This window comes from Arachis stenosperma, chromosome 9, assembly GCF_014773155.1.
Source record: "Arachis stenosperma cultivar V10309 chromosome 9, arast.V10309.gnm1.PFL2, whole genome shotgun sequence".
NCBI lineage: Eukaryota > Viridiplantae > Streptophyta > Magnoliopsida > Fabales > Fabaceae > Arachis > Arachis stenosperma.
In genome coordinates this window covers 717375-789183 of record NC_080385.1, presented here as the reverse complement: position 1 = coordinate 789183, position 71809 = coordinate 717375, and the positions used below count along the sequence as shown (strand labels likewise).

Sequence of the window (71809 nt, the reverse complement as noted above, 5' to 3'; positions counted from 1 at the left end):
AATAAAACAAAATTCTTATTTAAAAATGTACTATATAAAAATATAAATTGTATCATATATAATAATATATTTTTTAACATATGCAGTCTCGCATTTATAAATATTAGAAATTTTTTGTCTTTGATGAATGTTAAGCTTTATAATAATAATAATAATAAAACTATTCTTATATTAATATAAGAATAACCTTTCATTCAGACGGTCAGAGGAGAATCAATTCCTGTTAGAAAAGACTTGCTTTATTTGCAATAACAGATTTAAGAAATATAATAATATAACACCCAAACCAATTGGATCCAATGAAGTAGATTACTTGTGAGAATTGTACATCAAGAGTGGTGTTTAATTTGATTTTGGTATTTAAAGAATTGATCCTAAATAAAGTTAGTTCTACTATTCAGTTTGACGAAAATCTATATTTAGATGAATAGTAAATTCGTTGGAAATATATTTTTTCAATTTTTTTTAATAATTAAATGAATAAAGTATAATTTTTTATTATTAATTTTATAAATAAAACAAAAAAATATGAAAAAATATAAAAAATTAGAAATCATACTTTATTTTTTTTAGTTATTAAAAAAATTGAAAGAATCTATTTTTTAACATTATCTACTAACCCACGCCAAACTTAAAATAATGACTTCAAATAAAACAATTATTTCTTATTAATTAATTCAAAAGATGATAGATTTCCTGATGTACACATTTCACTGTCCAATATGCGGCTATTTTTTTTTAAATGGAATAATGTATGTGTGCTATTCTATATTATTGTAAATTCTCATATTTTTTTCTAATATGAAATTTATTTTTTATACATAGTAATCAAACAAATCGAAAGATCTGATTTTATGGTTGTTATTCAAAAATAAAAAATCGAACGGTCTGAGTTTATGAATACACAAATTTAAACGATAGAAAACACAAATTAAAAGACTCTTTTTTATTTGATAAAAATTCATTTTTAAATCTATACCTAAATTTGGCTCTTAGATTTTAGTATTTAAATCTAATCAAGCACCATAAAATCGTTTATCAATAATTTTTGTCTAATAAAAACCGCCGCTATATCTATTGGTGGTTCGCCATATATACTTTACAAAGATTTTGAGTGTCCTATGTAGTTAGAATCCAAATTGTATGTGCTTGTTTGATTGATGAGCCTTACATGTCACTACAACAAATCCTTAAGATAGCGACGGTTATTTTGCGGCGGTTTTGTAAATGTGCCGCAAAAAGACAAATTGCGGCACATATAGCGGCGGTTAAAGGTTGGAGCTGCAATCAGGACGACATTTAGCGGCGATTTTGCTAAAACCGCCGCTATATTGCTGTAAGGTTAACATTTCGCGGCGGTTTTCTTCAAACCGCCGCTATATTGCCGGTCAGGTTTGTATTTCGTGGCTTCTTTTCGAAAACCGCCGCGATATGTCCGCCGGTGACTTCTCTTGTTAGGCATTTTGCGGCAGTTACTTTTAAACCGCCGCAAAATGCGTATTACCACATATTGCAATGTTTTCTTTAGTAATAATCATTTGGGTATAATCTAGTTAAGTAAATACTACTATCTTAAACTGTATATATTTAAATCATTGTTACTTAAACTTGTAACACTTTTTCTACATTCGTTTTACATAAATAAAAATTTCACAAGTTAAATAAGCTATATATGTTAACTCATGTGAACAAATTTACCAATAAGATTTTTTTGTTTACTTTATTGGCATTTAAATTTGCATTCAAATATGGATGTAAAAGAAGAAAATAAAATCATATTCTGGACTAATTAAAATCAAACATTTTTTAAAAATAATAATTATATATATCTTCTATAAAATATTAAAAATAATAATTAAAAATATTTTCTACAAGTCATTAAAAATTCAAAACGTTATAATTTTACAAAAATTATAATTTTAAATTATCATTTTTTTATTTTAATGATTTGTTGGGCATTTATTAAAATAAAAATTTTAAATTTTTTTTTAAATAACAATCTTAGCTTGTATTCTTATATATAAGAATTCATAATAACTAAATTTAAAATAAAATAATGTTTTATCAAAATTAAATACTAAATAGAATAAAAATATTTTTATATGAAAACCAATCAATTATCTACATATTATTATGGTTAATAGATTCAATAATGCTAACTGACCAATAAAATATAATATTTTTGACAAATATTTTACTAATTTTAAATATTAAAGACTAAATTCTAAATCTTAATAAATATTTTTAGAAAATATTTTATTTTTAATAGTTTATAAAAAATATTTATAATTATTGTTTTTTTTATTTATGATTGAATATACTCTTTATTGAATTTATTATGGATATTATTAGATGTACTCTTTATTGTACTCTTTATATATGCTTGGATCATATATAAATAGACGTAGATTAATTCGATCTACTATGGTCCAAAATTAATTCGAAGCAGACTCATTCGAATTACTAGGGACGACCTAGCGTGCATAATTCGAATCACCCTGGTTCGAACTACCATAAGACTACATGCAAGCATAATTCAAATTGGACAAATTCCAATTACAAGCATTACTACTAATTCGAATAGGACTAATTCAAAGTAGTGTTTGTTTGTCTAATTTAAATGAGACTGATTCGAATTACATAAGAATATGCTTTTGGGAGATCCTGGTAATATTTTTCAATTTGGTAGAATTGTGTAATTTAGTCCTCCATTTGATTTAATTGTGAATTTTACCCAATATATAAGGTGCCTATAATAACAATGATCAGATATATAAAGTATACAACAAAAATCTGTGTGGCAATTAAATGTGTTCATATGATATATACAATTATTAGCGCTATATACATCGAATAGACATTTGGCTTGGTGGTAACATGACATTGTTAAAGCTTTTCTTTCCTCCAGGTTCCAAGTTCGAGCCTACCTTCTTCGTTTGTGGAAGGCTTTACAAAGTTGATATTCTACAGTGATCCACACGTTGTGGGTCTAATGGTGGAAGCGCGGGTTTAACGATTGAGTCAGTTGGACCACCGGACGGTCCGGTCCGATTCTAATAAGTATAAACGGAAATACTAAAATTTGGCGGCGGTTTAAAACCGCCGCAAAACAAATGTTGTTTTCGTTTATTTGTTATTTAGCGGCGGTTGCAAACTGCCGCAAAATTGATAGATGTTTAGCGGCAGTTATTCCAGCGGTTGACTAAAACCGCCGCTATCCGTTTTGCCGCGCCCTATCTTCCGGCGTTTCATAAAACCGCCGCGAAATATTCCGCGGCAGTTTTGAACCGCCGCTAAACAGCTCCAGGAACCGCCGCCAAATAGCGTTTTTGTTGTAGTGTGTAAATTTGAGATAATGGAATCACATCCAACAACAACAATCTATATAACATATAATGGTCTTTAAATTTGAGACACCCCAACATCACCACTATGATATATATCCTTTAATTTTGTTAACCTATATTTCATAGCAGATTCCGTTTCTTGACATTTTAATATTTCCTTTCCTGTATATGTTTTAAGCTTTTAATAGTGGATTAATAGTCAAATTCGTTTTTTAAAAAAATATTTATTTTTTATTAGTTTCAAAAAATTAAATGAATTATATTAATTTTTGAAAGATAAATATAAATTAAATTGGTCTTTTTGTTAGTTAAATGATGACGTATTATGTTATATATCACAAGATGATTGGTTGATATATTATAAATTTATTTAGAGTCAAATTAGTTGTTAAAAATATATATAAATTATTTTTATTTTTAAAATTTTAAAAATTGATTGAATTAGTCTTAATATAATTTTTTTTATTTTTTATAATATTAAATTTTTAATATTTCTTAATCCTATACTTATTTTAATTTCTTTTTTTATACCATAATAAACAATTCTTTTAACTCTCTAATAATGATAGAGAAAAAATCCAAAATATCCAAATATGAAATACCAACCCGGCTCCTGAGATTTATTTTTATGGGACTGATTAGTCTCTGTGCCAAAAAAAATTAATATTATTTTTTTTTTGCATATGGGCTAATCAGTCTAAAAAACATATCAAGGATTGGATTGTGTGTTTTTTTTTTTGGGACTTCATTATTCTTTCGAGATAATTATTAGGGGCGGATGGGGTATGATATCACAAGTGTATAAGTTTGTGCACTAAGCAATTCTTTTAACCCTCTAATAATGATATTAATTTTTAATAATGGTGCTTAAAAATGAATGAATATAATGTTAAAACAAAATATTACTGGATTATATAAATTGAAATCAACTTTGGGTTAAACAAAAATTCACAAGGCAATGTTTAAACAAAAAAAATTCAAGTTAAAAATAATATTACAGCAATTGAAAAAAATCGTTACAAAAAAAATATCTAAGTATATTCGTCAATATGATATTTTGCGGTGATTACAATAAAATTACTGCAAAATAAGAGCTTTTGATAATCTCTCCCAAATCCACTACAAAAAGTCAAAAACCGTTGATAGATTCTATTTAACAACAATTAAAAAAAATCACCATTAAATATTTGTCATTATTTACCAATTTTTTTTGTAGTGTTTTTCCATCGATAATTTTAACAATTACCCTTAGCAAAACTCTTCAATAAAATAATTTAATTGTAAATGGATTGATTTGTATACTTTTAAAGCTTTAGAGAATAGAGACTAAAGTAGTACTCCTATATATTAGCTAAAATCCATGCATACATAAAGTGCAATTAACACTTTAATTAATGACAATGCTGCCTTCTTTTTCCCCACCATCAAGATAATTTTCCAACCTCATAGGTAAAAAGAGTTTAATTTCTACATACATATATTGGGGTCGGATTAATTATGTTCTTATATACAATCATTATAAGAAAATAGAGTTATTTTAACATTTTATTTTTTAACATCATAATTAAATGTCAAAACTAATATATATTTTTGACAAATATCACAAATGTTAAATTTTCTATATTTTTTGATGAATAATTTGACCGTAGAAAATTACTCATCAATTTTGACACTCATTTGTTTTCAATTTACTTCACTATTTTTCTTTTTCTTTGGGCTCTGTTAATTTTGACATCACACTGCTCTCAATTTAGAATTATACTACTCATTCTTTATTTTCAAAATCTCAATTTATTCTTTAGTTTCAAGATCTCATCTCATTTTTTATTAAAATTTTTTGTTGAGAATATTTTATAGTCAACAAGTGTCAAAATAAATAGTATTTTTTACAATTAATAAGTATCATAGAAAATATGTTCTCAAAATTTTCTAACAAATTATTTTTGACAGTCAATATTTATCAAAATAAGATTTAAATTTTTTTCACAATCATTTATATATTAAAAATACTATTTTTGATAAAACTTTTATTAATATATTTTCATAGTTAAAATAGTGTCAAAATTTATTTTTTTGACAAATTTTAATTTTCTTTTATATATTATAACTCTCAAAAATAATCTATATTGTTGTAGTGAATTATACATTGCTGCTGGGGATTATTATATATTAAAAAGAAAAAGAATATGCTCAATAACCCATGTTATACCTAGTAAATGATCATGGGAGACAGTTAGACACTACGCTATGCTTGTTCATATAAGTATATTAAACGTTATCTATTTGTATTGTAATGGATATATATATATATATATATATATATATATATATATATATAATCTAGAGGATCAACTAGGATATAACCAATTTAAAATTATCTAATTAAAAAATAGTTTTTTATATTTAATTTTAAAATTTAAAAAATTAGAAAGGGTCAAAAACTATTTTTTAATTAGTTAATTTTAAATTGGTTATATTCTAGTTAGTTTTCTCGAAAACGATATATATATACGATTATACTACGTGTATATTAAAACAAATTATTAAAATTAGTTATCAGTATAAAATATATATTAAAATATAAATATATATTAAAATTAAATTAAATTATATATATTTATAAACAGATAATTGATTTTAATATATGAATAGTATTTTATATATATATATATATACTACTTTATTTTGTTATTAACAGTGCACAATTCCAAAAGTTCACCTTTTTGTTTAGACAAATTAAAAGGTAAAGGGAAAAAGGAATGAAGGGTTCTACCACTGATTATGAAACGCAATTTGTGCAATTTATTTATTTTTTCATATCATGAATGGCATAATAATTTATTTATTTATTTATGATCGTTATTGTTGCGTGCTAAAGAATCTCTTAAATCTCACCCTAGCTAACTAGGCATATCAGTATAATTGCCTTTATATGATATTCTAAACGATTCTTTTTCCTAATTAGATAAGTAACTTTCCAAGTGGAGAAAAATAAGCCAATGGTCTAGCATATTGAGATTATATATATATGAGAATAATATTTTAATTTGACGGGTCTTTGTATTAGTTATATAATTATGTTTATATTTTTATCTAACTAACTGATTAAGCTATATATATATTGCTAGGATTTTTATAACTAATAAAAAGTTTTGAATTTAATCTTTATTAAAAAAATTAAGTACATACATAATTACGCTTCAAAGCCAAAAACAAGAATATTGCGTAAAGAAATGTGTTATATAACTATTAATTCATGAAAGTCACTCCAATAAAGATACTTAAAATATTTTTTAAGATATTTTTTATTAATTAAAATTTAATACATATATATATATAATCGATTAAATTATATTATTTTTGTCAAAATTAAATCAGACAAATTAATTTGGCTAAAAAATCAATAAATCAAACCTTAAACCGATCTAAATTAATATTTTTTATAAAAAATGACTACAATAACTTTATTATAAAAAATAACTAAAATATTCTTATTATATATATTTTTAATTTTAAAAACCCTAAATTCTAACCTTATAACGGTACAAAAAAAGGTTAAAATTTAGGATTCTCATTTTATATATATATAATAAGATTATTTTAGTTATTTTTTATAATAGGGATATTGTAATTATTTTTTATAAAAAATAATTAATTTAGATTGATTCAAGGTCTAGTTTATCGATTTTTTTGCCAAATCAATTTATCTGATCTAATTTTGATAAAAATAACATAGTTTAATGAATTATATGTATTAAATTTTAATTACTTCAAAATATCTTTAAAAAAAGACATTTTAAATATCTTTATCTAAGTGACTCCTTTAATTCATATATATACCTCTACTAACAATTTATCAATAGCAATTTATGCCTAATAATAACTAGGTTAGAGAATTAATTTATATATAAATAATAGGTAGTAAATTTATTCGTAATAAAAAATATCATTTCCTAATTACATGATATGGATACATATATACATATCATTATATCTCACTACGGCAATAAAAAAATCTTTGATTGAAACATGAATTACATTGTAAAAGTCTTACAAATAGAAAAAAGTTTAATTTTGATTAATTAACAGTATAATTACATCTGTTTTTTTGAATAATTATTCATGTAATTAATGTAAAAAGTAATTATTTTCACTGATGTGACATTACGTAATTAGATACACATATAAAATTACTTTACACTAACAGTGCATCAAAATTAAATTCATAAAAATATATTACGAAATTTTATTTATTTATTTTTGTACACGAATCGAAGCACTATGAGACAATTATTGAAACGACATATACAAAGAAAAGATGGAGGAGGAGACCCTAAAAGTGTCTTCAAACGAAGGATGGTACGTAGGTACCATTAAATTCTTTGTGATTTGAACATCTGAGGCTGTGTTTCTTCCTCATCAGCTTCTTTTGACTCTTAGGTTTTGGATTATAATGAGGTAGAACAATACATCTCATGCATATAGTATAATCACTGTTCTTTGTCCTCTTCTAAAAAAGTTGACAAATGAGTGAAATGACAAGTGCATCCAACACTTGATGGTTCTTAATTGGTATGATATATGCCAAACGTGATGGAATGAGACAACTAACGAAAGATGAGTAGTAGTTCTATTATTCATTGAGAATTATTATCTTTATATATATGTGTATGGTAATTTGTCATTTTGTTATGATATACCGTCGTTACAGGGGCGAAATTAGGTTGAAGTTTTAGGAGGGGCCAAAAATTAATCTTATAATAGAAAAAGAATAAAATAAAATTTTTAAAGGAGGCTACCCTAAAATTTATACACAATTTAAAAAGAAAATTTAAAATTTGGGAGAGCCATTTCCCCCTTTCGCTATATATGGCTCCGCTCCTGCGTCATTAAATGTGTATATATATAATTAAAACGAAAATCGCAAATAGCGACGGTTTTAAAATCGTCATTTTGTTAGTTTCATGACAGTTTTGAGAGTATTAGTTATATGTTCTGATTTAGCGACGGTTTAATAATGTATAGATGTGGATCGGAACGAATTAATTATTTATCTCTAATAATTAAAAATTTTTGAAGTCCATAATTTTTAATATTTTTTGTCATTATTTAATTAATATAAATACTAAATGATCTTTAGTTAATAAATAAATTTTATTAATTTATGTGTATAAATTTTAATAAATATAAATATAAATTATATTTTTTTATATAATTTTTATAAATATAAATATAAATTATTACTGATTAGATATTAATAAAAATAATAATATTTACTGACTACAAGATTCCTATTTTGATAATTTGAGGGTATGGTGGGAAAGAGATTGTAGCCACAGAAGAAGCTTGCTTTAAAGGTAGGTAAGTGGGAGATGCCATCTAAAGAAATAATGAAGAGAATTAGAATTGTGATGCAAAGCATTTGGATGTTGAAAGGTAAGATTCCAAGCAAATAATGAAATTAAAATTAAAATTAAAGGGTCAATGTTAGTTGGCATTGTGTATCATATTGTCCTCCACTTAGTGCACTATTACTCTTACATACATCAATTGGTCAACCCACTCCCAAATATAGAATTCTCCTTCCACATAACTTATTAAATACTAGGTTATTATTGTTTTAGTGTATGCCACTCCTTTTTCTTTTTCTTTTTTTACTTCACTCATGATTTCAATTGATCAATCATGTTGATTACTTTTATCTAATTAATTGTATTTTTATAAGAGTTTAATTATTAGTGTATGTATATACACATCTTTTTATGATGATGATGATAGTGTAAAGTATTATACATTGTTATTATATTTAAACTAGATCTATTTTTATAATCCAAAAGCAAATTGGGTCCAATAATCTAGTCTTAGGTTTAGGAAAACGACAAATACATACTATCACTTTGGAGATTATGAAAAAAACGTTTCACATACAAAAAGAATATATCTACATTGCTATACTAGTATATATAGTGCATTACATGAGCGAAAAATAATGTTTGATGACGCAGCATGTTACATTATTATAAATCAAATTAAAGTTCGATTTCGTTCAATGTATCTGTAGTAATATACTAATAAGATTGAATATATATATTTATAAGAGACTTTAATATTAACTTAAGAAAATATATAAAAATTAGGATAAGGTAATTATCTATTTTAAATATACAATTAGCCTTTTTATTTATAGTGTCTTGTAAAAGAATCTGAAAAAAAAATTATGTGGATATTATCTTAATTTCGTTTATTATAAACCATACGTTTTTTTGGAGGAGTATTTTTTGATTGATTACAATTTTAAACCTAATTTAGGAGTTGTAGCTTATTATATTATTCTATATAAATTATATATTTTATCTAATAAGAGATGCGTGTAGTTTTTTTTAGGAAAAATCGAGTCTTATACATAATATAAGAATTTAATTTTCATATACTCACACTGTAAAAATATTTTAAACAGTCGTATAAATTATAATCTTTTTTTAATGATTATTCACACAATCAACATAAAAGATAGTTATTTTTGTTAATGTAGTGTTATGTGATTGGATATATGTGTAAAACAGTTTTATACCGACAGTATGTTAAAATTAAATTCATAACAAGGTTGTCAAATTGACGAGTCTAAATAAACTCGTGGAACTAACCTAGACTCGACTCGCGAATTAACTCGTAAACTCGTACGAGTTCACCTGTTATGAAGTATATATATATATATATATATATATATATATATATATTACACATAATGTATATTTATTAAATTATAACCCTTCAAAATTAATAATATCAATCTTAAAGTACATAATAAATTAAAATAATAGCATACATTATAACAAATACTTGAGAGAAACGACACAAATGAGTGAGTTGTAAGTGAGTTTTCTTTCATTATTTGGGAGTGTTATCGTCACCCTAATAAAAAAAGTGTTTTTTTTAGTTTCAAAACGATGCTTTTTTGAGCAAAAAAAAAAAAATAACACAAACTCGTTAACTCAGTCTTAGACTCACGATTTTATTCGAGTTTGACTGAGTCTGACCGAATTTACTCAAAATAGAGTATATACCCGAGTCAACTCGATTCCATATCTAAACTCGTAAATTCGTACGAGTTTACTCGAGAGTTTGACATCAATGATTCATAGTATAATTTAAAAAACAAAGATTTACATTTAGTTTCATCATTTGATATCTTCTATCAATAATAATGGCCCATATATATTGACCAAGATGATTCTTTATTTTTTGCTCTAGAAGAATGACATTACCTACCAACTAATTATGAGTTTAATATATTATTAGAAGACTTCTCTTTACTGACTTTGAAATGATGAGGGAAAAAGGAATGGTTGTGATTTGTTTGACGCTCCTTCCCCATATGAAAGTATATATATTATGGTGAAGATGGAAAAGTTAAAGTACATGGTGCAATGCAGTGCAAGTGTGTGCCAACCATATGAACCACAAATTATAATGGAGAGATTCAATAGCAGTAGCATTATTACTTGCCAGGTTGTATTTTTCTAACATGGACGCTTAGCTCGTGAATGGTGATCAATAATGGCTTCCTAAAATTCCAAGAGATCATAATAATGGGATCATAATAATTAGTTGATCTAGATGAAACCTATTCAACAATAACTACCTTACTGATTCTTCCAGGGGATGGAGACTTTCAATTAGATAGGTTGATATTTGTAAGGGAATCTAACGATTAAGTCAGATCTATGATATATGAATATTGACATTGAAATAGGACATGATACGAAACATGTTAATACATAAATTTTAAAATTCTATAAAATATAAAAACACGTATATATATAAAATATAAAATATTTTTTAGATAAATTATAATGATATTTTGATATTTTATTAATATTAAAATATAAATTAATTTTTTAATTATTTTTAATGTCTTATTTTAATTATATAAAATATTTAAAATATTTTGTTTTAATAAATAATAATAATATATACTATTTATAAATTTATTTCAAGAATATATATTAAGAATAAAACTGGATATGCTAACACGTGATAATATTTAAGTGTGTCTAAGCATGCTCTAAAAAAATTTTTTATTTTTTATTAAGACACGATTATAAACACGGTATTTTTTATTTTTTATTGTTTATTAAGAATTTTTTATTTTTTATTATATAAAATATTTAAAATATTTTTGTTTTAATAAATAATAATATATATATTTTTTTGCAATGAAATTAAACTCTTCGATAAACATTAATACTGAATTGAATTTGACAACTAGTCTAATTATTTGGTAGTGTTTGTTTTCTATTTTATTGGTTAGGTTTCAATAACACAAAGTAAAAATTCACATGTAATTATTTTTATATAAAGTTGATAGTTAAGAGTTTTTAGATAATAATTTAATTAAATTTATTAAATGATCAAATAACTTTTAATTATTAACTTCATATAAAATTAATTGTATTTAAATTTTTACCATAATAAAAAACAGAAGAATAAAAAGAATAATGCATATGATATGATTAGCAAAGAAAAATAAGCATAAGCAAAAATATGTAGCAGAGATTGATCATCTAATTTTTTAGACTAATAATAATGAATCATATAAGAGAGTAAAACAAAATAATTATATGGTATGATTGTTCTTGGACAATATCATGTTTCTCACCAACTTCATAATGCATATTTGGTGCATACCACTGATTTCTAAGGATTTGGTTCGTCCACTCACTCATCGTGCCATGATTTGTTATTATCACTCAAATTCAAAGGAGCTCAGATGAAGCTTTTTCTCTTTTCTTTTTTTTCTTTGGATTTTAAAATTGAAATGTTCCGTATAAATACTTAAAGCTAAAGAGAAACTGAGAAAGACGGCTTCTATTGAATAGAATAAAATAAAAAAAAATATAGGAAATAAAAATAGAAAATAGGGAAGAATAGAGAAAATTCTTAAGTCCTTGTTAATAAGGTATATTTTATTTTTTTTCTCTCTACGTTAAAATTAAACACGTGTCAAACAGAAGTAATTAAAAACTTAAAATGTAATATAATAAAAAAATTAATTTTATAGGTGAATATAGTTAGATTTACTCTATAAAATCTGATTTTTTTTCTTTAAAATTTGTCTGTCCTTTCGAGTATAAGTATACAATAATAATACATTGACACCAATTATAATAATTTATCTATAATTTTTTAATGAGTAAAATATTGTTTTTGTCCCCAACGTTTGGGATAAATCCTATTTGTGTCCCTAACGTTTAAATCGTCCTATTTGTGTATCGTCCTATTTGTGTCCTAATGTTTAAATTTTACCAAAGCACAATATTTCACCAATATCCGTATACTAATTATAACATTGTTATCGTATAAATTAATGAGATCCCTGTAAAATTCAATTAGATCACATATTATACACAAATCACAAAATGCTAAAACATAAATTATACCCTAATCTAACTTAGGCCTCAGATGTACCACCTTCTTGAGATGTACCAGATTCCTGGATAAATACATTAAAAAGAGAATCTCAGCAAGTCACCATGTTACATTAACTCCAATGCAAATAATCAATGAGAAAAAAGCCTAACCACATGAAAGATAGAGGGGAAATGTTTAAACACAGTACTTAATCAAACCTATGAAATAGTTGATGCTAATTATCAATATATATACAAGGAACATGAAGCAAAAATCAAATGAGATATCTTGAACAGAACAAAATAGAAGCAATATCATTAATAGTTTTGATGATTTATGATAGACAGTAGCTATAATTACTCATGCAAGGAACTTAACAGATCACAAATAATTATGAGCGAGAATATAAGCAAACCTTATGATAAAGTAATCACAAAGCAAAACCACATCATCAAAGTAAAAATGCATCCACACACACAACAACAAAGTCATAACTAAAATAAACAAATTAAAATGTACCTCCTCCAGAACCATGTCACAGAACTTGACATCCAAGAAACCATCCACCATTTTCAATATTTTGCCACGAAATGTCGCTGAACCACAGAGACGAATGTGTCCAATAAAAGTAATGTAAAACATTAGGCCGGCAACACGGGGAGCACCGGGAACACATTGGACATTAACCTTGACAATCTTACGAGGCTCACTTTCCACCTTCTAGATAGTATTAACAAGAATAAAAATAATGATTAGTGAATGAGATTATAGACATAAATAAAACTCAATAAAGCAAAAACCATCATAGACACAACATTTAAGGAATTGAAGATGTCCAAGCATGCCGTAGCCAAACGGAACAGAAGTCGCTCGCGAGACTCATTTACTATCTCATAGGGTCGAATTCCGCCAGGTATTGAAGGCCCATCCTCCGGAGCATCGAATCCCTGTAAACAAGAGTTCAATTATGATATGATATTAAAAAGAAAAAAAAATAAAGCGTGTGGTGAATTTTAAAGCACCTCACTGCTGTAATCATGTTCTTCAGAAGAAGTTACTTTCACCGTTTTATTCGGTTTATCTCCGGCAGAAGCCATATCTCTCTCTAACTGTCAACCTGATTTCAGGAGAGAAGCACACGGAGTTTCAATTCAATGATGCACAAAATCACACATCTCAATCGGAGAAGAGAAGGCGGACTACTTACGACAATCACCGGTCGAAGATTCTGATTCTGGTGAATTGGGGTTAGGGTTTTTAACTTTTTATTATTTTTTACTGGTGCCTCCAAGGTTTTTTTTTTTTTTTTTTTTTTGGACAGGGACCCGGGCCCACAAAGAGCCCAGATCCAGAACAGAGATCCATGCCCCCTGACCGACCCGTTATACACGGGTGTATGTTACCCTTGCCGCGAGAGTGAGAGTTTCGAATGCTCTAATGTTCTTCCTCTTCAACGAACCTGTGAATTGAAATAATCTCTGCATGGTTACTGACATCATCGGAGGGAAGGCTCAAAGGAATTTCCAGAGCTTGGACGCCCTCTCTCCTTCTTGTCACCGTCTACACAGCAGGGCCACACGACAGCGCCTTCCTGCCCCCTGTAGCCATTGACGAATACCCTCATTCACTTCCCAATTCGGAGCGGCCAGAGAACCCACGCCAGATTCCCTTCAAGGCCTTGCCTGGGTGTCCGTGACTGCTCTCTCTTTGTCAAGAACTTATCCTCCGTGGTCACCCTAGGTCGCCGCCGCTGAGTCTGCCCTGTTCCTCCTCTGCCTCTCGATCCCGCAGCACTAACTCTGCAACATCATCCCATCGGGTTGCATGTAAATCTGCTGTCTCAGATCGTTGAAGATCTGGAAAAATCTGCCTTTCCTGTCTTTTGACCTGGTTCGAGCCATTCTTCTTTGCTTTGTCACAGATTTGCTCTTCTTCTTTTTTAATTTCTGCTTCACAGATGCATCTCTTTTCTAATTATGTTTTGTATATCTTCAGGTGGATTGGTACTCCAATTTGCTCGTAAAGTATCTGCTTCTGCTGCTTTTGTCACTGCATGGGCTAGGCTATTTCCGTTTCTGGGGGTCCATGTTATTCCCTTTTCAGGTAACATTTCCATCAACATTCGAATGTCTTGGATTATGGCCAAAGCCTCCCCTATGGGTGTATTAGATTTTATTGCTTGAACTAGCTTTAAGTTATCAGATTCTATTAGAGTTCTGCCCATTTGTAAGTTGTTCACTATGATTAATGCTTGCCTTATCGCTTGAGCTTCTGCCGCAATACTTGATTTGGTTTGAATCTTTCCTGAGAAACCTAATATAATCCTCCCTTTATAATCTCTGATGACCACAGCTATTGCGCCTGTTCCGGTTTCCTTCCTAAATGCTGCATCAACATTAGCTTTCAGCCAGTTCGAAGGGGGAGGCCTCCATTTCACCAGGTTAGTCTTACTATGGTTTTCTTCTTTTTTGTGTGGCTGCTGCGTATCTGCTAGTTTCCAATATATTGCCTCTAGTATTTTTGCCCTGCAAATTGTCCCTCTAGGATTTATCTCTTGTTGTTGAAACAGCTTGTTATTCCTTGTTTTCCATATCTCCCACATGAGAAATCCTAGCTTGCTGATTCTCCTTTCCTGGTTTTCTCCTCCACCTACTCTCAACTTCTTTATACATTCGACTATCCAATTCCCGATTGAACTAACTGTTTTAACTGTTGGGGTCCATTGACCTTCCGCTCCGAACCATGTTGCCCTGGCCCAATCGCATAATAGTAATGCGTGTTCTACTGTTTCTGGACTTTTTAAACATATTTGGCATTTTGGATCTGATGCAATCTTCCTTTTATATAAGTTCGAACCTACTGGTAATATATCTTGACATGCTTTCCATAAGAACATTCTGATCTTCTGCGGGACTTCCATTCTCCACACCTCCTTCCATATCTCCCTTTTATCTTCACTTGTTGATGGGTTTCTATATTTCTCACTCTGCTCTATCCTTCTTGCAGCATAGTATCCCGTTTTAATTGAGTAATTCCCATCTTCTCTCCATGGCCAATATAATATGTCCTCTTTATTCATCACACTGACAGGGGTGCTAAGAATCTCTTTGCAAATTTCTTGGGAAAACTTGCTTTCAATTTTCCTTTTATCCCACCCTTCCCCTTCTACAATGAGATCCTTGACCTTCAAATCATTTGTGCTGTTTAAATTTAGTGGCCTGCCTCTCCCAGTGATCCAGTTATCTTTCCATATGCTGACTCTTGCGCCATTTCCTATGCTCCACTTTGCGTTTTCCTTTAAAAGCTGTCTCCCTTGTAATATACTTCTCCAGACCCATGACGCCCCCTTTTTGCCGGTCGCTGTCCAGAAATTTCCGTTCGGGAAATATACCGATTTCAGAATTTGTACCCAAACTGCATTCGGGTTCTTCAATGCTCTCCATGCTTGTTTTGCAAGGTAGGCGATATTTTGTTGTTCCAGATCTTTGAACCCCAGCCCCCCATCTCTCTTACTCGCTGTAATGATGTCCCACTTCTTCCAATGGATCCCCCGTTCCTTTCCCGAAGCTGCCCACCAGAATCTTGCAACCTTTGCGCAAATTCTTCTACAAAAACTTTTAGGAAGCTTTATGACATTCATGATGTATGCTGGCATTGCCTGAATTACCGACTTTATTAGCGTTTCTTTGCCTGCTTGATTCAGCAACCTTTCCTTCCATCCTTCTAGTTTATTCATAATCTTTTCTTCAATCCATCCTAGAGCTTTGTTATGAGATCTGCCCCATATTGCTGGTAACCCCAAGTATTTTCCTGGTGTATCCCATGTTTTCATCCCTAAAATCTCTTCAATATCAACTCTCGTTTGTATCGGCACTTGGCTTCCAAAGGAGATTCCAGACTTGTTCGTGTTAATCCTTTGTCCTGATGCCTCTGTGTACTCATTTAATATGGTTATAATCTGAAAAATCTCCTCCTCCTTTGCCTTCGCAAATATGATGCAGTCGTCTGCAAACAATAAGTGGGTTAGTGCCGGAGCTGTTGGGGCTATCTTTATTCCTGTTATATTACCTCTCGCTTTAGCCTCCTCCATTAAAATCGTGAATACCTCAGCTGCTAAAATGAACAGGTATGGGGATAATGGATCCCCTTGCCGAAGACCCCTCTGAGGCTTTATCTTCTTTGATAGTTTGCCATTGACCTTTACTTTATAATTCGCACTTCTTACACATTTCATTACCAAGTCGACCCATTTCTCGGCGAAGCCGAATTTCAAGAGCACTTTTTCAAGGAAATCCCATTCAAGTCTATCATATGCCTTATTCATGTCTAACTTGATCGCTATATTTTGTGATCCCTCCCTTCCTTTCTTATTTAGGCTGTGATAAACTTCTTGAACAATTACTACATTATCTTGTATGAGCCTTCCTCCCACAAATGCGCTTTGGGTTGGGGATATTATATCCTCGAGGAGTCCTTTCAGCCTCAAGACTATGATCCTGGTTATAATTTTGTAAATGAAGTTGCAACAACTAATTGGTCTTAACTGATTTAGTTCTTCCGGATTCTTAACTTTTGGGATTAAAACAACTGTGGTTTCGCTAATTTCTTCTGGCATAAATCCACTTCGAAAGAATTCCCTGACTACTGCACATACCTCCTTTTTAATTATCTCCCAGTTTTTCTGATAGAATAGTCCGTTCAGGCCATCTGGTCCCGGAGCCTTAAGACTGCCCATGCTAAATACTGCTTTTCTGATTTCCTCTTCTGAGACCTCTGAGATCAGCACTCTGTTCATGTCTTCCGTGACTCTCGCTGGAATTTTATTTAATACTGATTCACAATTTCTTGTGTTATTGGAAGTAAAAAGCCCATCAAATTGTTCCTCGATGTGTTTCATGATTCTTTTCCTGTCCTCTATCCATAAACCTGCCTCATTTCTAAGTTTGTCAATTCGATTTCTTCCTCTTCTTTGAATAGTTGTGGCATGAAAAAATGATGTGTTCTTGTCTCCCCATTTTAGCCATTTCAACCTAGCTCTTTGTCCCCAATACTTTTCTTCCTGTTTCCATAGCGCAGCTATATTCTTTTTTATTTGCTGTATTTTCTCCTGCTTTTCTTGTGATAATTCCGAGTTCTGTAGCTTCTTTAATTCCTCCTTCAACTTGTATATTTCTTTATCTGCTCGTTTTAGTGTCTTCTTGCTCCAATTTGTCAACTCCTCTTTGCAATTTTCCATTCTTCTTGTTATTCCTTTCCATACGCATCCTTGGATGTCTTCCTTTTCCCATCCCTTTCTTACTATATTCTCACATTCCTCATGATCAGTCCAAAATGCCTCGAATTTGAAGTTCTTCTCCGTCCTTTGAATCTGATTCATGTCCAGAACCAATGGGCAATGATCTGAACTAATAGCCGGTAGAGCTTTGAGTGATGCCTGCTGATACAGTGCTCTCCATTCCCAATTGACTAATGCCCTATCTATCCTTTCCCTTGTGATGACTCCATTCCTTGGATTTCCGAACCATGTGAATCTTCCGCCTTTTATATCTAAATCCATGAGATAATTCATGTCTACGAACTGCCTAAATTCTCTCACCTGACTTTGTGGCTTTGGGTGTAGGCCAATTTTCTCTTCTTGGCTTAAAATGTCATTGAAATCCCCTATGAATAATTGTGGCTCCCCCCTGTTGTTATTGTTCTTTGTGATAGCTCTCCATTGTTCTTTTCTTCTTCCAAAACATGGATTTCCATATATGAAGTTGCACTCCCATATTTTTCCTTTTCTATCATCAATGCGGGTTTTTATATGATTTTCACACCAAAAGTAAATATCAACATTATATATTTCATTCCACAAAAGGCATAGCCCTCCGGACAAACCCCGGGGTTCTATGTGAAATACATTTTCAAAATGTAACCTTTTTTTCAACTTCTTAATGGTGCTCTCTCTAGCTCTAGTCTCCATTAGAAATACTATCGCAGGCTTCAGTTGTTTGCACATACTGTGCAGTTCAGAAACTGTCGCGGGAGCCGCTACCCCGCGGCAGTTCCAGCTTATGATACTCATGGTTGAGTTGGGGGCATGTGTAGGCCCGCCTCTTCAGCCATTAAGTCTTCAAATTCGTCTCTGATCAGTGATCCTTCCTCATGAGCTCCTCCTTCTGTTAGCTTTCTGCTTCCTCTGTTCTTCTTGTTGGCCCTCCACATCTGCATATCTTCCTCTTCTTCTTTCCAGGATTTGGCAATCTGCTCCTGTTGATCCTCTTCCCTTCTTCTCTTTAGCTTCAGCTTTTCGTTCATCCTTTGAACAAGCTCTGTCTCGTATTCTCTTGCCACAACTATTGCTTTGCTGTTAGTCTGTACTATTTCTTCTTCTTCCTCTGCTAGTTCTACATAATAGAAGCCTCCTTCGCTCTCTGTGATTATTTGTTTCCCTCTCTATTCTGTTCTATCAGTGTCCATGTTATTCCTTTTCTGGGCCACCTCTTCTGCGTTTTCTCCGGTGTTTTTCTTACCTTTCTCTTCAGCCATGTTTTTGTTGAATTGCTCCAGTATTTCTCTGATGGTAAGGTTCCTCCCTTCTTCCCCTGGCCCACTTCTAATTTGCTGTTTGTTACTATTGGGCCTTTGGTTGATGAAAGCCTATGTCCTTCTTCTTTCACTATCTATTTTCCTCATGCTTGGCCCACTTTTTTCTTCATGCTTCCTAGGAATCATGCTGCTTTCCTCCTCATTCTCATCTGTTTTTTTATCTTTTTCCTTGGCCTTCTTCACGTTTTCCATTGTTACTGACTCACTGGCTTGCTGATTTTGTGGGCTGGCCCCTTCCTTTCTCCCTTTTCTATGATTTGCTGTCCTGTCTTCCTTTAGTCTGACTATATTGTTGTGCTTCCCACCGTTCATTCTCTCTTCATCAGGTCCCTCATGTTGATCTTGCATTTCTTGTGCTGCCACTTGTCCCTCTCCCATTTGTTCTTTTGGATTTGCTGATCTGTCCCAAGATTTGGCAGAGGCACTTGCTTGAGAACTTCTCACGCCCCCTAGCCCTGACTCCCCTCTATCTCTCTGCGCCTGTCTTATCAGCCACTCCCTTCCTTGCAGGCTTCTTTCACGCGCCTCCCACAGCTCCTCCACCCAATTGTTTTGTTCCTCCTTTCTCCTCCTGATGCCTGCCTTTCTTGCCTCATTTTCTATCGACCTCAGCCCTGCCGTTGTAAGTTCAGGCCCATATCTGGGAATTTCTGGATTCACTGGTGACCTCACTAGCTCCTCTTCACACACTCTTTTGTCATGCCCAATTCTCCCACACTTATAACAATAATCATACAGCTTTTCATATTTGAATTCAGCCCAAGAATGGCTTCTATCATCCCTTTTAAACCAAAACCCAGTTTTCAGTGGTTCTTGAACATTTATCTCCACTCTGACCCTCAGAAAGGATCTTAGCATGTTTCCTTCAACAAAAGGATCTTCATCACTTATCACTCTCCCTATTATGGCTCCTATTTTCTCCGTATTTTTAATATTGATTTTATCATAAGGTAAACCATGTATCTGAACCCAGATAGGAAGTTGATTGTAATTTACCTCATTAATTGACAGGTTTGATCTCCACCATTGCAGACTCAGCATGTGCCCTTCAATCCTCCATGGTCCACCTTCATGAGCTCTCCTAGCTTCCTCCTGACTTTTGAAGTTCAAGATGAAGCAGTTTTGTCCTGCATTGGTGATCACCAGGCCCTGTGGATCTCCCCACATATTGAAGATCGTTTTGCGCACTGTGACCGTGTTTAATATCTTGTCCGTCAACACCCTGCCAACTAGCTTCTGAACTGTATCTCCATATTGAACATGAGATGCTTCCAAATCTAGAACATCCCCTTCCATGATTGTGTTTTCTATCCCTTCCATGATCTGCCTTGTTGAGTTGTGTTCCCTTTTTTCCTTCACTATCAATTGTTTCTTGACTGTCCTCGAGCTTGTATTTGAGCTGAACTAGAATGATTATTGTGGTTTTAACAGCTTCACTTATCGAAGCAGTGTAGCTCCACTTCTGGAGAGTATGAGGCTCCACTCTTGGAGAAGAGAGAAGTAAACCGGGGCTTTCCTGGTGCCTCCAAGGTTGTGGTGGCACTGTTGTTTATTGGGCTTATACGTTGGGCTTTGGGTACCTTCAGCATTCTGAATCTGCTTGTTGGGCTTATACTAAAATTTATCTAATAAAACAATATTATTTAATATATTTAAGCTCATATATTTTTTAATCAAATTTATTAAATTATCAAATGACTCTCTATTATTAACTTTATACAAAAAATAATTGTATCTAAACTTTTATTGTAATAAAAAACAAAAGAAAAAAAGAATAATACATATGATTCAACCCTTAGATTAATGGAGGGATATTTCTAAAGAGACACCTAAAACGTCTTTTTATAAAGACACTTACATGCCATATTATTATTGGACGTATTAATGAATCGGTTATTTTTTAATTTCTTAATAAATTAGAATAAAACCAATTTTTTTTGTAACAATAACAATAAACCTAATTTTTTTAGGGATCTAATTTAATTTTTAAATTTTTAGGAATTTAAATATCTGTAAAACAAAAAGTTCAGAAATATATTTATTTTTTTATAAAAAAAATTAAAGATATTTGATTTAAATTGTGTAATTCGATCGGATCAAACCGGGTCTAATAGTTATAATGCAGACAATTGGATTTATTATTGTTACTATAATAAACCGATTTTGTCCTGGTTTATTAGAAAATAAATTATTAAGCGATTTAATAAAAATGTCCAATAATAACATAACACGTATAAATATCTTAAAAAAATATTTTTAGTGTCTTTAAAGTAGTCTCCTAGATTAATATATACTTTGCTGTATGTTGCGTTTGTTGGAAGTTGTAATTGATTAGCAAAGAAAAATAAGCATAAGAAAGAATATGTGGCAGGGATTGATCATCTAATTTTGTAGACTAATAATAATGAATCATATAAGAGAGCAAAACAAATTAATTATATGGTATGATTCTTCTTGGACAATATCATATCATTTTTCTCACCAACTTTATAATGCATGTTTAGTGCATACTACTGATTTCTAAGGATTTGGTTCGTCCACTCACTCATCCTGCCATGATTTGTTATTATCACTCAAATTCAAAGGAACTCAGATGAAGCTTTCTCTCTTTTTTTTTTTGGATTTTAAAATTGAAATGTTCCGTATAAATACTTAAAGCTAAAGAGAAAGACGGCTTCTATTGAATAGAATAAAATAAATTAAATAGGAAATAAAAACAGAAAATAGAGAAGAGTAGAGAAAATTCTTAAGTTCTTGTTAATAAGGTATATATAAAAAGAAAAGAAAAATAATAAATAAAAGATTCCTGTCGAACTATATATGTATTAGAGTTAGAATAATCAAACAAAATAGAAAAAGCCTAAGATAATTAAAAATTAAGAATTGTTACACACTTCTTTCTCCAAAATTTAAAGGTACTGTCGATTCTGAATCATCTGAACCTTTGGATTCCCAACTAGATTCTGTTTCTTGTGGAAATTCCAAAGAATCAACAATGAAAGGAGGTTTGGAAGGTAATGGCATTACAACATCCTTCTGTCTAAGCATTGCTACCACCTCTGTCATGCTGGGACGCAGATACGGCAACTCTTGTGTGCACAGAAGTCCCACATGGATAACTCTTGCAATTTCTTCAACATCTTGATTTTCCATGCTTTCATCAATAATTTTTGACGTCGTGTTTGATTTGAAATGCTTCCATGCCTACAAATATTACGGGAAAAACAAAAAATGTGGAACTTAAGTATGAGGTAGTTAGAAATTTTGTTAGAATGAGACCAAATTTTTTTACAGTGGAAACTTAGGTGCAATCGACGTCACGTGAAGTTGATAACCGAGAGCCGTTAGATAAAAATTTAGTCAAATCATCTAATAGCTCTCAGCTATCAACTTCACGTGAAGTCGACTGCATCTGAGTTTCCACCACCATGATTTTCGATAAAAATTGATAAGAATATTTACATGAGAAACAAGAGTCTCAAATGTTTCTTCACTAGACTCAAATTTTGCATTCTCCACTCCACTGATAATTTCAAGCACTAATATTCCAAAGCTGTAAACGTCTACTTTCTCTGTTATGGGACAACCAGCAAGATATTCTGGTGCCATATACCCCCTATTATGATATAGGAAAGATATAGTTAAAACATAGAAATTATATTGGTGAAAACTCAAGTGGAGCCAACTTTACGTGAAGTTGATAGCTGACAGTCGTTAAATAATTTGAATTATTTGATTAAATTTTCATCTAACGGCTCTCAGTTGATATGTACTCACAATGTGCCTACAATAGATGTAGAGTCATAGGACTTCAACTTTGCTAAGCCAAAATCAGAGATTTTTGGTCTATATTTCAAGTCTAATAAAATGTTTCCGGCTTTGATGTCTCTATGAATTATTGGCCCTTCAGAATTGCTATGCAGATGTTCCAATCCATCAGCTACGCCAAGGATTATACCCTGCCTCTTTGGCCAATCCAACTGTTTCTTCTTCTCCGGATCTTCCTTCCACCAGTAATAAACAAATCAATAACCATATAGAACAATTTTTGGAATCTATATATAGCTAACTTACCAAACAAGATGCAGTTAAGGCTTTTGTTTGCAAGGAATTCAAAAACCAGATAGCTTTCTGTGGAGGTGAAGCAGCAACCAAGGAACCGAACTAGATTCTTGTGTTGAGCTTTGCTGTATACATCAATTTCATTGAAAACTTGTTGTTTTCCCTGCACTCCACTCAAAAAAAATCGCTTTATCGCTATTTCTCTTCCGTCTTGTAAGGTTCCCTATCATGTAGAGGACATGGAAACTTCTTAGAAACTTCTAGAAGGAAAGAAAAATATTTTTGAGAACAGTACAAGACTAGACACAAAGAGCAAAGACATAAAACTTTACGTTTTTATATTCTGTTTGGTGATAAATTAGAACAAATTATGAAAATCTAATTTATTCACATTTTTTTCATAAAAATTTTGAGAAAAAAAATATAACAATAAAAAAATGTAATTATGAAAAATTAATAAGAATAATAAAAAAAATAAGCCGTGTTCCTTGTAGTGTATCTGTGTCCTTAGAATAGACACAAATTATATTAAGTATCTCTGGATATAATGTCTCTGTCTATATCTCATCTGTCAAACAAACACGATTTTGTATTTCTATTCTTTTTCAGTGTCTTATATCTAGAAACAAACGCAATGTATACACATACACACCTTGTAAACTTCACCGTATCCCCCTTCGCCAAGTTTATGGAATTCATTGAAAACATTGGTTGCTCTCTCTAATGTCGAGTACTCAAACTGCATGAACCATGAGCTTAATTTTACTCTACCTGGGTTCATCTCTAGTCCTTAATAAAGTGACATTGAATTCACAAGAAAAGCTTGATTAGAAGCATAAAGTTATTAACTGTTAGAAAGAAAAAACAAGTTATTATTACTATTGAGGATTACCTGTTCGTAAAATTGGAATACCCCAGAGTGTGTCAACATTTTTAGTCCCATGGTGTGCAACTACAATAAGCAATGAACAAATAGCAATTGCACCAAGAAGAATTGCTGTGCATTTCATCAAAATTTCTGCAGGGAGATGAATAAGCAACTAAATTATTATGCATAAGGAGAAAAGTGGAAATTTAGATGCAGTCGACTTTACGTGAAGTTGATAACTGAGAGCCATTAGATGATTTGACTGATTTGACTAAAGTTTCATCTAACGACTCTCAGCTATCAACTTCACATGAAGTTGACTGCACGTGAGCGAAAGATATTTGTAACTAACCTCTTTGTTTGTTTTTTAAGTCAACAATAATGAAGTCATAATCAGCATAACGCAAAATGCATCCAGTGTTGATAACATGGACCTGGGTTGATGGCAAACATGATATGGCGGTGCTAGCAGCATTTGATAGGCAAGCAGCACACATATCCTCGCTCAATGTTTTCCAACAAGTGGCGGTACCATAGATGACGAGATTCGAACCTTGACGTCGTCCTTCCATAGCTGTGTAGCCATCCGTTTTGGGTGCCTCGAATGCCATTTTATTTATTACATTTACTGCCAAACCAACAAATCCTTTTTCATCTTTTGCTTTCTCACCGCTACATCCCTGTTTCCATTCATTCCCCAACACAAAGTAAATGTGTTCGGAGCGAAAGAAAATCATTTCAACATTACTTCAAGCTAAAAGTTAGGTGAAAACTCAGGTGCAGTCGTCTTGACGTAAAATTGATAGTTAAGAGCCGTTAAATGAATTGATTGATTTGACAAAAATTTTATCTAACGATTCTCAACTATCAACTTCACGTGAAGTTGTCTGCACTTGAATTTCCATCTAAAAATTATTGCACATTAGAGTAGCCACACATAACTCATCACAAATTTAGACAATGTTATATATGGTGAAATTGAGGCATTGAGCATTGCAAATAGTCCTTACAATGTTCAGTTAAGGGATCAGAGACCAAATCTACAAATTGTTTCATGCAAGGTGGAAACTTAGATGCAGTACATTTCACGTGAAGTTGATAGCTGAGAGCTGTTAGATGATTTGACTAAATTTTTATCTAACGATTCTTAATTATCAACTTCACATGAAGTCGACTGTACCTGAATTTTCACCTTCATGCAATTGTTAAAATAACAAAAATTTACATTAATATCACATGAATCAATTTATAAACACAAGTAACATTTTCGGTGCAATTCTTTTGAGCTTAGGATCACCAAATATGCTATGTGTATACCAAAAATTAACTATCATATCTGTGTATAAATTAATCATACTATGTGTATACTAAAATTAGCCAATATAAAATGCACATTGAAATATAAATACACATTAAAAAAGATAAACTACACATATATTTATACACAAATATATGATAGCTGATTTTAGTATACTATGTACGCATTACATTTTTTATGTATGAATACATATTGTTTAACTTATTTTCAACATGTATTTTGATATACAAAGTTAATTTTTAGTGTACATCTAACATGACAGTAACATCACATGCATTGTTACTTAAACAACCCCATCATTAAGCCTGAATTTAATGTCAAATTGCAACTCCCTTAAGATCTTCATGTTGCTAAGGAAAATAATCATCATTAGAAAGCAAAAACACAATTAATTAAAAGGATAAGCAAGAAAGAAAGAGGAAGATAAGAAAGTACCCTCAAATAATAAGGGGTAACACTCTCTCGAAAAAAACTATAATTATCATAGCGCATAAAACAGCCATCACTTGAAAAGGTTCGAGCACCCTTGGCAGGCATGCAACTGGGAAAAACGCTTTGAAGGGATTTGAAGCACTGCACGCATTCAGAAGCAGAAAGATCAAACCTACATTGCGAGAACATGTATATGCGATTTGGTGGGTCACCAACTTCCCTAACCGAAAACTTGGATCGACCCATGTCATTTTTCATCTCATTCACCATGTTCCAATAATTCTCTTGATATTTGAATAACAAATATTGGTCTGTCATGTTGGTGTAGCTGCATGAGCGATGTATGATGTCACCCTTGCGGGACCTATCATATTCGCAATGGATTCCACAAAGCCATGAAAGAATAATAATGATTGTTGTTGTTGTTATTAATGGTAGAAACTTGTTGGCCATGCATCCATGACGATGACAAGGAAGAATTACTACCAGAACGATAGAACGCTGATTCTGAATTTGCAAATGCTGATGATGATGATGATTCTCTTTTCATTCTATTCACGTTCGTTCGTTTCTCCTTGTTTTAATGAATATCGAATTTTCTAGTTTTTCCATCTTCATTTTTCTGTTGTAGATACGGATGTTGTTAATCGTATCCAGCGGTGACCTCATTTGTTTTTAGTAATAACATACCAAAATTTGTTTAAAAAAGTACAGAGAGAGAATGAAAATATTAAATAATGTGAATAATAGATATTGTAGATATTTATTTCATTAGGTGTACGGATAGTTATTATAATATTAAAATTTAGGTGAAAAATTTAAAAATGTAGTAAATTTTTATTTTATTAGTGATTATTCGTGTTGTTCAAAAAAGTAATTGAAACATAACTCAATTTATTTTTTATAATGCTATAACATCGACTATATATATCCGATCACATTTCCTCACCTCAGCCATTATAATAAATTATGTAGAAAAAATCGACCATAAAAATATACATTAAAATAAAAAATAAATATTTGATGATTACTTAATCTAGAATTAGATCTGTGAAAAAACCAATATTATAAATTTTTTGTATATAATCTTTGGTTGTTTCTTTCAAAGTTAAGAAATATATTTCAAGGACAAATATTCTCAAGAATATTATACCAGAGTATTATTAAAAAAAATCTATTAGGTGTCACGAGTGTATTAAATCTTTATAAATATAATAGTTTCTTAAATTTACGATTTTTATTAATTTAATCTTTTTTAATTACATTATATTGATTTTGAGATTAGACTCCGAATACCATAATAATTTCTGGATTCCTTTTCAATGCTCACTAAGCAAATGCAAGAATATTTTAGAATTCTATAAATAATCTAATTAAAAGTCTAACATGACAAAAAAAAAATAGATTATCCTACATTTGCTAAGTAAACGTCAAAAAGGAGTCCATATCATTATGATACTCGAAAGTCGTCGATCTTGTTGCTGTAACCTAGAACAATCCATCATTTTTTTTTATTGTTCTTCAATTCAAAGTCGCCTTTACTGTTCTTCAATTCAAAGTTGCCAATTTTATTGTTGGAATCCAAAACAATCGATTGTTCTTTTTAACGTTCTTCCATTCAAAGTCGCCAACATAACAAATCTCTCTCTGATCCAGATATTGTCACACCCTCAGCATTTGCAAATTGTTACAAACAAGTCACGCTTTATTCTCTTTTTTTTCTCTTGTTTCATTCTTTGTTCTCTTTTTTTTCTTGTTTTCCACAAATCTTCTCGAGTTCGACTTCATACTCATAATATCTAGCATTTACCCAACTATTCTTTCACCAAATCTTCTCGTGCTAAACTCAAATATCGCTCTTAATTCAATTACAATACAAATGATTTAGTGTGCCATAAACCTATCAGAGATTCAGAAACCTGATTTTCTATTATATTTAATGTTATTGAAACACTCAGAATATATTGTTTTTTCTAGATGCATGACAAAAGGAATTAAATTTAATAACAACTAACAAATAATATTTTCAGAAGAGTATTTTTATGAATAGAATATGATGAATGAACACTTAGATAATGAGACAGAGAGGATGATTGCATTTTTAGCACTCTTGTTTCTTCTACACTCTGATTTTCGTTGTATTTTCTTTCGTAGCTAAGAAATGAATAGGATCCATTAGAAATCTCACTTTTCTGGGCCAGAAGGACTTGCGTCAAAAAGAATGTTTTAGCCAGCTTTCTCTTCGCAGAGCAGTCCCCTCCTGCTAATACTTGTGCAAACTCGAAATGTTTTGAATTCGAAATCTTCGTAGGTGTTGAGCTTACGGTTGTACCTGATATTGACAGGTAAAATTGGAACCAATCATTTTTCAACAAGAAGCATAAAGTATAAAGATAGGGAAAATGAAATTTATTATCACGAAAACCATGAAGCAGAGACCTGAGTCAGGTTTGATCATGATTTCCCAAAACCGACAGCATTCCTTCTTTCCCTCCTGTTTTGTATCTTTTCAGGGCTTGGTACTCCAGTCAGTTGTTCATACTTCATTTCCAAGGCCTGTAATGATTATACCCAATCATTAAAAACATTTGTATCTGAAGATGAATGATTTATGCTTCTATTATATTCTCCTTACAATCATCCTAAATTTCCAACACATTAGGAATATCCGCATTGTACTTTGCTTGGTATTTAGGATAATGTCCAAGACAATTTTAGGATGTTATATTATAACTTAGTGTAGACATGGAAGATCTTACACAGTTTAAGCACTAAAAACGTAATAAACTATGAAACGTTTGCTTGTATTTGAAGCAATGAAAAGCTTCAAAACATTAGCTTATTTGAAGAAAATATAGAAATAACAAATATATGGAAATAAACTTCCCTAGAGGACTGCCATCAAGCTTTAAGTTCACATATGTACAATGGGAGACATAGGCTGGACAATTATAGTTATAGATATCGATGTATATATACAAAAAACTCTGTAAAAAAAATTTTTTAAATGAAAGAGAAGCTATGGTAGTCTTAGTCACGTCCACCAGAGCAAATACATGACATGATTACATTTTTCAAATAACGGCATACCTTTGCCTCATTTACTATATCTTTGAAATATTAGTATTATCTATGTCATCATGATGTATTCTCAGGTCATGGGAAAATCAACTAGAGACAGAATACAAAAAAAGAGTTCAGTTGTTCTAACCTGTAGCTGTTGACGGATATTACCAAGAACTTCTTCAGTCATTCTCTCAAAGAAAAGAATCCCCTGCACAGATTATTACAGGTAAGCAGTACCCACATGTTAACCAGCAGGTAGGGACATGAAATCTCGTCAGCAAACCAGAAGCAACAAGCCAGTAGTTCACTTACAAGGTGCCTAACAGCCCTGTTCTCAGCTAGCATGGGAAATATGAGAGTGGATGATTTGGTGGGATTGGTGAGGCATATAATGAGGGAATTATTAAGTGATGACAGAGGACTCAGCTGGATTGTGCTAATGCTATTAATAAATTGACAATTTGACATTTCAACTACACATATGATGGGTCTTACAGGGAGTTGCACTTTAAAATTGGCTGGAAAAGAATTAGGGAAACTTGACCCCTGAGTGCTAAACCATACAAGTCAATCATGAATTCTATTGCTAAGTGGTTGACTCCAAAACATTATAGCAGAATGGCCGCTATTTTGGGGGGACAACGATGATTGTATGCATGATGCAATAATTGATTAAGTTTGGAACACAATAATTGGTTGTAATTCAATTCAATTCTCACTTTATAAATTACGGGTTCTAAATTATATTTGATTGTAATTTAATTCAGTTTCATTTCAAATTAATTCCATCCTTTTGTTTTTCTTTTTTTGGCATTCTATACACACCCTAAGCGTTTTGTGTTCCATATAATACAGGCAATTGAAGTGAAGAACATTGACTAAAAAAAACCTAAGTGTTTTGGGTTTCATGTTCCTTGTCCATTGATGAAACATCATAGGTTAGTTGAAAATAATAAATAGAGGAAAAACCATTCATGTGAAACCATTTAACTAATAAAGTTGAACTAACCTGCAGATGATCAAACTCATGCTGGAATACTCGAGCAGGAAGCCCATCCAATGAGAATGAAAATCTATTTCCATTTACATCACGTGCATCAATCTTCACTGATTCAGGTCGCTAAACCACAATAATAAGAAATTTTTAAGGAGGTGAAAGAGTGAATAAATACTTCAGACCATCAGCAGGATAATTATCAAACAAATGAGTATGACAAGTAGGTTATGTTGTCTCAGTTGAGCACAAGTTGACAGTCCTCAAAACAGCAGATGGACTTCATCTACAGAAGTCATGACTTAAGTATAGATAACACTTGAACTAAATGGAATAACAAATTTAAGGACACATTTTGTGCTAATAACTTTCTCAAAGGGAAAATAAATCCCACATATCAACATTGAAGCTCACTAGAATGATCACTCGAGTGTACTGATGTAACAATTCATTCAAGGAGGAGCTCAAAGAAATCACTACAACATAAAAGCTTGGTGCTTAGCTTTCACGGGAAAAGCCTGATTATATATTTTATATCAATTACTGGGAAAAATTCTTTCATTTCAGCACAAGAAAAATTCTAAAATAGTCTCATTCCTTTGTTGTTTGTCATGGCAAGAAGAAAGGAACACAACGATAAACAAATATGTAGACAAAAGATATTTTATTGAAAGAGAACAAGGTATCATAAAATAAAAGAAGGAAAATATTCCTAGGTGGATAAACCATGCAACAACCTATGCTGATCCTTTTGTATGATCAATAAAGGAACACCACTAAATATCCAAGTAGATAACCAAAAGGGATACAAAAAAGAAATCCTTTCTGGAGCCAAGTCACCAGAAAAGCACAATGCAGATTCAGCAAATTTAGAATTATTGTTATAACAAAAAGGGCCATAGATAAAATCAACTTTCTACTTGCCCTTTACAATTAATTATACAAAAGCTGAACACATAATGAATTTTATTTCCATAATCAGGAAAATGGAAATGACATTCATTTATCAAAAGAAAATAACAAATGAATTTTTGTTTGGTGAGAGTGAGAGAATAACTATAAGTAGATGAAAGAGGAATAAGAAACAAGTTTCAAAGTTCATAAGAGAGAAGTGTTTAAAAGGGAGGTGAAAATATAAAGTTTTATGAAAGGAATCATTTTGGGCAGGCAAAATACAAAAACGGGGGCAACTCCATATAACAAACTATTCTAAAACCAGAGAGAAAGAGAAAGAGAAAGAGTGTTTTCTACCTTCACATCAGCATAGATTCCAGGAAATGATAGACACCCTTCATTAAAAAATGACAGTTTCCTTGAGTATTTGCTAACTCTTGGATTTACAAGAACAATTTCCTCTCCTTCCCCAGGTTCACCCACTGGATTGAATACCATAAGTTGAACATTAATTCCAACTTGGGGTGCTGAGAGACCAATACCATCGGTTCTGTGGAAATGAATGCTGTTATCATTTGTAAGATTACAGTAGCCCTAGGAAGTTTTTACTGTTAGTTTATTTCAAGACTTAAAAAGGTTACAAAGGCATCAATGAGTTTGACAGACTCAGAGAGAACCAGAATTTGATGGAAAGAGAGAATAAGACCTAACCAAAGACAGAACAAGGAAATGCAGAGGACAAAACTGTTAGAAATCAGGATAGAATCTATCATATCAGAGTATCAAATATGATCTCTTAGGATTAGTATTGATATTTATCATTTTTTCCTTATTAGTATTGGGGTTTTACTGTTATTATTAATAGATGCTAGTATTCCTCCCATGTAAGACACAACATCACATAAGAGTGTATTCTTTCTCTCATTTGCTGAATTATTCTTTTCTCTCTTATTTTCCTGGTTGATTATGGATTTTTTAAAAAAAAGAAAAAAACAAATCTGGGGTATCAGAAGGTATTATAGAGTGGGCCTAACTCCACTGCATAAGCTAACTAGATGGAGTAGAGGGTTGCCCAAGGCAGGCTTCCAGAGCTTATCTCTAGACTCTAGAAATTTTGGCACTGTTAATGCAATGCACCCCCTCACACGCACGAGTGGACAAGGACTTGAAAAGTGTAATTTGATTGATGTGGCATACATGCAATGGCCAAATAACAACAATAAGCTAGGCTCCAATACATCATCCACCAACCTATGTTATATATTTGTATATACCACTGTTTTTCTTCATTTTTCCCCCAGCTTTCTATAGCAAATAGGGAATAATGTATCGTTGTCTAAAATCACTATTGTGTGTGTTGGGACATTCTCCAAAAGTCCCAACTCCCAAACAAAATACAGCTTTTGAACTGTCAAACTTGCCGTTAAGTTAAAATATAGATCCTTTGCTTAAAAACAGTAAAAAACAACTGTTTTTCTAGACAATGGAGTTAAGAATTACTCAATGCAACCATCTCAACACAAGTCACTGATGCTACTTTAAAATTATGATTCCACCTAAACCACCATTTTTGGTATCTGAAAAAGTATAATTTCCATCCCATCCAAGCTAAGTGCACACCAAAATTAGCAACCATGCATTTGTGTATAAAATACATGCGTTGTTTAACTCATTTTCAATGTGTATTTATATTTTAACATGTATTTTATAGTATATTTTTAGTTCCTAAAGCTTGTCAAAAGTTTCAAAAATACTCCTAGATTTTATTTTGTTTCAATTTTATCCCAGTAATCGATTTGCATCAAATAAACCACTGACAACTAAATTTTGAATCAATCCAGCAATAATTCATGACAACTATGTCTTGTTTACTTGTGTTAAATGTTATTCTTGTAAAATTGTTACTGAATTGGTTCTGGGGTTTTTGAAAGATTAGTAACCAGGAGTATATTTGATGCAAATAAAAAGCTTCCGGGACAAAATTAAAACAAAATAAAACTTAAGGGTATTTTTAAAATTTTTAATAAACTTTAAGGACCAAAATATACTTTACCTTATACTAGTGGTTGATTTTTGTGGTTGACTTTGATGTGCAAATAGCATTTCTTGTTCCCCTAAAATATCTCCCAAATGAAAGAAAATCAAAGTTTTGTTATAATAATGAAGCAAACCATTCAAACAAAGACTTAGTACTAAGGGAGGATAGTATTGAAACAGTGCTTACTTGTACATTACATCAAACATCTCGCGGGCGAGACTCTTCAGATTATCATCGAAGCTAACTATGCGTTTATTTTTTGCCCTCAATTTCGGGTCTGGATATTCCACAATTTTCAATGGTGCCTCGAATTCAATATCACCAGCTAAAAAAAAAAGCGCACAATCACATAAGGAATGAGGTTTGAACTCAAAGTGAAAGTATTAGAAAAAGTGGTGGCGTGGGGGTGGGGTTCGGTGGAGCTGAGTAGAGAAACTTACGAGAAGCGGCTTCATCTTTTGCTGCTGAGAAACCAATCTTGGACACTGCACACAGAGGAGGCAAGGACCGGTTCGTAGAGAAGTAAATCCGGTCGAGCGATGTGAGACGGTTGCGTGAGAAGGGTGGAATGGCGGGAAGCGCAGAGGTAAAACCACCATGAATATGAATGTGACTTGAGCGGAGAAACCACGCTGAAGCCATAGTCGGACAAGGTTTGGTTACAAGATTGCAAGGTTTCCTTCTAGGTTATGATGGACGGACGCTGACACGATAAGATACGGAATACTGGATACGATACGATATGGATAGGTCGACACTCGAATTTTAAAATCTTATATGACACGGGATATACATACATATAAAATATAAAGTATTTTTTAGATAAATCGTAATGATATTTTAATATATTTTTTGTTTTAATAAATAATAATATATACTATATCTAAATTTATTTTAAGAATATATATTATGAATAAGACCGGAGACGCTGATACTTGATGATATTTAGGTGTGTCTAAATATGTTCGAATTTTTTTTTATTTTTTATTGAGACACGATTTAAACACAGCTGACACACGTGTCGGACGAGTGTCGGTTAGTGTCGTATTCAAAATATATTCAACACGTAAACACGATAACTCAACAAACCACTTCCTAACTCTATGCATTATTCATTCCATTGGTCTGGATTACTCGGGTTTTCGAAACTATAACAAATTGGATTGTAAGTATGCTTTTCGTAAGGCGTCTTTCAACGCTTTATTTCTGAGGGTCTACGCCATACCCTTTGCCCGGTCACCGGCCTTCTTGATCTTCTTGCACTGTTGGGAGATGCAGCCTCAATGAGTTGAACTATGTTCAACGAATCCCTCTCCCGTTGGTCGAGTCACTTCGTACCTTCTCTTCTGCCATACTTGTCTTCATAGTTTTTAGGCCAATGCTAAGGTGATGAAGCCAAATATTTCAGCACGTGAGAAACTGATCTGGAGGAAAAAAAATTCAAAAAATTTTAAAAACCCATTTATTTCATTTTTTTGGTTTCTCAAGGCCCATATCTGATCAATGGACTTACTTTTAATTTGGACAAATTTGTGGATTAAACTTAACTTGACAACTCCCTACCAGTTTCCTTGATAAAAAAAAAAAAACAGTTATTTCTGACCAAAAAAAAAAACACAACAGTCATTTCACTCGTCATCCATCAAATCATTGTCCTGTAAATAGAATATCTTGGTATTCAAAATCTGTTCAGTTAGCTTAGCTCAATGTCTGTGAAATTTTAACTAGATTAAAATATTTAATTCTAGTTTTGTTCATTACTAAGATTTCTAAGAATATTCTCTTGCATAAAATATAAAATTTTATTCACATCTAAAAGAATAGGTATTTGATATTGGTAGTAAAAATTAAATATAAAATTATTAGTACATTCCTTGATATTAATATTGGAATTATTTTACAAATTTAAAATCTAATTACAGAAATTTTTATAATAAAATAAATGTATCCAATTCTTTTAGATATTAAAAATAATTTCCTACCATATCTAAAACTAAACAAACACTGAAACAAGTTATAATATCGAAGAATGCAAATGTAGAAAAGTCCAAAGGTCATATCAATATTCAAAATTTTTTTTAAAGGGAGATGATTTCACATATTTCAAGAATAAAGGGGTTTAAAATGCATATGAAGTAACTTCAGGGGTATGGGATGCAATTAAGAGAAAGAGTTCACGAGTCACTCTACTATACAGTACACTACACTAGCCACTAGGGTTTCACTCACTCTTCAATTTCTTCTCTCATTTTCAAGTCAAATCATTTCGTAATTCGTATCCTTTCACTCTTCTCTTCTCGTTGATCTTCACGTTAACGCTGGTGGTGGTGGTGGCCGTGGCGGTGGTTGTAGTCTTCTTCCACATCGCTAGCTGTCAACAGTGACTGAGTGGTTAGTTCCAATTTGTCTTTTTCTCTTTTCTCAATTTTGGTTTCGTTCTTAATTTGTTTCCACACTCTCAATTTCCGTGATTCTATTCGTGCATGCATGTGCTAGTATCACTAAGAATTGATGCATCATATCTTCATATGCTATCCGTTGACGTAATTTATATATATAATTATGTATTAATTTTACAATGCGGGAAACTCAATTTGTGACATTATGCTTGTGCATTTGCGATGTGAAATTTTGTTTCAATAGAACTCTATGTTTTTATGTTTACATTGTTGTACAGTTATTCCTGTTAGCAACATTTTGCATGAGAAATTATTCTTATGTTAGTTTATACAAATTTTTTTCCTTCCTTATTTTGATGATTTCTGGAGGAAATTTTACTTGAAGTTTATGTCCTGAACTAAATGTTGTGTAAAATTATGCACAGCTCCAATGGACTACAGCTCTGAGGATGAATCGGATATTAGTGAGTCTGAGATTGACGACTATTCAGAGAAACCATATGAACAGATAAGGAGTGGAAAGTACAAGGTTAAAGCCTTAAATGGGACTCTTAGATGTCCTTTCTGTGCTGGGAAGAAGAAACAAGAGTATAAATACAAGGAATTGTACCAACACGCATCAGGCGTGGCTAAGGGTTCTGCTAACAGAAGTGCGAAACAGAAGGCGAACCACCTTGCTCTGTGGAAGTACATGGACAATGAGCTAGCCAGCGAGGCAGACGAAGTCCAGCGTCCGCCTGCACCTCAAGCTGTCAATCAACCTCCGCAGCAAGATGAGTTGTATGTTTGGCCCTGGACGGGTATTCTTGTTAACATAAAGAGTAAAGCACAGGATTCTGGATATTGGTTGAAGGAATTTGCAAAATACAGACCATTAAATGTTCAAATATTCTTGAATGAAGGTGATACGGTTTCTCAAGCTGTAGTGGACTTCAATAATGACTGGAACGGTTTCATGAATGCAAGTGCATTTGAGAAATCATTTGAAACTGCACGTCGTGGTAAAAAGGATTGGAGTTCAAACAAGTTGCAAGCAGACACAAATATTTATGGATGGGTAGCACGGGAAGATGATTATGGTTGTGAAGGACTGATAGGGGATTACCTACGCAATAAAGGAAGGTTGAGGACAGTTTCAGATATTGTTCAAGAAGCATCTGAAAGCAGAAATAGTATTGTGGCAAACCTGGCCAATGAGCTTGATATTACAAATGAAAACATCAACAAAATGGTATACAAATTCAATGAGAAGAATTTGTCCTTGAGCAGGATGCTTGTGGAGAAAGACCAACTTCACAATGCTTTTGTTGAAGGTGTTACTACATTCTATCTGTAGCATCTAATTAATTCTTTCCTGTTTGCACGTTAATTAATGTGTTTGGCACGTTGTCTCATTATTATTATTATTATTATTATTATTATTATTATTATTATTATTATGCGGAATACATCGGTGTATGTTAATGAACACAAAAACAAAACTGCATTGAAGGTTAATATTACAAAATTGTCCCATTTCTTTGATAGAATCAAGGAAAATGCAACGTCTTGCCCGTATTGAGGTAAGGAGGATATTGGAAGAACAAGAAAAGTTGAGCAGTGAGTTGGAGGCAAAAAAACGAAAGCTAGATTCCTGGAGCAGAGATCTAAACAAACGTGAGGTACTGACTGATCAAGAGAGGCAGAAACTCGAAGAGGAAAAGAAGAAGGTACTATATATGACTTTTTTAGGCTATTAGTTGTTTGGGGCAAAGCTTGTTCTTGTTGGTTGGGTCTTCCTCAATTATCGATAATTATCCTTGCAAAAGTTCATTGTTTGTTTTTTTCTTTGATCTCTTACTAATATTATTGGTTTCTATTGATTTGGGTTGAGTATTTTATTTGGTAATGAACCTTATTCATGTGATTGTGGTCCTCCACCATTTGTGATTGGACCTTAAGCAGAGATTGCCAAATTGCAGCTTTTGTTCAGAATCTGTAATATCTCTGTTTTGGCTGACTATATGAAAAGAGAGAGTCTTTGTTTTTTATTTCCTTTAGTATTTGAGTTGAGTTGAGGAGGCACCCCAGTGACCAAGTTCATAAAACTAGAATTTCCTTGGATTCTAGTTAGGAATAAAAATAGTTGGATCGATCCATAGTGAAGATACTAATTGAGTAATTGTAACACAACTATCAAGCTCCAGTATTTCTTTAAAAATATGTTTTTAGTCTGTCCTACTTTGACCTTTAGGTAGGTCTGATCATCTTGGGCTAGATGCTGATCCAGTAATATCAGTCTAAGGATCAGCTGGTCCAGTGAGCTGGCACCATTTGCTTAGTTCGAGTTTAGTAAAAAGCATTGGTATATTCATATTCATTTGTTACGTGAAGTATTAAACATTGATGAGAGTACAGCCAAATATTAATCTTTTCAAACAGGATTGTTCTCCTTCTGTAAACAATTCCCATAAGATGCATGATCTGATGTCTCAATTTCTGTTGTTTTCATCTTTGTGCCATTTTACTCCAAAGCACCAGCATTTATAATGTCTGTTGCAGGATTCTAATGTAATCTCTTTGTCCTTCTAGAAAGATTTGAGGAATGAATCACTTATGATGGCATCAAAGGAGCAGAAGATAGCTGATGAGAAAGTTTACACACTTGTTGAGGAGCAAAAGGTTTCCTTCTTTATTGTGCCTTGGTTATGAAAAGATGAAAGACATTGTTGCATATTTTGTTAATTGCCGAGTATTTTATTCTATTAAGGCCCAGTTTGGGCAAACAACTTAATTAAAGCTCCTTTTGACAAAATAGTTTAAACAACAAATGGTTATATTAAAAGTAGCTTATAAATAAGTTATTTTGTGTTTGGGTTTTTAACTCTAAAAGTGCTTATTTTATAGAAATGTGATAAAAAGTAATATAATTATGAGAGAAGTAATTTTTTTTAACTTTTCTATAAGCTTCTAAATAGCTTCTTAGAAAATAGCAATTTAGTTTTGAAAATTGCACCAGACATTAATATTACTACTTTTTATAAGTCAAAAACTAAAAAAAGTTACTTTTGAAGCTTCCCAAACAGACCCTAAATTGTGAATGCCCTTTTGCTGATGCGGTTCTCAAATTTTCCAGAGAGAGAAAGAGGAGGCATTGAATAAGATACTTCTGTTGAAAAAACAACTAGATGCCAAACAGAAGTTGGAAATGGATATTGAAGAGTTAAAAGGGAAGTTGCAGGTCATGAGGCATCTTGGAGATGCAGATGATGCAGCAATTCAGAAAAAGATGAAGGAAATGAGTGATGAATTGCAAGAGAAAGTAGAAAATTTGGACAGTATGGAGTCCATGAACCAAACACTCATTATCAAGGAGCGCCAGAGCAATGATGAGCTGCAACAAGCTCGTAAAGCATTGATAAATGTATGATCTTATCTACTTACCCTCTAGCAATATTTTGCCCATCTAGAAATTTACTTGCAACATGATTTATACATTTAGTGCTTTTTCTTAAAGCTGACTAACTCTTCAGGGATTCTTGAAGCTAACCAAGTATCTACTACTATGCTTGCATCTAGTCATGATAAGCTATTTGCAAGAAGTTTTTCTTCCCCTTTCTGTTTGAAATCTCTTTAGATATTCTGTTAATGTGACCTGGGTAGATTGTGGAGACTAAGGTTTTTTCTGTCTTTTATTTTAGGGGTTAGAAGATATTCTGAATTCTTCTTCACGAACTAATATTGGGATCAAGAAAATGGGAGAACTTGATGAGAAGCCTTTTCTCAATGTCTTCATGAAACAAAAAGGTCTTCGTGAAGAAGAAGCTCAGACAAAGGGTTTGGAGCTTTGCTCTTTGTGGCAGGAGAACTTGAAAGATTCGAACTGGCATCCATTCAAAGTGGTCACGGTTGATGATAATCCACAGGCATGTCCTCAAGTCCTCAAAATATACTATCAAGACATGCTTTGTGTGTTCATATCATATTCATGAAATTCAATTGGATGGGCCAATTGAGAGGGTTATTTCTATATGTTGCTTTCTTGTCAGTGTCATATTCACTAAGTTATGGACATGGCATGCCATTTGTAAATGTCCTGTATTGTAGTGTCAGCATCTTTCTAGCCCATGTACATACCAAATGATGTTGTATTGATACAGGAAATTCTGAATGAGGATGATGAGAAGTTAAAAAGTCTCAAGCAGGAATGGGGAGATGAGGTATATGCAGCTGTTATTACTTCCTTCAAAGAACTCAATGAGTACAATCCAAGCGGTAGATATATTGTTAAGGAGCTATGGAACTTCAAGGAAAAAAGGAAGGCTACCTTAAAGGAGGTGATCAGCTACATTGTAGTTAATCATATCAAGCATCTTAAGCGCAAGAGAACATAAACCAAAGGTTAGTCTTCCGGACTTCTAGCTGCGTTTGCATGGTTGATTTATGTTTTTAAGTTTTTAAATGCAATTCATGATTTCCCATGTTATGGAATTTAGAAAGAGAATGGATGGATAAGAAGTGGTGTCATCTATATGTGCATATACCAATTTTTAGACTCTTACCAGTGTCGGTGTGTTGAATCTTGAAAGTGATTTTTTTGATGGAATTATGTTTTAATTTGGTCTATTTTGAACGTTTTTTAAGCTATACTATAATGAGCTTTTTTCTGATTCAATAACATGAAGCATTACTAAATTTGAAGGATCTTTCTATCCGAAAGTTTTTATTTGAGGTGACCAAGCCTGTAACTTGGTTGAGTTGGTGACCCTGATAGAGTTATATACAGAAACAAACCCTATTCCCTAAGCATTGTTCCATATGTTGAATGTTAGTGTCATATATTCAATCTCTGCATCAATATGCCTTTGGTTTATTTCAAACAAAAAAATTCTGAAGTAAAACAAAATGATTATTGGCCATTGCATTTGAAATTTGTCACTGCCATTAATATATTTCAGTTCTGAACAAATGTATAATCTTGAAATTTCAGGGTAAGGCAGCTGAGAAATCAATGATATATCAAGAGCTTGTGAATTTATGCCTTTGTGCTTGCAACAAGGAAAAAAGAACTGGACGTATAAGTTGATACAAGTGTTACCAACGATGAATTTTACATTTGTATCTGATAAACTTTATTTATAGACTTCACTCGGTACTATCCTGGAGGCACTGTATTCTTTTCTTTTCTTATCGGTCTTATTTTATGAAAGTGTAGACAAATAGAATTCCAAAATGATGCGAAAAATCAGAAGTCCATCGCCTTGTTTTAGCAGAGATAGCTGGGACTGTATTGAAACCAACATCAACAGAGCATCAAGTTGTGATTTTCTTCTAAAATTGGCGAGACACTCTGTCTCTTGGGTAGAAATCGGTAATTGTCGCCAGAAAAAAAAGATACAGATATCGAGGACGCAAAATTGTCCATTTCTTGGAAATTTTCTAAACTAATTTCTGTATTGCTAAAAATTAAAAAGGCAGATTATTTATGGCGACGAGTTTTTTAGTTTTCTAAAAACCAATGCCAAAGGTTCATCTCTACTGTCCCATTATTTCCATCCTTTTTCTATTCTGCAGATGAATCTTAAAAACTTAATATTGAAAACAGTCGTCATCAGAAAAAGTTGACTTGACAGCAAGATGATCACCCAAGAGGGATCACACCAGTTCTACACTTCTACTGTACCAACCCAGTTAATAATGTATAAAGACCAATCCAGCAAAACGCTATGTAATTGAAATCCTTGCTGACTTGAACCATAAAACATAAGATAATAGTGCAAACCAATGCACTGACTTCTCCTTTATCAAACATATAGTTTATACTTTATAATGAGCAGAAAAGAGAATAATTCTCAGCAAAAAAAGGAAGAGAGAATATTAATATAAGGCATCCATAACAAACTTGTGTTACTATGAAGTATGAACCTTTCCGAGGTTTGAAATTTCAAGCAATCGACCCAGAAAGGAGGGACTCCAACCATCAAACATTGGCTTACCTGCGGTTCTTGTCAAATGCAAACTCTTCAACAAATATCCACCAATTATCCTTATGACTAAGATATACACCAATAACCATTATCCAATTGAAGTCAATTAACTATAAATCATCATACCAAATGTAGCATAATTTCTTACACCTTGAAAACAGAAAAAAACTAAAAGGAAAAGATCAAGTTGGTTTTCAGTAATACACCAGCAGAGCAACTAACAGAAAAGAGTTCTAAGTATCCATTTAATCAAGGTAAGGTAATCAAACTTGAGCTCACCTATTCTTATGGAGCTTGGGTAAAAAACTTAATTATAGATCTCAGCTAGTAAACATGAAAGATGAATCAAACTAATCAAAAGGTAGAGAAATAACAAGTTAAAAAACCAAAGGTATATATATCCATAACAACACCACTTATTAATTGCAAAAGTTTTTCTACAACACAAGATGTTAAGTTGTTGGAAGTAGTAACATATACACACATATCCTCAATCACAAACAAAAATTAACATCTTCTCTAAACCTTAACCTTAATTCTTAACACTTTTCCTTTCACATTCCCTCTTTTCTTCTTTACCTCACTCTAACCTTAATCTCTCACTCTTCCATTTCCTTCTTTTCTTAAATTTTTCAATTTTTTTTCTTCCTAATCCCTCTCAATGAACATAAGAATTAGAGCTATAACCGCCACTGCCGCCGTCGTTGCCCAACCCAAACAAAACACCAGCATACTTCTCCAGCGACCCACTGAAGAAATTCTCCTTCAGCTTCAGAAAAGTGCTTGACGTAAGCAAGCTATCGGAACCGGCCTGGTGGCAAATCCCAACCCTCTCAACCTCCAACAACTCCGCAAGCTTATTCAAACCACCGTGCAATGAATTGCAAAACTTCATCAAATGCTTAATATCATAAACCCTAGGGAAATACATGTTGATCAAATTAAAGAAACCAGCTTGTGTTTCTGGAAGGTTCTGGCACGTGAGAAGCTTCAACAGGTAACCGAAATCGTAACCGCTGTGGAACGTAACCCAGTGAATGGCGTCGTTTAGGACTATTCCAGAAGACATTAGAAGCTCACCGAAACGACGAGCGTCAATGCCGTCTCGGTTGTTCTTGCTGAAATCGATTCCGCTCTGGCGAAGAAGCTCGATTGAGTCGTTCGCGAAAACGTCCTCGTTGACGTTGAATTCCCGGAAGTTGAACTGCCATATGCAGCTGCGCTGGTCTTCGCCGGAGGCATCGGTGGCAGGAAGGTTGCCGAATTCATCGGAGAAGGTGAGACCTAATTGGATGAGTTTGAGCATGTCCACGTTGTCCTTTAGGGTTTGGTAATGGTAGTCGTGGCTGTTCTTGAAGTTTCCGACGGGGCGGAGAACGATTCCGGGGAACTCTGTGTCCATTGCCACGTAAGGGTAGTCATCGACGATGTCGCGGATTAGGGCGAATTCTTCTTCAAGATTAGAGTCCCAAACCTCCCGGATCTGGATTGTCTCGCTCTTCGGAAGAAGCGGCATCGGATGGTGGCGGCTGCGGCGGAGGAATTGGGCATGAAACAAAGATTTGGGATATTTGACGGCAGGGGCGGCAAGGTTAGCTTGAATGGGATTTTTCTTCTTCCGATTTGCGAATAGGTTTTCAATTTTCAATCTTTTGTTTTCTCTGGATTGTGGTTTCGGAATTGGGGGAAAATTTGGGAGAAATGATTGAAAAACTGGGGGATTTTTAGGGAAAATTGAAAGAGGGGAAATTGGGAATTTGTGTGTGTGAGAATAATGGGTGGAAGGAATTCGGGGAAGGAGGGAAGATTAAGAAGGAAGAGATTTGTTGGATGGTGAAATCTCTCCCCGTTCTAGGGTTTCTTTTTTTCTTTTTTGGATTTTTGATTGCTTAGGTTTGAATTTATGAGAAGAGATAAGGGTAGGGGAAGGATACTTTGATCAATTTTAGTGGTGGGATCGCTTTTTTTTTTTAAATAAAAATTGTTTTTGGCTTTTCAGTAGTTTAGTTAATTTTGTTAATTTTTATTTATTATTTTGGTGGAAGTATTATAATGGGGGAAGAATCTGTTTTGTTTGTTTCCTGAGAAAACGAAAATGTGGACAGAAGGAAAAGAAAGTTAGGAGAGAAAATGGGGCCTTGCTCGTTCAGTAATCACTAGTTGTGGTATGAGGTTTTCAAGTTGAACACGCTGTTTTGCTCTCCTTCTCTTCTCGTGTTTCTTCTTTACCACTAGAAACTAGAAAGCTACAACAAATAAAATAATATAAAAAAATATTAGAAAGTAATTAAAATTTATTAGTTTTGACAATTATTTTTAGTTTAATAATTTAATAATATATTTTTAACTAATAATAAATTTATTAGTTTTGACAATTATGAATGTTATTTTATGTGCAAAAAGATTGGTTTTGTGCATTTTATTTTAAGAAAATAGAGATATTTATATGTTCTTTGGTTGTTACAGGCAAGTTGGAGAAAAGATATTTGCATAGCAAAGTTCCTTTTATGACCTTGTGAACAAAACTTAGGATTAAATTTTACTCTTTTTCCATCGTTTTATTTCATTCGTTTGTTCTTTTAAGCTAAGGGTGTACATGATCCGGCCCAGTCTGAAAATTCGGTCTGATTCTGAATACTTTAAGGATTAATTTAGTGTGATTTTATTGAGTTTAGGGTCAGATAAAGATCTCAAAAATAGATTTGATCATTATTTTGGATTGGTCCGGGTCATAACTCGGGTCATCCGAAAACGACCCGGTGCCCCGATCATCATACACAATTAATATTTTGTGTTATTAGTAATGGACGATGACTATTTTTATATGGAATTTAAATATTGTAAATTTTAATATTTTGTGTTATTAGTCATTATAAAATTATAAGTTAATATTTTATGTTTAAAATGTATAAGATTTTAAACTAATGCATAATATTGTGTTATTTGTATTAATTTAAATATTTGGTGTTATTAAATAATATTAGTATTGATTATGGTTATGTTTTAAATTTAGAGAAGAGTTGGTTATTGTTATATTTTTTTAAGTGAATTTTACTACGTGAATTATAAAATAATGGTTGGAGATTAGGTGATTTTTACATACTAAAGACCTGATCTAAAATCGGGTTATGGTCTAAAAATTAGGCCAAATCTATATTTTAGATCGAGTATGAGTTAAACCAAATCCAATATAATCCGATCTATAGACATCCTATTTTAAGCTTTTATTCACATCTCATAACAACAACTCTCTCCTCCCCCTTTTTCTCATTGGCGTCGACATTCCATACAAAGAGGAATTTTAGAACATCCGCCTCATGCATTTATCTTTGCAATAATAAAGTAATAAGCTATTATGAAAAATTTTGACCTAAGGCTTACAACGACATCAAATATTCCATTTAAGAATTGGAATACTATTGACCATCCATTGATTAATTTTTCACTTATATGTTTTTTGTCACTTTGTTTTTTAGTACAAAAAGTTGAATTTCATCGATTAAAGGCATAAGTACAAACAACAACAATATCCTATTTCATTTTTATACCACAGTCTTTAATTATTCATTATTCAAGCTCGAATTTGAAAATTACTTACCAAATCCTATGCATGACCTATGTTTTCGAAATTAGTATATGCAAATATTATTTTTGGGTGGACCATATATGTATTGGACCTTCGTGGCTTTACATCTCACCGTTCAGATCACCAAATATTTATTTTTGGGCCTTGTTAATGAATGAATTTGGAAAAAACACGTGACAAGTTTTTGTTGGGCCGATGCATATTAAAGTCCAAATTATAGAAAGTAAAAGCCCAATAACAGGCCCAACACAGCCCAGTAGTTAAAAATAAAATAAGAGTAGTGAGTGATTAGGGTTTTTGGAATATAAGAACCCTTCTTCTCTCTGCTCTATGCCTCGTTAAGTTATCTCACACTCTCTGCGACCCTTTTCGGCGGCTTCATCGTCTTCTATGTATTCCTCTTCTCTCTCCCTCCCCCTCTCTCTCTCTCTCTCTCTCTCTCTCTCTCTCTCTCTCATTCGCATTCTGTTCTGTAGTTTCGTTTTTTTGGTATGAGCTTTTTGCTAGGGTTCGATTCACTTGCTTCTAGTTTCAATGTTAATACCGAAATTACCAAAATATATTTGTTATTTTCTATTTTGAGTTTCTGAATGTTGTTTCATAGCACGAGATCTGATTTCCTGTATATTGTGTTTGTCTTTTTTTTCCTTCTGTGCAGTGAAGGAGAGCTTGATCTTTTTAGCTATCATCAAAGATGTCAGGGTATGTTCTACTTTTTACTTTCATTTTTTTAAAATAAAAATTATGATTATTCGTTTTGACATGATTTTATAGGACTAGAGATTCGTTTAGGAAAATAGCTATAATGATTTTGTTTCGTTTACGAATTACATTGTCACTATTGAATATAGGATGAACTAGTTATTCATTATGTTATTATCACTGTATTTCTGTCAATCCAACTTAGTGAATTGGCTTGAAAGATCTCCGGATATTTTGACGATTATATGCATTACATTATAATGATTACATTAACAAGGAAGCATAGTTATTTGGTTCAAATTAAGAATTTACGTAGTTATGGGTTTTTTTATCATTAAGTTTCATGATTCCGTAGTTCTATCAATTTAGCTAGATCCCTTATAGAGAATTGTCTTGAAATCTCCACATTATTATGCTAGTCTTGTGTAGTTTGATGTTTATTGATGATAGTTGTAGGTTGTACATTTTGTATTTCTTGAGCAACATAGTAATTATACTGCTTATACGCATTCTTATGTTATTTTTTATTTGCAGTGAAGAAGCCCCAGTTGTGGCAGCCGAGCCAGCAGCTCCCGCCATTGGTGAGCCAATGGATATTATGACTGCCTTACAGCTTGTGCTCAGGAAGTCACTTGCTTATGGTGGTCTTGCACGTGGCCTTCATGAGGGTGCCAAGGTTATTGAGAAGCGCACCGCACAGCTTGTTGTTCTCGCAGAGGACTGCGACCAACCCGACTATGTCAAACTTGTCAAGGCCCTTTGTGCTGAGCACAATGTTAGCCTGCTGACAGTTCCAAGTGCAAAGACCCTTGGAGAGTGGGCTGGTGTAAGTGTCACCGATGCAAAATTGTTTTACTTTCATTATTTTGTACAACACTAAATTCTGTCAGTGTTTTTTTATTTTTCTACACTCTTTTCAAGTCTTCTCTTTATTAATTCTGTTGGTCCTCCGTGCAGTTGTGCAAGATTGATTCAGAAGGAAAAGCCAGGAAGGTGACTGGCTGCTCTTGTGTTGTTGTGAAGGTATGAACATCATAGAAATTTCAATGTTTGCTATCATGTTTGGGTTTGCTTTCATGAAAGTAAAAGATTTTCTGTGGCTTCTTGCTTTGATTTAATAATTGTTTGTCTATAATCTCCGCAGGACTTTGGCGAGGAACATGAAGCTTATAACGTTGTCCTTCAGCATGTGAAAGCTCAATGAGTTGCACATGATACATAGTTTTGTGTTTGGCTTCATTTGGGACTTGTTTCATGATAATGAATTTTGCAATGTAGCTGGAGGATCTATTTTAGGGATTTTGATTATTTAAGTTTGACTATGTTGCATTACCCATTGCTTTTACTTTTAATTTATTTACATACTTCTCTTGCACTTGCAGTTAATGAATCGATCAAGGGAAATTAATATTAGAGGGTAATCCTTTAAAAATATAATTTTATAATGTCCTGTTTTTTTGCCTACGGTACTAAGTTTTGGATAGACTAATTTTTAACACTTAGATTGAACGATATTTTTGTAGTCTAAAGCTATTTTCTGTCACTCACTCTTTTGTGCCCTTTTTTGCACAGAGCTTAAGATAGAGTCTTAAGTTTCCAATATTGTTTTCTCCTAACAAGTACGTAATGAATTGTCAATGTTTCGAAATTGTATGGTATATAATGCAAAAAACAAAAGTAAATCACTAAATCGGTATTTAATTCTTTATTGATTCCGAATCACCTGCTAGTCCTGATAAATTTCTTTTATATGAATGTTCTTAATTCTTTTTGTTTAATCCCTTCATGTATCTGAATGATAGTGTTCATTGGACGCCCATGAATCTAGTTGGTTTCGTGTGGTACTAAATTCTCATTGTCATTTTTATTTTCAATTGAAAATATGTATTCATATGAAGTTATGGTTGTATCTGTTTTAACCTTTATGATTAATAATTATTATCTACAAAAAATATTATATACACATAATGTAAAAAAGCTTATATAGACGATCGATAGCCCAAACAATACATATAATGTAATGTAACATTGTAACATATGTTGTATTATTTTTCTTTTGGTGAAGACAAATTTAGGCTGAGATTAATCTTGACATTGCAATTAAAATTGTTTTGTATGTTGTTCTTACTACTTGTATGGGTAGAATTAAACTATTAAAGTGTTAAATTATAATAACAATATAAGTATTAACTGATAACATAAAATAAAATTTATATTGGAAGTCTTAAGAATTGAATTACAACTTAAAAAATTGAAACAAGTATTAAGTTTCATACACAAATTATTAGTTATTTATTATTATAACTAATAAGTTGACTAACAACTTGTTATCAAATCTAAATATTGTCTATAAAATGCTCGTAATTTTTCTTTTCTATAAAATATTTCTCTTTTTGATTTGTACAATGTTATTTCATCACAATGTTAATTCAGAAAATTTGGTAGTTTTTATCATCCTTTATTGACACTTGCAAGTAGGGATGGCAAAATTTTTTGAAACTTGGAATCCCTATGAGAGTTGCTCCAAATGGAGACACAAAGACGAAAAATTTTTTTTACGAGAATAGAAATGGGATAAAATTCTCCCAAAATATACGCAGGGATTCAAGTGGGGATTTCCGCTCCATCCCCACTAATATCGAATTATTAAATTTATTTAAATATTTTTAATAATTTATTTTTAATGTAGATTTTTTAGTCATTTTATATAATATATATTGAAAAATCTAATTCTAATTTAAAAAATGTCTTTTTTTTTTCTTTCTATAACACTAATATTTTACTGTGTTATATTTCCAGTCTTTTTTCTTCATGAGTATAATGTATTATTTTATATTTTTTTATCTTTAATCTTGGATAATACTCTATTTATATGTTATAATAATATTATGATTTTTTAAATTTTTTATTAGAATTTTAATATAAATTATTAATATAAAGAGATAGAAAATGAAATTCCGAAAAAAAGGGGTCCTACGAACATAAAGATAGGAAACAACATTTTTTTAGGGGTGTTCATAGATCGGATCGTATATGCAGATCCGCGATAAATATTCGCATCTGATCCGAAAATTGCGGATGCGATCTGATCCGCACATTGATCGGATCGGATTATCTGATCCGCACCCTTTACGGATTGGATCGCGGATATCTGCTCTATATCCGCAAATCCGCACAATAATAATTAAAAATAAATATATATATATATATATATATATGTTTGGTACTATATTTACTCGTTTGTATATTTTAGTTAGTAATTATTATTCATATATTGTATTATTTTATTTTTGTTATTTAAAAAAGTTTGATTAAAAATATTTTAGGAATAAATAAATTTAAAAATGTGAGAGAAATATTTTTATTGAATTTTTTACATAAAAATATGATTAAAAAGAGATGATTCAATTATACGGATATATTTGATATCCGATCCGAGACTAAAAAATGCGAATATTATATTTAATCCGATCTGATAGAAATTATACCGATCGAATTAAATTTTCAATCAGTATCCGATCCGAACCGCGTACACCCCTAATTTTTTAGGCGAATATGAAAGCGAGAATGAAAAACAAATTTAGAGACAAAAACAGGGAGCAGGAAGACATACCCGTCTCCACCCCCACCCTACCCCGCTGCCATCGCTACTTGCAAGCACAGTTCAGTTAATCAACGATTGTGCTAGTTTAACTAAAAGTTTCAGGTTAAAGTCCTATGTTAACATTTAGAATCTAGAACTTTGAAGTACGATTGATCCTATCTAACTCGAACAAAATTACTTTGGATAAAAGAATACTTGTGATTTTTCACTAGCAAAAGCTTATGTTCATTGACATATTTACCCTTCTGCATTTGCATACATAGTTGCATCATATCCTCAGAAGTGTTTTCTGAAGCTAAAATGTAACAATTTCTTCATATTTTGAGTTTGAATCATTGCCCAAAAGACAAAACCAATCCATGTTGCACACATTAGTTCCAAAATTGTAGTTGTGTCAGCACAACAGATTGCATCAACCAAAAGCAACTGTTATGCTCAACAGGTGTTGAAACTAACAATAAGGGCAAAGTTGTAATTCCATGATAATGACCAAACCATGGTTCAAGTTCAAGACTTTCATGGTTCATCAACTCACCAGTCATCACTAGCCTCAATAGTCAATTACCCCCCAAAAAGAGATTCAATAAAAGCATTAAAAGGTTGCAATTATAGATTTATATACGAAAAGAAAATGACCCTTTTATTGATTTTTTTTTGAAGTAACCACTAACCACAATAAAAAGTTTTTTTTTTTTTTCAAATCCTTGTAAACTGTAGTTTATGGGATTTCAAACCCAGAAACTCTAAACACATATAAAGACATGGGCGGAATCAAAAACTGTTTCTTTTTTGCTTGTTATGTTTACGTGTTTGTGTTTGTGTTTTTTCTTTTCGATTGCATGTCAAACACTTTGCTACAAACCCCTGAGCTGTGTTAATTTGATTTGATAGCTTAGGGCTATAAATTTTGACCACCCCAGTTACTGTTTTTCAGTGACTTTGTGTTTTGTGATCACAAAGAGAATGGCATCCACTAATGAGACTGAAAATCTGGGTGAGAGTGATACTCTGATGAAGCTTAAACATGTTGGGAGGAAGCTTCTCAGATGCAATGTTCCTGTTGATGAGCTTCTTGAACTGCTTGATGTAATGTCTTCTCTTCCCTTTTCCTGAAATATCTATATATGTTTCTGTTTCTGGTTGGTTTTTGTGTCATGAGTTTTATTTTGTTTTCTTAATTGATCATGGATTCCTTGTTAAGCTGAATGATTGCTTGTTGATTGGAATTTTAGTTTCTAGTGTGAGTTCTTGTTTTTGTTGTAATTCTCTCTGTCTTGCTCACAATTTGAACATTTTGTGTGTGTGTGTGTGTGTGTGTGTGTGGGAGTTCTAACATCAAAAGGATTAGAACATGCAAATTCTTGATAGTTTACAGAAGAAATTGAAAATCATCATTAGTATGATTGGTTTTTATTTAACTAGCATTTGCCCTTAGGATTTGATGGGGTTAATCTGTAATGGGTTAACCCAAAGTGGGTGTTTTCTTCTTCCAAAATTCTTTTTTGCATTTTGATCTCATTATGAATAGAGGGAAACTTCCATCTTGGAAAACTCCTTTGGAGGTTCAATTTTTGACCTTTGAGATTTCAAATGACTCACTATGCACCAAAATGTGGATGCTTAATAACAAAGGTGAAATTTATGCTAGTTGGAAAAACCAAGTGGATTTGAGTAATGATGCGAATTCGGAATATAGTCATTGATCACAATGATTTTTTTCCCAAGTTCAGAACAAATTTAGACAACACTATCACAAAAAGTGTTCCATTGCCATGTAAACTGATTTCATTATTGGTTTTTGGCTTTGTAACATTCAGAATCTGGACCTGATACTATCAACAGTCAATCAATTACCAAGTGAGCCAATGCAGGAAGCACTTGTACCTTCCATGAAAGCATTGATTTCTGATGAACTTCTAAGGCACACAGATGAGGATGTTAAGATTTCGGTTACATCTTGCATTGCTGAGATTACAAGAATTACAGCCCCGGATAGCCCTTACGACGATGAACAGATGAAGGTACTGATTGATTTTAGTCTGATGCAATTGTCATTTTTCATTCAAACAACTCAGGCATGCTGAATACTATAAACTATATCAAGACTTTTTTTTGTAACCACACGAAATCTTTCCTTTTCGTGTGAGCAGGAAATATTCAACTTAATGGTGGCAGCTTTCGATAAATTATCTGATATATCTGGCCATTATTATGATAAGGTGCTCTCGATACTCGATAATGTCGCAAAGATCAGACTATGCTTGGTCATGCTGGACCTTGAGTGTGATAACTTGATTATTGAGATGTTTCAACATTTCTTGAGAATTGTAAGGTTAGATGTTAGAACCTTCACAACCTATTCCTGTCACACCTTTAAGGGTTCCTTTGCAATTGGATTATTACTAACTCAAGATATTGTTTGCTTAATTTAAAGGTCGAACCATCTGCAAGATGTAATTGATTCCATGGAATTAATAATGACTCTGGTATTGGATGAAAGTGATGAAGTTTCGGCAGACCTTCTTAGACCTCTATTAGATAGTTTAAGAAAGGAAAATCAGGTAATATTAGTGCAATCTGTCAATTTCATCTCGTATAATTTTTTTATTTTCACTCTTTTATTTAACTTGACAAATGAGATTTATTTTATTTTTCCCAGACAATTTCTCCTACTTCTTGGACACTGGCAGAGAAAGTAGTTACCAACAGTTCGGTTAAGCTTAAGCCTTATCTTTTGAGAGCAGTGGAGTCCTCAGGCAGAGCTCTCAATGAGTATGCGCAAATTGTAACTTCTATTTGCCAGAATGAATCTGAATCCTCCCAACACGATCACTCAAACGAATACAATAAGGAAGTGGTGTGTCTTTCTTGTTCCATGCAATACTCCCCAATAAACTAAAATTTACAATATGAACTGTGTTTGTGATGCAATGTATTGGAAACATAAGAAGAGTCATTTTCTTTCTCAAAAAGCATATGCTTGAAACTCATTGGCACTGTTCATATTTGTCCTCTTGGTGCAACAAGTTGAGGTAAATTGAAGTTGGAATTGGTTTTGTTGCATGCTTCAGGTTCAAGCTGTCGAGAATGAGCCTGATGTACCCAAAGATGCAGACGAACAAGCAACAACGGCAACAACTCAGATTGATGCAGAGGAACAACCAACAACAGTGACAAGTCAGATTGATGCAGAAGAACAACCAACAACGGTAACAAGTCAGATTGATGCAGAAGAACAGCCAACAACTGTAACAGCTCAGATTGATGCAGAAGAACAACCAGCAATCACAACAACTAAGATTGATGCAGCCAAAGATGCGGTCGAACAGCTCTCCGACGTAATTATCCTTTCCCTTTTCAATAAATTATTCAATTCTTGAATTTTTGTTTGCTATCAGCACTTGATTCATTAATCAATCAACATTAATTCAATACTAAATAATGAAAGCATGAAACCTTATTCTTAATCAGGTCAACAAGGGGCTCAAACCAGACATTACTTGTGAGAGAGGTGCCGAGATTATAGAAGAAACAAATTTAAATATAATAAGTGCCCATGGTTCTACCATGGATGATCAAATTATCAAAGAGTCTGATTCAAAAAGGAAACCGCATCCTGATCATACTAAAAACTCCAAAAGTAGTGACACACAAGCCAATTCAGAAGCAGGAAATTTAGATGCTGTTAAGGAATCAAGATCAGAAACTCATCCAAATACCAGGTCGATTAAGAGGGGTCGTAAGCCTAATTCTTTAATGAATGCTGAGGAAGGCTATGACCATTCCTGGATTCGTTCGGGAAAGAAAACTCGAAAACTGACTTCATCTAAAAAGAATGGTAATAGCAGCTCTGTTTCTCTGCTTCCTGAGGGTCCTACATCCCAAAATGATGAAATGCAGTCGAAGCCTGAAACTGCAAGCGAAGCTCAAGCTTCTCAGCTGGAAAAAGAGAACACTCCACAACCTGTTCAATCCAAAAAGACTCGCAATGTTAGCCGAGATTCTTCACCGAATGAGAACCCTGCCTCCGGCAAGGAAAATGTGCCATCGAAGCACAAAGATACCTGTGAAGAACATAAAGTTTTAGCTTCCGAAACAAAAACTGATAATAATACTGATGTTAGTGCTCCTTCACCGAATCCTAACTTTCCTGATGCAAGCCGCCGGAAAAGGGGCCGACCAAGGAAAAAAGTTAGCACAGGGAATCAAGATGTTGATCCAAATTGTTTGTCAAAGTCAATGAAAGACAATTCAAGTCCTCAGCCCGAGGGAAATTCTTCAGAATCTCCTAATGATAAGTTGAAAAAGGAATCTGAAGTAAGGAAAGATTCTGAAGTAAAACCTCATACTTCAATTAGGAAAATCAAATTCACTATGAAGAGTGATAAGAAAAATGCTGTGGCTCCCAAATCAGTAGTTGTTGGGATGGAACCTAAGGTTCCTTGTGAAGATGATCAGAAACAAAAGTCTGCTGTAAATGTTGAGGTGGAAAATAGAGAAGAGGACAAACCCCCATCCCAAAAAGAAGCTAAGAAAAGGAAGAAGCTTAAATCTACTGCTAATAAGGATCTCGACAAATCGTCTGCTGATGAGGTATTGCTAGTATTTTTAAACATTTTTTCAATGTGATGCTTACAGTTTAAACATTTTTAAGTAAGATCTTATATTGGACTAAAGTCTTTATACTATGCTAATATTTTTCAACCAAATCCTTCTCGTGTAAAAATTTCGTAATCAAGATCTTATGCTGTACAAAAATTTTCAGGAAAATGGTAATTTATCATCCATGACCATTACATGAGCTTGATTACAAAATTTTAAACTCAAGGATCTTGTTAAGATATGCTTCTATGATATAGGCACTTGATTAGATATATGTAACACGTATAAAATATACTAATCTGATTTCGAGTTTTAACTATAAAGACCTAATTAAAAAATGAGTGACAGTGAGGCTATAAAGACTTTCACTAATATAGCCTTAGCCTTTTTTTACATTCTTGTATAACAAAATACAATATTCTAGTATAATATCCAACCTAAGATATTTTGTCTTTTCGGGTGATCATCTTGTCTCCACTTTATAGGAGCTAATTACAGGATTTGCAAGTAAAACATTAAATGGAGTTGAAAAATCCCCTCAAACAAGGCTGACAAGAAGGCATGCCAAAGGAAAGGTAAATGCATGTAATTGAAATCTAGTGGAGTAATCGAAATTTCAGTTTCTTTTTTTTTTTTCCATTAAAAAGTCTTGAGGTGTCCCATTTCCTTCAACTTTTATACCCTGATATTCTTTTTTGCCATAACCTGGTCCTGGAAGATCCTTAAAAAGCGACACTCGTTAAGGATATGTGCCAGTTCCAACAATAAATATAAACTGCCTTTATATTACTAACATTGCTGAATACCAGCAACAAAAATTTCTTCCTGGCTCCATACCATTAGTTAATGATATTAGTCATCATAGTTTGAATCATAAACTTATTTCAGTGTTAACAAAAAACAAAGTTTCCTTATTCATCTCCTTTCAATTGCTGTTATATTCTTTTTTACTTTAGGAATCGAAAACAGTTGACCTTGTCGAACCATTGCCTGGTAGTAAGATCATGGTCTGGTGGCCAGCGGACAAAACGTACGTATTTCAGTCTTCTTACCAACTGTGGCCTTTATTTCTGTTTTTTTAGAATCTGAATAGATACTATGTAATTATGTTAATTTGAGTTAGAATTTGGGAAAACATGAAATTCATGCAATCTCTATCCTCTCTTTCATCTCAGCAGTTATGATGCTGTAGTATGTCCATGCTTGTGAACTATCAATTTAGGATAATGCTAATATTTAGAGCAAAAAATGCTATTAATTGTCGAAGGCTTCGGCATGGGGTTCCTATGGATAGTGAAAAAATACAGTTTATTGTTGATGGAAAAAGAAGACACTACAAAAGGAGGGTGTAATTGTTGTGTGCAATCTCATTCCTTTTCTTACTAGGTCTTAGCTTCTTCACTAAGCTCTCTTATTTTCCATACATATAATTGATGCTCTTATAAAATTCTTTTCTTCAGGTTTTATGAGGGGGTTGTTGAATCCTATGATCCTGTCAAAAAAAGGCACACGGTGAGATGGTTGCGATTGGTCTTATTTTCTTTGTTGATGCATCTTCTTTGCAGATGTGAGCTTTATACATTGTCAATTTTCCATGTGCTTGTTTGGAATCCACTATGCTTGTTAACCTCAATGAATGTTCACTGAAATTGATAGATTTTGTATGCGATTAACGCTCGATGACATGATTATATCTTTGCTATGACTTTTCAATAGGTTTTGTATACCGATGGAGAAACCGAAAGATTAAACCTTAAAAAGGAGAAATGGATGGCTGCTTCTGCAGAGGTGTGTATAAAGCTTCAGTGCCTTTTTCAGTTATTTTTCGACGTGTTTGATTTCATCAATTTAATACATGCATAGTTACATTATGCTACCAGGTACAAGGACTTGCTCTTCAGAGACTCGCCGAGGCATCGGATACGTAAGTATAATCCGGTCTGTTGAATCTGTAGTAGAGACTCGTCGTGTTAGATACTTCATAGATACTTTTACATATTTCAAGCTATACTTTATTATTTTTCATACTTGTTTTTAAACTTATTTAGAGTATCACATGATTACATTTCTCTTTTAGTTATAAGTTGTGTTTTATGTTAATTATTTTAGCAAATTTGTATAGATATATGGTATGTTCTTAATGTTGTTGTGTCTTGGTATCGTCTATGTATCTCGTGTCAGTGTCCCGTGTCAATATCCGTGCATCATATCTGGTATACTTGTTTCCTGAAGGGAAGCTAGCATAATGCGGTTGTGCTCTCGCGCCTACGACTTTGTGAACTTAGATGCTTTGTGATTATTGTTGATTTACCATCTCTTCATTATGTTATTTGAATCTTGATATCTTAAGCTTATTCTGTTGAAGTTATTGTAATGTGCAGAACACAAATGAACAACAATGAAATATCAAAGTTGGAGTTGGCAAAGGGTGTAAAAGTCGACTCTAAAAAATCCAGGTTAGTCAACTTGGAATTAACAAAAGGAGCATTCCTTCATCTGTATCCTTACTGAAATACTCTAATGGATCAAATAGGGGAAGACCTTGTGCCGGCACCTCGAAATCGAAATCTGTAAAATCTGTGATTCTGTCTGCACTCGACAAAGCGAGTTCGGCTGATGATGCCCCGGACCATCCGCTTGCCGGGAACACAAAAGCCAAGCGATCAAAGATGGGTTCCGAGCTCAGGAAGAAGCGCAAGATGCTTGAATTTTGAAGTAGGAAATGTGCCAAGAAAATGTTACAAGCCTTAATGTGATATAATGTAGTGTTTATGTAAAATTTGTAAGTTAAGTCTCTTTTTGCTTCTTATTCAATCTCAAGAACTAACCTTGCTAACTAGATAGTTTAAGCATATTTTAAGGGAGGTTTATGTAAAATGTTTTTATGTGTATAGTATGATGATGTCTACTATTTATGCTTCAAGGGTTTGTTTTGGAAGGAAGTATAGGCTTATTTCTTAAAGGTTAATTAGGTTAATTAGTTTGGAAATATTTATATTTTGATCTAATTTTTCAGCTAGATTTTTTTTATTTAAAATTTTTTAATCCTAGTCTTACTAGGACAAATAATAATGAAGTTTTTTTTAAGGTGAATTATATGGTAAAGAAGTAAGTTTACAGATCTTTTTTCTTATGAAATGAAAGAGAAATTGAAAAAGGTAGGACTCACACTTTAAATAGCAATAAAATAATAAAAAATAATTATAAAAAGAATTTATTTTCTCTTTCTATACTACTTCAATCTGTATAGTAGAGTGTCTTTTTTTAATTGAATTGAATAAATTGTTGTGTTTGACATTGTAGTATTATGTAGGTATTGGTTGATGTGAAAGTTTAATGAATTAAAAGTTGATATAGGTTATAATTAAAAATTAAAAATATTATAGGAGTTTAATGACTCAAAATATAGAGATTTGTAGAATAATTAAATCTTTTGCATAATCATTATTAAACGTTTCTTAAATAGTGGATGAAATTACTTTCTTGAGTAAGGGTTGTCATTTGCAAAATTGTCATCTTCTTTTAAAATAAATAAATAAAATAAAATGGGAATTTGACCTTAGTCAACCCCTACTATAGAAGATTAGAAACTGAAAATTTGGAAGGTATATATAGTTACAAAGGCAAACATAATGGTCCCATATGACAACAAACCACTATCCAACCAACTTTGAAAAATTATATATATATATATATATATATATATATATATATATATATTAATTTTGATATATTCATCGTGTAAAATATTTTACACAATCATATATTCATATTTATTTTTTTAGCTGACCATCAATATGATCAATACAAAAAATAATTATTTTTATAAATATGGTGTTATATAATTGAATATATGGATAAAATTATATTACACTAATACTGTATTAAAATTAAATTATATATATTTTTTAATATGCTTAGATTGAGACACTTAATGATTATTACAGTTTAAATAAGTGTGTTGATGATGAATTAACATACATTATACTATGTATACATCAAAATCAGTCACTAAAGTCAACTACTAATATAAAATACATATTAGAATATAAATACACATTAAAAATAAATTAAACTATATATATTTATATACAAATATATTAGTGACTAATTTTAATGACTGATTTTAGGATACAAATAACATTTTTTATTAACATATTAGCTTTACTTACTGATAGAGTAAATTCCTTCCTAGTTAATATTATATAATTAAATAAGTATAAATTGAAAACACACGTAATTTTGTTTAAATTGATATTACTATATCTATTTTAGCGTCTATACACATTGTTTAAAAATAGAAAAGAAATTCTTTGAAAACATAGAGTACGTTCATGCTAATGAAAGTTTCAATGCAATGCAAGGAAATTCCAATTGTGTCGGTGTTAGGTGAAATATAATTCAACCCATCATACCATTAGTTTCTAATAAGGATAATGATTGTGCCAAGAGAAGAATTGAAGTCTTAGATTTTTTGAAATAATCTCGTGATACATATTTGTATAAAACTAAACTTTACCAACACTTTGACAATAATGTTATGTGCTACAAATGATGTCTCGCCATGTATATATTGTACCATATATCATCATGTTTAAGAAGGTTGAATTTTGAACACTAATGAAATCTTTGAATTTAAGGCAACACTATTTTTGTACGGCGGTCGTTGTTGTCTCTCTTTTATTGGTTGACTTGTTACTTTCCCATCATACTCATGTTACTATTTTTTTTTTCTTTCAAAAAAACTCGCAACTTCTAAATAAATATTAAAAAATTATATCATTTAAATTATAATTTATTGACATTTATGTTATTATTGTTATTAATTAGTGTTAAGTTCTTATTATATATTATTTTAATTATTTCTCTTCTCACTCACTCACGTTCTTTTTCATTAAATAAGATTATTAGTGGAGGGGAAATTAATTAACATTATTATTGCCTCGTGTTTTTAAATCAATACTGTTAGAAAAAAAATACATTTATTTTATTTAGTATTTATTTATTACATGGTATATTAAATAAAGCCGAAAATAATAAATTTTAGTTAATAATTTTTATTATTAAACATTTTTTATATTTTATACCAAATTGAATTTTGAAAACTGATAGTTAACTATTTTAGACAAAAGAGAGTAAATTGAAATATGTCTTTCAATTAAAGTGTGTTCGTTGTGACCAAACACACAAAAAATTAAGTCATCTATAATATATGATTAAGTCATATATAATATATGTTTCTTTTGTTGGGGTGGGGGGATATAATGGTGTCATATAAGACTAAGACTAATAGTAACATCACCTTAGTATATATAAAATATAAATTACATTTGAGTTTTTCTATGAGTCAAGTTTGGTGGAAACTCAGGTGCAGTCGACATCATTACGTAAAGTTGATATTTGAGAACCGTTAAATAATTTGACTGATTGACTAAATTTTTATCTAATGACTTTCAGCTATCAATTTCACGTTAAATAATTTGACTGATTGACTAATTCGACTGAAATCGACTGTAACTGAGTTTTCACCATCAAGTTTAACCAAATTATATAGTAAAATTTAAAATAATGCTATCCTACCTGATTTTTGTTGATATTAAATTTAATTGAACTTGGTTTAAAAAAAATCTTAAATATATAGCATTATTTCAAGTGCTATTAAATAAACACAGATGAAATAAACAATCATAAAGAGATTTCTCAAATTAAAGTGCCTTTCACTAACTTTCCGAAAGCAATTAACGATAGTGGTTTTTCCATCTTGTAGTGGTGTGATAGATATATGGATATTCTAGATGTTCTTCTTTAATTCTTTCTTTCTTTTTACATTTTTTTTTCCTTTTTACACACTCATGTAAATAATATAATGTTGATGTGGACTTTAATTGAAAGAAGGAAAGAAGCTTCCTAATGAATGGTTTGTGGTGGTTGAATACTTGAATCTATATGGTTGTACACTTGTACTTTTTTGTGTTGAATTTCAACTTCAATTTTAATGCACCATACACCAAACCCAAGCATATTTGTAGTTTCCCACTTGAGTGAAAGAGAATAATCAAGAACTCATGATTCCTTTCCCATGTACACCATCACAAACATTTAGATCAATGGACATTATTTTTGGTAAATCTAAGCCCTTCATTGAATATGAGGTTGTTATAGACACACAAATGAGTCAAATGACAAGTAGTTGTGTTTTTTGTTTCTTTCTTCCTATGACAAATTGTGTGTGGTTTATAGTGTAACAATTAGGGCTGGTAATGAGTAGCGTAGGGTAGAGTTTGGACTCTATTCTAATTCTATTTGTAGGATGAAAACTTTTTTAAAATTCTACCATACTCTATCTACGGGTTGAGAATTTTTCAATTCTAATCCTATCTGTACCTTAAAGTTTTAAACCCTACCCTATCCGATCCTACCCGCAGAAAAATAAAAAAATTTTAAACAAATATAAAATTTAACCATTCCAAATTTTATACCTATTAATAAAATAGAAAATAAAAAACTAAGTTTAAATTAAAATTAAAAATATAAAATTTTAAAAAAATCTAACATAAAATTACAAATAATATACTCATCAACTAATTTAGTAGTTATTTCAAATTTTTATAAGAGAAAGACCGTAAGTTCAACGATCACTTTCTTCACTATATACATAACTTTTACATATATATTATATAATATAATTAGGGGTGCGGATAGGGTAGGTTAGGGTATACCTTAAACCCGTACCTTACCCCACCCACAAGCGAATTCACATCGCACTCTATCCTATCCGTAGCAGGTAGGGTGTAGACAACCCTATCTGAACGGGTTAGTCCATATTGAATATTCGCAGGTATGATATAGATTGCCAGCCCTAATAACAATAAATAAATAACAATAAAGAAATAGGTTTGGTGGTGGGGTGGAAAAGCTATTTTTTTTACTTTTATTTTGAGAAAATGCTATGATATAAAAATGTGAAAATGTTCATTTTCTATTATCTAAAGTTTTTTTTTTTAAAGCACGGTTTTAGTACTTTTTAATTATATATAAAAAAATTGAATTTTTATAACCATTTTCGTTTAAAAATGATTAAAAATTCACCCCTTTGAAGTTTATTAATTAAAGTATAGTTGAAAAGGGACAAATTGAAATTATATACATGCTAATTAATTAGTTATTGTTTGAAAACGAGTGTGAAAAGTTTTGTGGCACAAAATTGTTCAGTGTATATATTTGCATGTTCAACAATTAACATCCTATTATCCTAAAATAAAAAGATGCTTTTCACGTTGTTAAAAACAATAAAAAGATTTCGATGTATTAACTATTAAGCATGCAGCGTGTATGAGTTTTTAACTTGTTTGAGTGGATAACTTTCAACGAAAAAGATTTAAACTTTTTAAGAGGGTTGACTTGATATTAGAGTTTTTTCTTTTTTTGAGTACTTTAGAATTTTAATTATCCCGCGTGAAAGAATAATGTTAAATATATGATATAGAAAGATTCATGTGATTTGTTCAACAAATAATTAACCTATATTTATTTTAAGAAAATTACCTAGTCATAATAATGTTTTAAATAATTAATTAGGTGCTCAATAGTAATTATGTCATCAAGGCTTCTCTCCTTTTCAATTCATTATATATTATGATGCATGGATACAGGACACAACATGATACGGGACACGTCGATACGCGAATTTCAAAATTTTATATGATAGGAAACATGTATACATATAAAATATAAAGTATTTTTTAGATAAATTATAATGATATTTTAATATTTTATTAATATTAAAATATAAATTAATTTTTTAATTATTTTTAATATCTTATTTATTAAGTATTTAAAATATTTTTTATTTTAATAAATAATAATATATACCATATCTAAATTTATTTTAAAAATATATATTAAGAATAAGAGTGGATACGCTGACACGTGATGGTATTTAGGTGTATCCAAGTGTGTCCGAAAAAGAATTTTTTATTTTTTATTGAGACACGGTTTAGAGCAGACGTGCGTATCGAACGAGAATAGTATCGATAAATATCGTATCCGAAATGTGTCTGACAACACAACAACTCAACAAAATGTCCATACTTCATAGATTATATACGTTCATTTTTGTTAATCATATGATGTAAGATATACTAAAAATATATATATGTAAATTGCATTAATTTCATTTAATATTTTATTTTAATATTACATTCATTTATTTCAGCTTATATTATACTAATCTTTATATTATTACATTTGACCAAAAAAAATCTAATACTACATTGATCCCCCCTTTATAATCAACTAATTATTCTAGGTGTATATTAAAATTAATTATTAAAATCAGTTATAAATATAAAATATATATTAAAAATGAATTAAATAATATATATATTTATTAATTAATTGTTTTTAGTGTGACTAATTTTAATATACACATAATATTTTTATAATAATCAATTTTCATATTTGTAGGTATCTATTCCAACAATTTACATATACTATCAAATTAACCCACTACAACAAATCCTTAAGATAGCGACGGTTATTTTGCGGCGGTTTTGTAAATGTGCCGCGAAAAGACAAATTGCGGCACATATAGCGGCGGTTAAAGGTTGGGGCTACAATCAGAACGACATTTAGCGGCGGTTTTGCTAAAACCGCCGCTATATTGCTGTAAGGTTAACATTTCGCGGCGGTTTTCTTCAAACCGCCGCTATATTGCCGGTCAGGTTTGTATTTCGTGGCTTCTTTTCGAAAACCGCCGCGATATGTCCGCCGGTGACTTCTCTTGTTAGGCATTTTGCGGCGGTTACTTTTAAACCGCCGCAAAATGCGTATTACCACATATTGCAATGTTTTCTTTAGTAATAATCATTTGGGTATAATCTAGTTAAGTAAATACTACTATCTTAAACTATATATGTTTAAATCATTGTTACTTAAACTTGTAACACTTTTTCTACATTCGTTTTACATAAATAAAAATTTCACAAGTTAAATAAGCTATATATGTTAACTCATGTTAACAAATTTACCAATAAGATTTTTTTGTTTACTTTATTGGCATTTAAATTTGCATTCAAATATGGATATAAAAGAAGAAAATAAAATTATATTCTAGACTAATTAAAAATCAAACATTTTTTAAAAATAATAATTATATATATCTTCTATAAAATATTAAAAATAATAATTAAAAATATTTTCTACAAGTCATTAAAAATTCAAAACGTTATAATTTTACAAAAATTATAATTTTAAATTATCATTTTTTTATTTTAATGATTTGTTGGGCATTTATTAAAATAAAAAATTTAAATTTTTTTTAAATAACAATCTTAGCTTGTATTCTTAGATATAAGAATTCATAATAACTAAATTTAAATTTAAAAAAAATGTTTTATCAAAATCAAATACTAAATAGAATAAAAATATTTTTATATGAAAACCAATCAATTATCTACATATTATTATGGTTAATAGATTCAATAATGCTAACTGACCAACAAAATATAATATTTTTGACAAATATTTTACTAATTTTAAATATTAAAGACTAAATTCTAAATCTTAATAAATATTTTTAGAAAATATTTATTTTAATAATTTATAAAAAATATTTATAATTATTGTTTTTTTTATTTATGATTGAATATACTCTTTATTGAATTTATTATGGATATTATTAGATGTACTCTTTATTGTACTCTTTATATATGCTTGGATCATATATAAATAGACGTAAATTAATTCGATCTACTATGGTCCAAAATTAATTCGAAGCAGACTCATTCGAATTACTAGGGACGACCTAGCGTGCATAATTCGAATCACCCTGGTTCGAACTACCATAAAACTACATGCAAGCATAATTCAAATTGGACAAATTCCAATTACAAGCATTACTACTAATTCGAATAGGACTAATTCAAAGTAGTGTTTGTTTGTCTAATTCAAATGAGACTGATTCGAATTACATAAGAATATGCTTTTGGGAGATCCTGGTAATGTTTTTCAATTTGGTAGAATTGTGTAATTTAGTCCTCCATTTGATTTAATTGTGAATTTTACCCAATATATAAGGTGCCTATAATAACAATGATCAGATATATAAAGTATACAAAAAATCTGTGTGGCAATTAAATGTGTTCATATGATATATATAATTATTAGCGCTATATACATCGAAGAGACATTTGGCTTGGTGGTAACATGACATTGTTAAAGCTTTTCTTTCCTCCAAGTTCCAAGTTCGAGCCATACCTTCTTCGTTTGTGGAAGGCTTTACAAAGTTGATATTCTACAGTGATCCACACGTTGTGGGTCTAATGGTGGAAGCGCGGGTTTAACGATTGAGTCAGTTGGACCACCGGACGGTCCGGTCCGATTCTAATAACTATAAACGGAAATACTAAAATTTGGCGGCGGTTTAGAACCGCCGCAAAACAAATGTTGTTTTCGTTTATTTGTTATTTAGCGGTGGTTGCAAACCGCCGCAAAATTGATAGATGTTTAGCGGCGGTTATTCCAGCGGTTGACTAAAACCGCCGCTATCCGTTTTGCCGCGCCCTATCTTCCGGCGTTTCATAAAACCGCCGCGAAATGTTTCGCGGCGGTTCAAAACCGCCGCTAAACGGCTCTAGGAACCGCCGCTAAATGGCGTTTTTGTTGTAGTGACCTTTATAATCAATTCTTTCGGTTATTAATTAAGTAGAAAAATATGAGCTCTTTTATAAATTTTTTTTTTTGGCTTTTGTGGCAATTTTACATATTTTTATGATAATTTAAAATTTCCACAAACTGAATTTTCAGTTTAACAAAAATTAACTATTTTATGAAAATTTCATACCTTCAAGACTTGTGATTTTAAATTTATTTGTAATTTCTAAACATCCATTAACCCATCTATCTCATTCATCCTCTACTCAAATATGATTTTTTTTAATATTAAAATTTAAAAATAAACTTTTGTGTAGCACAATAATTTCTCAATATAATTGGATATATAAAAAAAAATTCTCAACATCAATAGTTCAAACAATAACTACATTTAATATTATATTATTCTACATATTTATTATTGTTTTTCTTTAATAAAAACAACTACTTCAACATTATTCTAATATAATATCTTTCAACTATTATAAAAAGTCTTAAATACTTTGTCTTCTAATTTCCATTGCTATTACTGAATGGTTTCCTAACATCAACAGAAGTAGTAGGAGAAAATTTGTTGACAAAGTCTTCAAAAAGAAGAAAAATTTAATTTGTTTAATAATCCAAGCTCTTCATCAAGTAATTAAGTGCAGAAAATTTGTTGACTATATGTCTTCAAAATGAAGAAAAATGTTTAGTTGTTGGGTGTAGTCTCCAACTAAGATTTAGTTTTTAAAGTACATATATATGTTAATTTTGCTCTTAAATATTATCATTTATATAAGGCCGCCAAAAATGATAATTTTAATTTATTATAGAATGATAAATAATAATAATTGATTGATTAATTAATTAAGCCGTTAAGGCTGCTTTCCTTTTAAATCCAATTAACTATATATTTAATTAGCAGCCAGGATGATGACAATATTCTGTAACAACTTTCAAGTGATAATAATAGCAAATTAAATATATAGTTCATGTTAAAATCAATGTACTTAGATTTTTTTGGATTCATCATGCATGTGTTGTGTCTAAGAGACATTAATGTTCGTCTTATGATAATAAATGTATATTTTTAAATATAAGAAAGAACGTGGGACGTGGCAATTGCATGATAAAAGAGAAGAAAAAAACAAAGGGAATTGTATATTTTTTAATTTATCAAATTGAGAGTTGCTAAAAACAAAGAGTGATGCTACGTATATACTAAAATCAGTTATTAAAAGTCAGTTATTTGTATAAAATATATACTAAAATATAAATATATATTAAAAATAAATTAAATTGTGTATGTATGTATTTATATATAAATACATTAGTAACTGATTTTAGTGACTAATTTTAATGTACAAATAGCATTAAAAAAAGTAAAGTATCGTTTTTGTGTTTCAACGTTTGGGGTAAGTTTTAAAGTTATCCTTAACGCTTCAATCGTCCTATTTAAGTCTCTAACGTTTCAAAATTGACTCAAATAATGTTGTCCAGGAATCCGTTAACAGAATTGACGGCGGGACAAAATTGAGACGATTTTGAAACATTAGGAACTTAAATAGGATGAAAACGTTGGAGAAAAAAATGATATATAAAAATAAATTTTAATTTAATTTTATCTTTTAATAATATCAATTTTTTAATGTACATAGTATTCAGTTATTTTTTAATTATATCTAAGTAAAGTGTACTTAATTACATTACTTTCATTTTAAATACATTTATTTTTTATAATTTTAAAGAATTTTAATACATTAGAGACAAAAGGCATAATTTATATTTTATTGTATATATATTATTTTTTTATTTTTCGTAAATTTATATACTAGTCATTCTACAAACATTTCATGATGACTAAAAATCTTTAAGAGTAAAATTATAAAAAAAAGTTAATTTATTTAGAATGAAAGTGATATAATTAAGTGTAATTTACTTAGTTATGATTAAAAAATAATTGAATACTATGTATAGTAAAAAATTGATATTATCGAGAGATAAAATTAAAATTTATTTCTATGTATCGTTTTTGTCCTATTTAAGTCTCTAACGTTTTAAAATTGTGTCAATTTTGTCCCGCCGTCAATTCTGTTAACAGATTCTTAATGGCAGGACAACATTGAGTTAATTTTGAAACGTTAGGGATTTAAATAGGACGATTGAAACGTTAGGAACAACTTTAAAACTTACTTCAAACATTGGGGACAAAAACGATATTTTACTAAAAAAAATAAAAATGAGTAACATGATCTCTAGCTAGTTGATAAAGGATACATTAGAATTTATCTAAATTTTTTTACCTTTCACCATTTTTTTAGATGTAAGTATGTAACCTTAACTATGTCTTATAGTCAAACCCTTTTTTATTATAGAAATAATCATGACTTACCGTAGATTCTTCTGTGGTCTATGGAAATAATCCGTAGTAATTAATAATCATTACTATTTTTGGAAACAATCTTACTAGTTGAATCAATTTAATATTTTTATTTTATTTTTGATCTTACTATTTATCACAACGCGTAGGTTGACTCATATCACAAAAGTGGATTCATAAGACTCTGAATTTGAAATACAAATACTTTAATTTTAAATCACGAGATTCATATATTCTTCTCTCTACAAACACGGTAGGGCGGCCCCCGCCATATTGAATAATTAATCAATTATTGTTAATTATTAAAACAAAAAATTATTTATTTAACAGTAATTAAACTTAATCTGATCATTTAGAGTTTAGCCGCCACTCTGCGTTGTCAATAAGTCTTTTTTCCTTGAATAAACAGCAACAAAAATAAAATATAAAACATTTTTTTTATTTTTAATAGATTTTTATGATTTAAAAGTCTTTGAGATGAATTTCTATTAATTTGTATTATAATAATGTTTTTTATACTTACTTTGTTATAATAAATTCATCTAAAGATTTATTTTTTCAATATTGTATATTAAAAATTTTAGTGAAAACTACAAATAAAGCAATTTATTTGAAAAGAATAATAATTCTCAGAATTTTTAGAATAATAAAAATAAAAAAATACTATTCATATATTAAACACTTTTGGTACTTGTATAAAAAAATAATTATTACTAATTAATTGTGTAATTAAATTAACTTTTAATTAATAAAACAAAGAAAACCTATGATTAATTATAAAAAAATATTGATATCAAAAAACAGTATTTACTACAAAATATGTAGACATAGAAGAATTGGAAGAAGAAAAAAATATATTAAAGAAGAAAACATTTGAGCTAAAATTTGTTGGATAGATAAGTATTTTGAGTATTTAGTCTAAAATATAAATTAAAAAAATGATAAATAGGTTTTTGGTTTTTTAATTGCAGATATTTAACTTTTTTAGAATTTAAAAATACATTTAAGTTCTTAATCTTTTTAAAATTTAGATATATTGATTTTTTATATTCACTTGAATCTCTTAGACTCAATAAAAAAATTAAACATGACTTTCGTTGTACTAACTTAGTTGATTCAGATGCACACGTGAGAATTTTTAAAATTTGACAAATTAAACTTAAAAATTAACATGTCCAAATTTTAAAGAGATTATAAACTTAAATATATTTTTAAATTTTTAAAAACTTAAATATCCAAGAACCGAAAAGTCAGGATCGATTTATCCTTTTCTCAAATATAAAATATATATAGGTATTGATACTATTGATAATATAATATATATGTATTGAAAGACGTATTAGTAGGTAAGTGAATAAGGGAGCATCAAGCATGTTCCTTGTAATTATAAAAAGGCATGGATTGGTTACCATATCATATCCCTTGCATAACACTCTCTACTCTCAACCAAACATTTTACTTCTTCTTCTTCTTCTTCTTTCTTAATAAGCTATACATTCAAATCTCATCTTCATATTAATATTATTATTATTAGAAGATGCCTGCCATTGCCATTGCCGCTGTCGACGCCGCCTCACCGGTTTCCGGCCAAACGGTGTGTGTCACCGGAGCCGGCGGGTTCATAGCCTCTTGGCTTGTTAAGCTTCTCTTGGAGAAAGGCTACACTGTCAAAGGAACACTCAGGAACCCAGGCATGCATGCATAACAATAATCTTCATTCGTTATAATTAGGTGGAAACTCAGGTGCAATCGACTTCATCGTAAAGTTGATACCTCAGAGATGTTAGATGAAAATTTAGTCAAATCAGTCAAATCATCTAATGGCTCTCAGATATCAACTTCACGTGAAGTCCACTCCACCTGAGTTTTCACCTTATAATTAATTAATAATCATTATATATGTGTATGGTCTAGAGTTTTCATATTTTCATTACTTATAGAAGATTTATTAACTTTTGATAAAATTAATGTATTTATAAAAGGAGTGCTACATTATTATTACTATATTGTTATTCAATAATAATAACATGTTATTGCATATGAATGAAAACTTAATTAAGTAGTAATAATATATGATTTGTTTAGATGATCCAAAGAATGAGCATCTGAGAGAGTTGGAAGGAGCAAAGGAAAGGTTAACTCTGCACAAAGTTGATCTGCTTGATTTTGAATCTGTTAAGTCTGTTTTTCATGGCTGCCATGGAATCTTCCACACAGCTTCTCCAGTCACTGACAACCCTGTAAGCTTTCTTTAATTTCTTACAACCTTCAACTAAAATTTCCAAAATCAATCTCACTTTCATCACCAATTATTTTGTTAGCATTATTAACCTAATTATCCTGGCCTAATCTCTTGTTAATATTTTTTTGTTAAAGGAATGTCTTTGTTAGAACCCATTAGAATTTATCATGATATTTAAAAATATGAAATAAAATATATTGTTAAATTTTTAGATTAAAAAAATTAAATTAATAATTAAAAAATAATAAATTCTTATAATTCTTAATATTTTTTTATTAAATATATAATTATTCATAAATTTTTTATTTTTTAATTATTTAAAAATTTAAACCGAAAGATATAGCTAACTATCGAGTTTAAAGTTTAAAATTTATATAAACATAATTAAAAATTAAAATAACAATTAAATAATAATATTTATTTTTAGGTGAAAACTCAAATATACGCAGTTACAATTAATTTTATGTAAAGTTAATAATTAAAAATTATTAAATAATAATTTAAATAAATATATTAAATTATTTAATAATTTTTAATTATCAAATTCGCATGACATTAACTATACTCCTGAGTTTCTAGATTTGAAAAGAATATTTTTTAATTAAAAAAATACAATTAATTAATTGGTGGGAAAAGTGCATGCATGATGAATAATTTGGATGCTACTTAACACAATTCCCTTTGTTTTCTTCTTCTCTTTTATCATGCAATTGCCACGTCCCACGTTCTTTCTTATATTTAATAAACCACATTTTCATAAATTATTAACACCATTACTTTAATTATAACAATGTTTATACCTATGGTCCATTATTTTATATGTATGTGCTTATCTGAAACTTATCCTTTCATTATTATAAAATTGAACTTGACCCGAATCATCATACTTTAAGTAAAAAAGTATAATTTATTCTTAAAAAAAAAATCATCTCATATATATATATTTGAGGTAATTATATGTGAATAAGAAGATATATGAAAGGAATAATAATTATATTCCACAATATATAAATAATACAGGAAGAGATGGTGGAACCAGCAGTGAATGGAACAAGGAATGTGATAATGGCAGCTGCAGAAGCAAAAGTGAGGCGCGTGATTTTCACTTCCTCCATTGGAACAGTCTATATGGACCCCAAAACCAGCAGGGATCAAATTGTTGATGAATCATCTTGGAGTGATTTGGAGTATTGCAAGAACACTAAGGTTTAATTCATTTTCTTTTATTATTTTATTTTAATTACTAATTAGTAATTACTATATATATACTACTTATCACTACCTCTATTATCTAATATTATTCGATTGTTTTATTAATAATTAAAACATTCAAAATAAAATAAACAATAATTAAGAATATGAAATAATATAATTTTAAACTAATTTTTTATTATTATTTTTTAAACATTTTTTTATTCTCTAATTCTCGATAAAATAATCAATGGTATAGTGGTTAGCTCACTAGTCTATTTAATTAAATAAGTATTAAGAATTTGAATTCCATCTTAAATGAAACTCCGATACTCGACAGATTGACATCACATAGGGCTTGTTTGGATGAGTTTTTAAAAAAAGGTCTTTTTTCGAGTTATCTTTTTTTAAAAGATCTTATATAAAAGTAAAAGTGATTTTATGTTTGGATATCTCATGTAAAAAGATCTTTTTATCTATCAATTATGTTTGGTTATAACAATATAAAAGTATTTTTTTATTTATTTATTACATGAAAAATATTTTTTTAAAGAAAAAATATCTTTTAAAAAAAATGTAAATCACAGCTTATCAAAAAAATGTTTTTTTTTTATTTTTTTAGTGCTTTTACTTTTACTACTAGAAATTTACCAAACACACTAAAAAATAAAAAAGATCTTTATTTTTTTATCAAGATAATGACGACCAAACAAGCATACAGTGTGATTGAAATAATGAAATTATTATTAATAACAATTATTGATGAGAATGTAATTAATAAATGAAATTGCACATTCAAAAAGACAATTGAGTAATTGACACATACTTTTTATTATCAATGATTCTTAATAACTAATGAAATAATTAATAATAATTATTGTAGAACTGGTATTGCTATGGGAAGACAGTGGCTGAACAAACAGCATGGGAAATATCAAAAGAGAAAGGAGTTGACCTAATTGTGGTGAACCCAGTTTTGGTGCTAGGTCCATTGCTACAATCAACCATAAATGCAAGCACAATTCACATCCTAAAATACCTAACAGGATCAGCAAAAACATTTGTCAATGCTGCTCAAGCTTATGTCCATGTTAAGGATGTTGCAATGGCACACCTTCTTGTTTATGAGACACCTTCTGCCAATGGTAGATATATTTGTGCTGAGAGTTCCTTACACCGTGGAGAAGTTGTTGCAATTTTAGCCAAGTATTTTCCTGAGTACCCTATTCCTACCAAGTAAGTCTAATCCTCATCATCATAATTTTTTTTGTTTTTTATTATGATTAATTATGCACAAATCCTAATTAGGTAGTAGTAGTTGATAATTTAATTTTCCCTGAAAATAAATATTGTTTGAGATTTTGTTTGACATATGCACTTTGTTTCCCATTTTTAAGGGACATCATGACCAAATTAGGTGTGAGTTTCTTCCTACTTTTAATTATAGAAATATTTGATAACAAAAGAAATAAAAAATAATT

General features: G+C 31.1%; 8 protein-coding genes across 9 annotated transcripts in view; 4 read left to right on the top strand and 4 right to left on the bottom strand.

Annotated features, from left to right (window-relative positions):
- Window positions 1-19400: 19400 nt before the first annotated feature.
- On the bottom strand, window positions 19401-20645 carry LOC130948223 (uncharacterized). The gene has a single exon (XM_057876935.1). The coding sequence runs from the start codon at window positions 20643-20645 to the stop codon at window positions 19401-19403; it is 1245 nt and encodes a 414-aa protein (XP_057732918.1).
- A 1590-nt stretch (window positions 20646-22235) lies between these two features.
- On the bottom strand, window positions 22236-25016 carry LOC130948222 (cysteine-rich receptor-like protein kinase 46). Its single transcript, XM_057876934.1, has 7 exons — window positions 24632-25016; window positions 24304-24429; window positions 24064-24200; window positions 23424-23634; window positions 23127-23349; window positions 22812-22965; window positions 22236-22553 (listed from the first exon to the last, which is right to left on the bottom strand). The coding sequence occupies exons 1-7, from the start codon at window positions 25014-25016 to the stop codon at window positions 22236-22238; spliced, it is 1554 nt and encodes a 517-aa protein (XP_057732917.1).
- Window positions 25017-28483: 3467 nt separating this feature from the next.
- Window positions 28484-33663, bottom strand: LOC130948220 (peptide deformylase 1B, chloroplastic-like). Its single transcript, XM_057876933.1, has 6 exons — window positions 33462-33663; window positions 33208-33346; window positions 31341-31533; window positions 30105-30215; window positions 29241-29303; window positions 28484-28585 (listed from the first exon to the last, which is right to left on the bottom strand). The coding sequence occupies exons 1-6, from the start codon at window positions 33661-33663 to the stop codon at window positions 28484-28486; spliced, it is 810 nt and encodes a 269-aa protein (XP_057732916.1).
- A 1519-nt stretch (window positions 33664-35182) lies between these two features.
- LOC130947291 (factor of DNA methylation 1-like) lies at window positions 35183-40699 on the top strand. Its single transcript, XM_057875951.1, has 8 exons — window positions 35183-35412; window positions 35846-36733; window positions 36948-37129; window positions 37992-38081; window positions 38536-38823; window positions 39101-39325; window positions 39560-39800; window positions 40390-40699. The coding sequence occupies exons 2-7, from the start codon at window positions 35851-35853 to the stop codon at window positions 39791-39793; spliced, it is 1902 nt and encodes a 633-aa protein (XP_057731934.1). The 5' UTR covers window positions 35183-35412; window positions 35846-35850; the 3' UTR covers window positions 39794-39800; window positions 40390-40699.
- A 1064-nt stretch (window positions 40700-41763) lies between these two features.
- On the bottom strand, window positions 41764-43327 carry LOC130947292 (probable CCR4-associated factor 1 homolog 7). Its single transcript, XM_057875952.1, has one exon. It carries the CDS (start codon window positions 42900-42902, stop codon window positions 42045-42047), a length of 858 nt encoding a protein of 285 aa, XP_057731935.1. The 5' UTR covers window positions 42903-43327; the 3' UTR covers window positions 41764-42044.
- A 1945-nt stretch (window positions 43328-45272) lies between these two features.
- Window positions 45273-47049, top strand: LOC130947901 (40S ribosomal protein S12-like). Its single transcript, XM_057876614.1, has 5 exons — window positions 45273-45364; window positions 45631-45674; window positions 46209-46500; window positions 46632-46697; window positions 46819-47049. Exons 2-5 carry the CDS (start codon window positions 45667-45669, stop codon window positions 46876-46878), a joined length of 426 nt encoding a protein of 141 aa, XP_057732597.1. The 5' UTR covers window positions 45273-45364; window positions 45631-45666; the 3' UTR covers window positions 46879-47049.
- A 2756-nt stretch (window positions 47050-49805) lies between these two features.
- LOC130950780 (sister chromatid cohesion protein PDS5 homolog C-like) lies at window positions 49806-56830 on the top strand. 2 transcript variants are annotated; one of them, XR_009073725.1, is made up of 15 exons: window positions 49806-49877; window positions 50213-50364; window positions 51096-51299; window positions 51429-51610; window positions 51713-51839; window positions 51938-52135; window positions 52350-52616; window positions 52750-53871; window positions 54366-54455; window positions 54837-54910; window positions 55341-55447; window positions 55597-55668; window positions 55761-55804; window positions 56262-56336; window positions 56414-56530. XR_009073725.1 is itself a non-coding variant. In XM_057879365.1 (15 exons), exons 2-15 carry the CDS (start codon window positions 50242-50244, stop codon window positions 56592-56594), a joined length of 2811 nt encoding a protein of 936 aa, XP_057735348.1. In that variant the 5' UTR covers window positions 49807-49877; window positions 50213-50241; the 3' UTR covers window positions 56595-56830. The 2 variants fall into 2 exon arrangements, 1 of the variants encoding a protein (XP_057735348.1); XM_057879365.1 differs by having other exon boundaries at window positions 49807-49877; window positions 55341-55392; window positions 56414-56830.
- An 11475-nt stretch (window positions 56831-68305) lies between these two features.
- The window catches only part of LOC130947442 (cinnamoyl-CoA reductase 2-like), a 5691-nt gene continuing 2187 nt past the window's right edge, over window positions 68306-71809 (top strand). The window contains exons 1-4 of the mRNA XM_057876140.1: window positions 68306-68586; window positions 68981-69135; window positions 70158-70343; window positions 71212-71564. Of these exons, the coding sequence (XP_057732123.1) occupies window positions 68433-68586; window positions 68981-69135; window positions 70158-70343; window positions 71212-71564 (848 nt within the window). The 5' untranslated portion in view covers window positions 68306-68432. The remainder of the gene's footprint in view (window positions 68587-68980; window positions 69136-70157; window positions 70344-71211; window positions 71565-71809) is intronic.

What these genes read in the sequence shown, in the direction of transcription:
- LOC130948223 (XM_057876935.1), bottom strand. Translation starts at nt 20,645, where the DNA reads ATGGAAGGGGATGTTCTAGATTTGGAAGCATCTCATGTTCAATATGGA.
- LOC130948222 (XM_057876934.1), bottom strand. Translation starts at nt 25,016, where the DNA reads ATGATTTTCTTTCGCTCCGAACACATTTACTTTGTGTTGGGGAATGAA. An exon ending in GATACGGTGAAGTTTACAAG is followed by an intron (nt 23,635 to 24,063) that starts GTGTGTATGTGT and finishes TCTACATGATAG; the next exon opens with GGAACCTTACAAGACGGAAG. An exon ending in TTGAGACTCTTGTTTCTCAT is followed by an intron (nt 22,554 to 22,811) that starts GTAAATATTCTT and finishes TAATATTTGTAG; the next exon opens with GCATGGAAGCATTTCAAATC.
- LOC130948220 (XM_057876933.1), bottom strand. Translation starts at nt 33,663, where the DNA reads ATGGCTTCAGCGTGGTTTCTCCGCTCAAGTCACATTCATATTCATGGT. An exon ending in ATGTTTGATGTAATGTACAA is followed by an intron (nt 31,534 to 33,207) that starts GTAAGCACTGTT and finishes TCATTTCCACAG; the next exon opens with AACCGATGGTATTGGTCTCT. An exon ending in ATATCCGTCAACAGCTACAG is followed by an intron (nt 28,586 to 29,240) that starts GTTAGAACAACT and finishes TAATCATTACAG; the next exon opens with GCCTTGGAAATGAAGTATGA.
- LOC130947291 (XM_057875951.1), top strand. Translation starts at nt 35,851, where the DNA reads ATGGACTACAGCTCTGAGGATGAATCGGATATTAGTGAGTCTGAGATT. An exon ending in TCGAAGAGGAAAAGAAGAAG is followed by an intron (nt 37,130 to 37,991) that starts GTACTATATATG and finishes TTGTCCTTCTAG; the next exon opens with AAAGATTTGAGGAATGAATC. An exon ending in CGGTTGATGATAATCCACAG is followed by an intron (nt 39,326 to 39,559) that starts GCATGTCCTCAA and finishes GTATTGATACAG; the next exon opens with GAAATTCTGAATGAGGATGA.
- LOC130947292 (XM_057875952.1), bottom strand. Translation starts at nt 42,902, where the DNA reads ATGCCGCTTCTTCCGAAGAGCGAGACAATCCAGATCCGGGAGGTTTGG.
- LOC130947901 (XM_057876614.1), top strand. An exon ending in CCCTTGGAGAGTGGGCTGGT is followed by an intron (nt 46,501 to 46,631) that starts GTAAGTGTCACC and finishes TCCTCCGTGCAG; the next exon opens with TTGTGCAAGATTGATTCAGA. An exon ending in GCTCTTGTGTTGTTGTGAAG is followed by an intron (nt 46,698 to 46,818) that starts GTATGAACATCA and finishes TAATCTCCGCAG; the next exon opens with GACTTTGGCGAGGAACATGA.
- LOC130950780 (XM_057879365.1), top strand. Translation starts at nt 50,242, where the DNA reads ATGGCATCCACTAATGAGACTGAAAATCTGGGTGAGAGTGATACTCTG. An exon ending in GTTTAAGAAAGGAAAATCAG is followed by an intron (nt 51,840 to 51,937) that starts GTAATATTAGTG and finishes TATTTTTCCCAG; the next exon opens with ACAATTTCTCCTACTTCTTG. An exon ending in GTCGACTCTAAAAAATCCAG is followed by an intron (nt 56,337 to 56,413) that starts GTTAGTCAACTT and finishes TGGATCAAATAG; the next exon opens with GGGAAGACCTTGTGCCGGCA.